We start from the raw sequence: 72,089 nt of genomic DNA, 5'->3' as shown, positions 1-72,089 counted from the left end.
TTTTAAAATTGTCAAAGTTTTAAATTATTAAATTTTAGAGATTTTTATTTTTAATTTTCATGTTAATTTTAATTTTTAAATCCTCAAAAGTTTTATTTTTGAAATTTTTTGAAATTTGGACTGTGCCTTACACTGTGTGGACAGCAGGTAAAATTGTCAAGAGTATAAAAGGGGGTTTACAGCCGGAAACTCCTCATCTTCTCATTCCTTACTCTTTCCGGCCGCAAACTCTCTCAATCCTCCCTCCTCTCGAAAACAATATTCTCTCCTTTTGTGAAATTGCTCGGTTAATCTCAAAGGTACAGCAAAACCGATCATGGAAATGTGTTTCATTCATCAAATCGACAGATTTTGGGGCTAAAATCGAACAAAATAGAAATTGTCGGTCTTTACGGCCCAAGCTTACGGCCAAGAGTTTACAGCTGTAGACTCCGTTTGCGGCCATGAGTTTACGGTCGTAAACCCAAAGTTGACTGTAAACTCATTTTCAGTCAATATTATTTTAAGGCCAAATCAAGTTAAATAAATAAGAGAACAATAAGACTTTACCTGTTTTAATATATTTGTTTTCTCACTTGGTTCGTTTTAGTGGAGATCAAATGGCTACTTTAAAATTTGTAGACATGCACAACTTGGCCATCGTAGTAGCTGATCCCCCAGTTGCACATGGAGACTTCAGGTCGATGATCCACGGGCTTAGGGAATGCTGCCTAACGTCTGCTCTCACTATGAATACCATGGTTTATCATAATATTATAAGGGAATTCTGGCAGACTGCTAAGCTGAATAGGGATGACGATGGAGCAGTTACTATTGATGCAATTGTTAAAGGATGCAAGATTGTGATCATTGAGCAGTTTGTCATAGAAACGTTGCTAATCAATGATTTACCTAGTTTTCCCACTGAGATCGGGATTGAGGACACTCAAAAGATTCTCAAGAAGATAGGGTATGAAGGAAACTCTCCTCCCACAGTGAAGAAGCTCCTGCCACCATACTGGCGATTCCTTGCTCATGTGTTCGTGAGTTGCATCTCTAGCAGGAGGTCTGGTGCGGATCAAATCTCTTTGAGAAACACTGGAGCCATCGTTTCTCTTGCTGCAGGGATAGACTTCAACTTTTCGAGGTTTATCCTGGACGAGTTCGTGGTCAACATCAACGCTATAACCCGGGATACTTTCTTGATGTATCCCAGGTTCATTCAACTATTCATCAACAGACAGTTTCCCGAGATGGTTAAGGAGGGAGAGACTCTTGATATGAAGTCCTTAGGTCCACACACTGTTGGGCTTATCAAGCAAAATCACAAGGGAAAAGTAGTTTTTCAAGGACTGCGTCCACTTGTAAAGTTCGGGAGATTCGTTGAGCTAAATGAGGCGTCCGAGTCTCATGGATCCACTGATAAGGCATCCTCTGAGCCTACTTCCTCAAAAAAAGGTGATCTCATAAGAGGATGTGATCACTGTGTCAGACCAAGAAAGAGAAGAGACAGCTGCTCCAGATGCTTCTGTAGCAGAAGAGCATAATCTGACATCAGCTCAAGTCGAAAGTGACTATAATGAGGGGTCTTCAAAGAATTTGACTGAGACTAATCTGTATGAAGACATTGATCTTACAGGTTTCGATAAGGATGAAATCCTGACAATCTTTGGAAGTAATGAAGATTTTTTGTCAAATGTCAATCTCAACACGCTACTTGACAATATCAGTGATGTTGCTCATCCAACAACGGAGATAAGGGACTCCGATGACGTTCTCGAGTCAACGGCTATTACTACCGATCAAGTGGTTGATATGACAACTCCCATGGTGATAGTGTCAGGGATTCCTCCCCTTGATATTGTTTCACCTACTACTGAACCACTTCAGAGTGATGATGCAACAATCCAGACCTTACAACCTCCTTCAAAGAGAAGAAGACGTGATCCTAGACAAGGACTTCTAGATTCTGATTTATCTTAAGGCCTGCAAATTACACCAACAACTACCCATGCCATTATCTCATCATAACCTTTCAGTTAAGATCCTAGCACCATCTTTGAGACTGGTGGATCTTCTGCTCAAGCAGGATTTTCTCCTCCTAGGCCAGATCATGATGTTGCCTTTGTACGGCTCGCCTTGCATCTAACTCGGGAACAAAGCTCAATGCCTTCTCCCAGAGCTAAAGGAGTTTCTTTTAGAGAAGTTCATCTAGGGGAAGATAATCTAGCAATTGAGAGGGTAAATGTGCTTCATCAAAAGAACATCGAGCTCAGTATCCAAGTTAATGATCTTTTGAGCGAGAATGTAAATCTGAAAATTCAAGTTTCTGATCTTGAAGAGGATAAAGCTTTGCAGACCAAGCATATTTATAACCTAAATGAGCACTTTAATCTCCTCACTTCAAGTTACTTTGACTTGAAGAAAAATCTAGAAGAGGAACTTAGTGACAAGTTAAAGACATCCGCTGACGAGTCTCGAGTCAATCTGCACATCCAAGCTCACCCCATTGTAACATCTGCTCAAACATCACATGTTGTTGATAGATTTGAGGTAGAACCAGCTCCAGCTCCGAGTGTTGTGGCCTTAAAACGTGCCAAACTGGCCAAGTCTGCTGAGAAAGGTCAATACTTGTTTAAAAGGAGCTCAGATCGGAATGCTCCTACGGATCACCCCACCATCACCTTTACAGATCCTGAAGAGAATTGCTTCAAAAATATATATGGTGATAGGCCTGGGATCATTTCATGGGGATTTCACGATTCTCTAAACATGTGGATCGTGAAACGGAAGAGTGGCAACACTGAATTAGATAAAGATGCTCATGACTTCAACTCCTGGACCAGGGTTGATCTTTCAGAGTTGTCAAAGGCTCCTTTTGTCAATCCCTGTCAAAATCCCCTGGCTACACAGTTCAAGCATTTCTTAGAAGATCTAGTACTCAAGGGTTTTCCTTCAATGAAGACTGCAGAGTAAATTATTAAGGTATACCCAAGTGTAATTGATCCTAAAACCAATCAACCTCTTCGAACTGTGATGTGGCCAGCTACCAATCAATTGAAGTAGATTCCTATCCTTCAGGATCATCCAGATGGATCTCTGAGAACCATGAAGTACTGCGTGTTTGATGAAACCACTGCATTTGCTGTCATCAAACTTGAGAAGGGATGCATCCGCTTGTACGACAATACAGACTTGCTTCAGTTTGGAAAGTGGGATATACATCAGCTGAGCCATCATCAGATTATGGTTGCAGAAGACATCTTTGAGCCAGCGGACAAAGAGTTTACAGCTATGGTTGTGGAGATCATTAACAAATGGATGTGGAACAGAGCAATGGGGAAGTCAGATGTGCTGGTGGTCGACAAAGACTGAGCTCAAGCTAGCACCAAACCAAAGGGGAGATTGAAGGGTTTAGTTAGTGGTTTGTTCTAGGCTTAAATTGTAATAAGTTCTTTTAATTCTTTATCATGTTTTGGTAGGCTGATTGTGTGTTCACCGTCCACTGGTGAGTTTACGGCCATAAGCCTGTTTACGGTCGTAAACCCAGTGTCCGGCCCAAGTCCACTATATATAGGGGTTGTTTAGGTCATTCTTGGTTGTTGATGCCACAAGAGTTCACGGTCATAGAGAGCAAGTTGTACCAGATGTTTTATGCAATATAAGCGTGTGCAAGCTTGTTTGAATTATGTTTCTACCTTGTTTCTTATTCTATTTGATTGTGTGATTGCTTGATCGTTGGTAAAGATCCGTTTTCAGGACCTTATAGTTTGAATTCCAATGTTGTATGAATCACCCTATATCGATTGCAATTGAAGATCAAATCATTCACCATGTCGTAATATGCCTCTATATTTTCATTTTCCTTTTGCTTGAAATCCGCAAGTTCAGACAAACACTTTGTCACCAAGATTTTCTTTTTCCTCTCATTAACTTGATACTTTTCTTTCAAAGTATCCCACATTTCTTTAACGGTTTTGCATCCACGAACATAGTTGTAGACAACAAGAGGAAGAGCTCCTAGCAGTTCATGGAGACACTTCTTATCATTAGCTTTCTTCTTGTTCCCTTGTGTAATCATGTCTCCTCTTGCACCGAAATTAACAACGGCTTGAAGCAGATCTGCTTGATAAGGTCTAGTCCCGACTGATCTCCATGGATCCAAATCATTTATTTAAGATAATCCTCCATTCGATCAACCCACTAATCATAGTACTATATGATCAGCATCGAGATCTTGGTTGCAAATCCAAGAAGATTCATGAAGTTCATCGTTGTCTTTACATTGAGATTATCCATTTGAATCAATGAAAAGAAGAATTTCTAAAAAAGAATTAATATGATTATAAGATCGATTGAGAAAAACAATAACAAAATCGGTTAATCACACTTGATTAAATGAAGAATTGCACTTTCAATCTTGCGGAAAAATGAATGGAATGAACGACCTAAAAAGATGAAAAACACAATACAAATTATTCAATCAAATTAGTGATCTTGCTCTAATACCAACTGAAGAGTGAAATGAATTGTGTTTGAATCAATCGATGTAAATGAAGCAAGTAAGAACACGTAAATCTAAATAAGATTTGTTTTCAGCTCAAATAGTTGTTCGGAACAATAAAAAGAGATCTAAATAAGAACACAAAGGTCTAAATAAGATATGTTTTCAACTGATTTCCTTCCACTGCCCCCACTCTGAACTATTGAGTAAAGAGATAAATCGCTTAATTGCTTATAATCACTAGTGGAGTCAAGGTGTTAACAAAGTATGGTCTACAAAGAAAATCTACATGCATAAGTGGGTTAAGGTTCGATCTTTTTCGGGATCTAGGAACTGTCAGATCTCATTTCATAGAATTGGTCGAGTTGATTACACTATTACTCAAGATGAATCCCCATTTATGAATCTGTGCGATTTGTTTGTTATTAGGAAATGGTCTGAAATTGAAGAGAAACTAAGCATAAATAAACAAATCCTTACATTGCTATTTGAAATTATCTTGAGTGTCTTAATACCGACTTCAGAAAAGTTGATGGTGAATTCTATCCTCAGTGGGATCAACATGATGCCTTTACACAGCCATTCATTTCGTTTGAACTAATAGATGACATGAGTTGCAATGTCACTAGTGACTCGAAGATTGGAATTATCTTTAGAAGAAAAAGTATGAAAAGAGTTCCAAGCAAGAGAGAGTAGCATATTCGATGACTGAGTCGGAGTATATAGAAGCTAATGAATCTATAAAGGAGGTTATGTGGTTAAACAAGTTCATCAGTGATCTAGGTGTTGTTCCCAACATAGGTGATCATGTCGAGATCTTCTGCTACAACAAAGGTGTGGTCACTTTGACTAAGGAACCCAAATCTCACAAGTGCTCAAGACATATACTCCAAAAGTACTACTACATCAAAAATCTCGTGGAAGAAAGAGACATGATGTCACACCCGGAAACCGAAGGCGGAAACATTCCGGGGCGGAGGACGTCATGAATATCGCAACCAATGTACATAGTAAGCGTAGTAAACACAAAACATTACATTACATAGAATTATTACATTTGTTTGAAACCAAAGTGTTACAAGTGTCATACGTATATATCATATGAACAAAGTTAAGACGATTCTGATAAGCGCTCCGTCTTCTCGAAAAGATCGCGGGTACCTGTCTAATGTGGACCTGAGAATACAAGCAATTTAAAAATCAGCATAAAGCTGGTGAGTTCATAAGAGGTTTGTTTTCTGAAATTGTACAAGTTTCCTTTGGTTTTCCGAAAAAGTTTGTTATTCAAGAAAATCTCATATTTTCTTATAAGTATAGTTTGGTTATCCGATTGTTATATGATCCAGTTATGTACAGTTTGTTATCCCAGGAAAAACCCTTATTTTCCTTAAAAGTAAAGTTTAGTTATCCATTAGTTACACGGTCTAGTTAAGAATAGTTCCGTTATCCCAGGAAAAACCCTTATTTTCCTAAAAGTAAAGTTCAGTTATCGAATCCAAATGTAATGTACAAGTATCTACTTCAAATGTTTGTGTGAAGTTTCCTGAAAGTCTGGTTATCCTTGAAATGTATGATAGTTTTAACACGTATATAAAACTATTGTGAGGAAAGTAAACTAATTGATAAGGTTATTAGCTTACTAAATTCATTATTACCAACAAGTAAATCTCCTTAATCTAAATTGCGAGTTCCATAACCATACGATAGACTAAAAATGGCAATAAGTAGTCCATTATCCATTTATGACTTTCGTCACCCTTGAACCTTTCGGTTCGGCTGTAGTTAGCAGCCAGGTGCAGGGTAGTCAGCCCCGTATAGATCTATACACTCAAGTCACGCTCTCCCTCTAGGAGATTCTGGTTACGGGGGCGGTCCTCCACTCGCGTATCTCTGTGGAGTGTTTTCAGAGGACGTGTCTCCAATTATTAAGATTAACGAATTTACAAGTAATAGTACGAAATAATCTTGTTACAACAGTGATCCTCCACTCCCGTATCTCTGTGGAGTGGTACCGAGGACGAAACAAATGTACTAATCTAATGCTTTTAACAATAATAAAGTGGAAAAATCATGTGGGAAACATATATTATAACAATATATAATAAGATTTGAAAACTAACTCTGCAAGTCAAATTGTTGGTTAATACGGTTTTGATTGTTAAAAGCATGTGGAATATGAAACATTTCAAATGAAATAATAAGTTTGAGTACAAGCTATCCTTGTACTTTTGCTTGTATTCCCCCCTGAAAATATTGAAAAACGCGGAAAAAGGTGTAGGGGTATGAACTCACCAGTCGGGAAGTGTGTCGGTTGGACGCTATGTGTCAGTTCGAGGCTTTAGAATGCGCGAGGTTCCTATGTAATATGAAGAGATACACATTTGTATCCATTTAGACCTTGTACTACTAATTAATTGAGAATATACACTCCGAGACACGAAAACACTTCATTCCAAGTGTTCGGAGTGACCCGGGTGGCATCTAAGGGCGTGTATGGCCTAAATTTGGAGTTTACTCTTCAAGAGTAAACTCCTTGAGGAGTTTACTTTCCCATTGACCATATCCCCATGAGTTTACGGCCGTAAACTCATGGGTGGTGTGTTCTTGGATGCTAAATGGTCAAACAATGCACAAGGGAAGGCTCTACGATTGATTTCATGCCTTAGGAAGTGATCGGGACTTGAAATGGCCTTGGAAAAGGAGTTTACGGTCTATGAAGATGTTTTTGGGGAGTTTACTACCTTAAACACATGAGTTTACAACCTTCAACTCATGTTTGTCCATGATTCATGGGTTTTAGTGGTTGTAGGTTTAACATTCAAAGTTCTAGGTCCAATTCCAAGCCATTCAAGGTGTTAGGGGCACTTTAACACCCCTTGGAGGAGTTTATGGTCTAAGAAGGGGTGTTTACGGTCCAATAATGTTCTTGGGGAGTAAAATCATGTGTGAATCATTTGAGTATATTTTGGTGCATCTCTTAAAGGATTATAAGGTTCTATGCACTCATGGAAGCTCATAAAAGCCTTTGGAGGTGTTTAAGGGCAATTTAACACCTTAAAAAGGTGTTTATGGTCCATGAATGAGGTTTTACGGTCCAAGAATGTTCTTGGGCCGTAAACTCATGTCCATACCTCAATTGGTGAGATTTTGGGGTCCTAAGCTCATGCATGCAAGTTTCTAAGCCATATCTAAGCACTAGGAGTGATTTGGAAGGGTTTTGGGGCTTCAAAACCCTCTTTAGGGATGTTCACGGTTATGGAAGGGTTCTTAAACCATAAACACATGTTCTTGAGTGTTTTGGATGATTCAAACATAGATTTGCATGATAAGAAAGCTTAACAACAAGCTAGGATAGATTACTTACCAAATTGAAGCTTGAAAGGAGGTTTTTGGATCAAACTCGAGTTTTTAGAGAGAGAGTAGTGATAGAAAGTGTTTTAAGAGAGAGAAAAAGCTTCAAAATGATGTCACTCAATCCCTTATATAGGGGTTGAGTTTATGGCCCGGAGAAATTCTACCCGATACCGACGTTAAACGGAGTTTTTGGTCGTACCCGATTAATTTGCCGTAACTCAACGTGGTCGTAACTAATAATTTTCTAAATAATAATTTGGGATGTTTTCATGAGTTTCTAATGTGTTTGGATACCAATCAAGTCATAATGAAAGTTTCAAAAATAATGACTTAATTTAAAATTTTAAACGGAAACAATTCGAAAAAGATAAATTTTATGGACGGAAACGGGTTACGGCGATGGAGCAAACTTCGGGTTGTCACACATGATAGTAACTCAAGTACCACCAGAAGAGAACCTGAGTCATCCGTTCACCAAACCATTGGCATAGATCAAGCATGATAGTCATACAAGATCAACAAGCATTAAATTTACTAGTAAATTGGTTTGATTACTTACTTTATAGTTTGGTACTTTGGAACTAATACAATTTGTATTTTGTCTGATTTGGTGATTACTTTGTGGTGACCTAGAAATGAGTTGGATTGCTAGTATTTACATTAAAATAATTCTATATTCCCTTTTTCATGTTTTTAGCCACTTCCATAATATTAATTTTTTCGAACCTCCACAATCGGTCTTATTTCTAGAAGTAAGTAGTAATTTAAGATTGCCATGGAGGATTGAACATACTATAGAGATTGTGACAAATACTCATGAGTATTTGAAAATGGAGATTTTAGTTATTGGAGTACCTCACACTTAGAGATTACTCCGTGGATTATGTCACGAGTAATTCTAAGATGAAAATATCTCATATTCTTCAAACTGAGAGGCATGAGGCTTTTGTCGTACAATCTTTTATTTCTTGGTTTTTCCCCAACATTGTTCATATCTGGCAGCCATACTGGGAATGACTGGATATGAAATGAGAATAAGGAAATTATATGTATCCAAAGTTTATTTGTTCCTTCTTCCTTAATAGGGGAAGATGATATCTTTGGGACCCTCAATTATTTGGTATTGACAATCAAATGCTTGGCCAAGCTTAGACTAGGTTAATCTGATCAACAGTTAGTCTGATGAGGTCATCACAAATCTTAGTCAGGAAACATAATATTGAACACTGAGATTGACATGTTATCCATGACTCAGGTTCATAACAAATATTTTGACGAGCAAATGAATATGTTATAACTAATCAAAGGGTTGTTTTATTGCTATGTTGCAATAAGTACGGTAGTTTCATTGGATGGCACATTCTCTATTCATTATATTGTGTGACAACCCAAAATTTATTCCGTCATTTTTAACCTCCTTATGTTAATAAGCCTCGCTTTATTTATTTGTCCGTTAAGCTTTTGGAAGAGGTTAATTAATTTGGTACTTTTATAATGACTTGGTAAGGGTTGAAATAAAATTAGAAACACCACAATATTCCCTTGAAAATTTTTAGTTTCAACCAAGTCAAAATACGACCGTTTAATCGGGTGCGACCAAAAAGCCCCGTTTAACGGCAGTATCGAGTAGATTTACACTGAGCCCCAACTCCAACCCCTATATAAGGGGGAGTGGACTCCATTCACACTCTTTCCACTCTCTCTCTACACTCTCTCTCTACCACTTATTTTCAAGCCAAAATCGTCCGTTTCGAGCCCCAAACTAGTAAGCAATCTACCCTAACTTGTTGTATAGCTTAGCTAGCATGGAAATTCGAGTTTAAGACATAAAATAGGGGCAAGATTATGTGTTTATGGCCCAAGAACACTCTTGGACCGTGAACACCATTAAATGGGGTTTTTAAGCCCCAAAACCCCTCTAAACTACCCCTAAGGCTTAGATATGACTAAATGACTTATGGAAACGGACTTAGAACACCTTGAACTTAAATTTTGGGGAGTAAATTTGAGTTTACTGCCCAAGAACATGCTTGGGCCGTAAACTCCCCTTCATGGGGAGTAAACTCAAATTCAAGTGTTAAAAATGCCCTCAAACACCTCCTATGGCCTTGGAAAAATGTATAGAAGCAAACCCATTGAAGTAGATGCTTTAAATAGTAAAGAAACCAAGGGAATAGGATTTTACGGTTGTAAACCCCCATAGAATTGGTCCATGGGTCGTAAACTCCCATTAAGTGCCCAGATTATGCCCTAACTCCTTCATTTGACTTGGAAAAATGCATAGAACTTTATTTCCTACCATTTAAGTCCTTAAATCACCAAAGAACATGCATATAGGAGCTTACAGCCATAAACTCCTTGTTTAGGGCCGTAAAATCCTCAAGTGGTCCTTTAAGAGCTTTAAACCCCTTCATATGCATTATATTTGGACCTAGCCTTATTCTATGAGTGAGATAAGACCATTTAGCATCCTAGAACACCTCCACCATGAGTTTACGGCCGTAAACTCATGGGGACATGGTCTTAGGGCCGTGAACTCTATAAAGAGTTTACTCTTGAAGAGTAAACTCCCTATCTAAACCATACACACCCTTAGATGTTACCCGGGACACTCCAAGCTCTTAATCAAAGTGTTTTCCGCACTTTAGGATGCGTATACGTAATTAATTAGTATTATATTTACTAATTGTATGGAAACATGTATTATCATATGTTAATAGGTCACTAAGTGTGTTCAAGTCTTTACTTGACACCGAGCACCTAACCGGTACCTTCGTCGGATCCACTTACATCAGGTGAGTTCATACCCCTGAATTAAACTTTTAAATGTTTTTACATGCTTTTATGGGGGGAATACAAGTTAAACATGCCAGTTATCATATCAATCACATGTGATTGATAACCCGCATGCACAAGGATTTATTACACTGTCAACTGTTTTACCAAGTATGATACTGTAAATGGTCTTCCAAAACATCTTTACTTGTACAAAGCTCTTCTCAAAATGTTTTATCAAAGTTTCATTCCAAACTTGTTTATGAAAGGTTTCTAAAGAATTTCTAAAGGTTTTCAAACTTCTTTTATAAAAGAATACCAAATCGTGATTTTCTTAAGTATAAAGGTTTTCCAAAGTTTTCACTGAAGTTTTCTTCCATGTTTTATACTCCTACTTCGTTAGATTCTACTGCCTTGTTATACTCCTACTTAGTTAATGCTCCCACTTAGTTAAATGCTACTACTTTGTTAACACTTTTACTTCACGAAACGCTCCTACTTTACGATACACTTTTACTTCACAATACACTCCTACTTGTTAACACTTATACTTTGTGAAACACTTCTACCTCGTTAAACACTTAAAATTCGTTAAATGTTCTTATTGGTTAAATGTATGCCTGTGATTGTATAGATATATATAAATAATGTTTAAAGGACTTAGGAAGGCTTGTTCGCCCTATTTCCTTTTCTTCGTTGAGATGTGGTCTGGCGGGATCGGATATCCGTCCGAAGGACATTTGATCATTAGTTATATATTATGTATACAAGCATAGACATATAGGATTACATCGACCAGTTCACTTCCCTTGGGTAGCAAGGGCATCCTCCCACTCGTCACTCATAGATCAGAGACACTAGTAACTATTATAGGAATAGTTAGGAGACTCTATCTCTCACTCTATCTCTCTCTCTCTCTATGTCTCTCTCTTACTTTAGAATGTGACACACTATTTCCCACTACGGCACTTCATTGCGCTAACGTCGTGTAACCTGAGTCTCCAGGAAGGAGAGCGAACATCATGTGTATAGATCTATACGGGACTGACACTCCCACACCCTGACTACTAGCTACAGTCTGCGCCGGTAAGGCCCATGGGTGACATGAAGCCACTACTACTACTGCCACTACCTCTACACATGACCTGGAGGGTCATCGGATACTCTATTGTCGATTAGCATGGTTACATACAAGTTCACATTCACTCTTTGTTTTAGACCTTGCTAGACGTATCATTCAGTTGATACTGTCTGGGGTCTGTGTTCACTGTTTTTAGGCCTTCGTATCTTTCATTTGATACTGTCTGGGGTCTGTGTCTCCGTTTGTTAGACTGAGCCAGGCGTGTCGTTCACTCGATACTCTCCTGGAGTCTATGATTTCTTTGCCTTAGTCAGCAGTATCTTCTACTGAGGCAAATGCTATTTTCCTTTGTATTTTACTAGTGATATTCTTCTACTTCCTTTAAACTCAAATACCGTATTTTGGTAATGATAATATTTCAGGGAAATTCTCTTCAAAACATAACACCGTCGGGTCTTGGTAGAAGACTACTTTTATTTAAGAAAATATAGGATTTTCTGGAAAGGACTCTAATACACTCTTGATTCTAAACTACTACTACTTATATAAAGTTATTTGGATAAAATGACACTAAATACATATGAACTCACCAGCATTTGTAAAAATGCTAATACTCGCTTTCAAATAACTTGTATTCTCAAGTCAGCAATAGACAGGTACATCTCAAGCGCTTTTGGTGAAGACCGTTTAGTACCATGCTGCATCTACATTATTACTTGTATTAGTTTGATGTTTCTATGTAATGTAAACAATGTAAAACTATTACTATTAATGCAATGGTTGTTGTACTTTGATTACTATACTGCATATGTTGTGATACTTGACATGATGTCATCCACCCCAGAACGTTTCCGCCGTTCCGGTTTTGGGGTGTGACATATTGAGTGACATGTGCAAGTATGAGACTATTGGAAATAGTGTTCGCAATCACAAGAGTTGGTTCTGGTACTATTAATGTTAGGGTCCTTTTGGCTTACAAGCAAGGATAGATATAAGCAATATTGATTTGAGTAGAGTTATATGGATCTAGTTTGTTAATTAATTTAGTTTTAATTACTTAAATGAAACTTGTAGACTTAGAAGGGATCAAGTGTAAGTATCTGAAATTCAGATAATTACCAAACATAATGATAATTACTTAGTGACCATGTAATTATCTGTTAAGAGTTCAAATCCTCCCTTATATATAGATGGTATCATAATTGGTTATAGAGCTGATCCAAAGTGTGAAAAACCTAAGAAATTTTGTTATCGTCTCCAATTCTATAAAATCTTGAGCTACATCCCTGATGCACCATGTATGACATAGAACAACCCTAATTATTAGGGTTTGTGTTGGTGGGTATTCCAGGAGATTCTGGTGTTGATGTTTTGTTCCTTAGGTGCAACTACATCAAAAGGATTCTCTTTTCGGTCCTACCATATCAAATCAACTAGCTAGATGAAAGAAAACAAATGCAACGAATGTACGTGTTATTTTCTTTCTATGGTTGATTTCCTTTAGCTTCTTTAGATTGGTTGAACATGGATCCAACTATTGGGTTCACGAGTTGATTTTAATGTATGTATATGCTTTCGTTGTACACCTTTATGCCCTTTAAGATACTGATAACCTCACACTCCATCCTCCATTGTATTCCATCATCAAGCGTAAAGTCATACGTGCTAGGGCATGTACCGCCAATCCTGCTATTCTAGGACAATCAGCCTTGATGTGACCAATATATTTCTAGTTATAGCACACCTTCATCTCCTACTTACAATATCGACTATAATGACCCTCATGCCTACACTTAACACACCCAGGTGCAAGATAAGCACTCTTGTGCGTCTTTTCACACTTTTTGTAATGACTGTGGCTCCACTGTCCTCTTGAACAAGTATCGACAGCTTTGAACTTCTTATTTGTTGCTAATGCTTCATGAACCTACACAAGCTTCCTCTTTCTCTAATGATTCTCCAACTCCAATTCATATATTCATGTCATATCCACTATAATGCCTAGTGTCTGACACCTAACATCAAGCACAGACTCACTAATCTCTGTCTTTAGCATATAAGAGTAACGTGATATCTTCATCTTCTCAGTCATAGCATAATCAGGGCAAAACAATATCCTCTTTATGAACTATTTGGTGATCTAATTCACCAAATCAGTAGTATGCTCAAGTGATAGGTACTCCCGAATCACTCGTTCAACCTATAGCAAGGGCACATACTGCTCTCTGAACCGATTCGTAGGCTCCATCCATGTCACAGACTCTATATCGACCCTGGTAATGGAATAAACGATCCATACCCACCAATCCTTCGCTGCATGGCAAAAGAGGTTCACAATGAACCAAATTTTTGCTTCCTCAAGACAAAAACTATTGCAAAAGGCACCATCCTCCTCTGTGATCCACCACATGCTAACAACTGAATCCTTCTTCCCTTCAAACACGGGAGGGTAACATATAGAAAAGTCACGGTAATTGACACTCCTAGCCCTCGGTTATCCAGCCACTCCAGCTGTCTGAGTGGCTGCATACCTTTTTAGAACACCACAATCAACTCCTCTTTGATCTTCGTAAAAATACCATGTATCACATCGAGTATGGCATACAAGATATCCAAAGCAATCATGTCATGAAAACTTCAATCACTTAGACCTGCCCCGCATCCACTCCTTCCCCATTTAGTAGCCATCGTACTACTACTAATCAACATAGACTCTCTAGGATTTCGTGCCTCTATCACATCGGTTGAAATTTCCATTAATATTGATGAATTTCCTCATGAGTGCATAGTCATATGAATTGAATAATAATATAAGCAATCGAACAATTGGCCTTACCCTAAGTTAATAACCCCAAAAGGAACATGAAATGCCAAATCAATAACTCTAAGTCTATCAGATTTTAACTGCATACAACCCTAAAGCATTTGCTTAACAACTTATCAAAACTAACATAGACTTCAAATAGCATATATAAATCAACACATAAGGAAAACAAGGAATTTATCCTAAGTAGGAAATCTAGCAAGAAAATCATGAGTATATCCTTAGCCTACATTCTAACATGCATATTAATACACCAAAAAAGCAGCATAAAAAATAAATGCGGGCGTATTGGGAATCACTTTCCTTCCCGAACTCTGACTTATTCTACTCATTGTATCTTTCTTTCTTATATAAAAATATTTTCTCAAAAGTTTTATAAAAATTCCTCATGCCTTAGTTTGAGTTTGTACACACGCTCGTTTTCATCCAAATCCCTCAAATTATGGTTCTTACACCTACTTGTAGCGTCCTAAATTTTCAACCATTTTTTTAAATTTTATTTTAAACAAATAAAAACTATATTTAAAAGAAACATTAATATCCACTTGATTCAAACATCATAAAACATAACATAGTATCGAACAAAATTCTCGAAAGCGTGATAATATCATAGATGTGAATATAATCACACCATGACCTTTCCTTTCTCAGTGGAAACAAGCTTATGATCTTATTATAAGGCCCCCATCATCTTGGACCTATCGGTTCGTAGTCTAAAACCATCCTACCATCATCCTATCAGGATTGTAGGCTCTTATTGTCATTCCATCACACATGTAAGCTTTCTCCATCATCCTATCGGGCCTGTAGGCTCACGATCTAGTTCCGTTCTACTATCATCCCATATGAAGGCATATTATCTCATCATAGGACCTTACAAGCATCATAACCAAGACTACTCTATTGTAATAACACCTTTATACAATAATAGTACACAGGCATCCCACCACATATTCTTCCATCACATATACTTTGCATCATCTTGGACATGTAGGCTCGTAGTGTAACATTATTCCAGCATCATTCCATTAGGAATGTAGGCTCTTGTTGTCATCTCGTTACACCTATAGGCTTTCGCCATCATTTTATCGGACAAGTAGGCTCACAATCTAGTTTTGTTTTTCCATCATCCTATATGAAGGCTGTGACAACCCGAAGTTTCTATCTTGTACTGCCATTCAATTCAATCAAAGTCAAAGTCGTTGCTACTATCTTTTAGCATTGTTTAGGGTCTGTTTGAGGGTTCTAAGCCTAGTTCATTCAAAGATAGAGCTTAGAAATGAATTACTTAGGTTCTTCATGCTTCATTCAAGCCAAACACTCCTTCAAGAGGGGTGTACGGCCGTACACCCATCATGGCCGTGAACTCATGCCCATTTATGAGTTATGCCTTCATTTTTAGTCATTTCTTACATTTTCAAGTCAAGAGAAGGCAATTTTCTCTCAACTATCATCAAGCATTCCACCTTGATCTTCAAGAATGTAAGCCTTTCCTCCATTTGATTAGTTGTTAACCTACTTGATCTAATATCACCCTTTGATTTCATCCATGGAATTCATCTTTTTGGGTAGATCTTCAAGTATTCTTCACTTTCACCAATAACACCAAGAACACCTACTACTTCTTGGGTCGTGAACATCATAGGAACCTTCAAAAGTGTGAGTAACTCTTCTACCTTCTAGTTGAGCATAAGAAACACTTTATTCCTAGACTTAATCATCATAAAATGCATGATCTTCAACGATGTACGGCCGTACACCACTCTTATGGCTGTAAACCCCTGTTTAATGCATGATTTGGCCCTAAACTCACCTTATGTCCCAATATAAGGTCAAGAGCACTTATAGGATGTTAGATAAGTCCATAAACACAACATTTACATGTTCTTCAATGGGTGTACGGTCGTACACTCCATTGGTCGTACACATCTTGGCCGTACACACCATAGTGTGACCATAAACCCCCTTAATGCAATCATATGTGGTTTAAACACTTGAATACAAGTGTTTCCTAGTCCCTAAGGTGGTTTCCTTGCATATTTAGTTGTATATACACTAATTATATACATATATGATTCATTATATGCTTAATAGTATTCTTTTGTGCTCGAGGCTTCACTTGACACTTAGCATCCTATATCGATCTTACATTCGTATCACTCACTACAGGTGAGTTCATACCCCTTAACTTATCTTTCAAATAATTTTTAAATGCTTTTATGGGGGGAGGGGGAATACAAGTTGAAAACATTATAGTTATTATATCAATCACATGTGATTAATGACTATCAAACAAGTGGATTTTCTTATACTTCAAAGTGTTTATCAAACAAACTCTTCAAAACATTTCATAAACTGACATCAAGTCATTTGTTACCATTCAAACGATTAAAATTCCTTTTTATGTTCAACTCTTTTATATGATAAACTCTTTATCAAACTCTTTAAAACTTATACATTGAAAGGGCTTAGGACTGATAACTCACTTTATTTCATGTTCCTTGTTTGGTTGTGGACTTAGGGTATCGGGTTATTTGTCCGAGTGTCGTTTGAATCTTAGTTATATATTATGTATATATGTATAGATATAAAAGTTCTTACATCAGTTCAACACCTTTGAGTAGCAAAGGTGTACAAACATACTCAGTCATTCAAACAACATTACTAGTAAACTATAATAGGTATAGTTTAGGGGTTCACTACTCACTAATTCTAGTACAATGAAACATACAAGAGTCAGTTCATACATGAGTAAGTTCAAACATACTATAATGAGAAACAGAAAGAACATACTATGATGAGAAACTAAGAGAACATACATTACACTATACAAAGAGAACATACAATACACTAGAACAGAGAGAACATACTATACATATACAAGAATACTATAACACTAATGTGAGCCACTACTTCATGGCATGGCATCATAATGCTATGTCACGTTTTGTAACCAGAGTCTCCTGGAGGGAGAGCATCAGTTTGTGTATAGATCTATGTGGGACTGACCGTCCTATACCTTGCTGCTAGCTACAGTGGGACCTGCAGGTCTATGGGTGACAAATGTCATACCATTTAGACGTCTTTGAGTGTCGTGTTTTACTAGTCGATCAAGTATGGCTACAATCATTTCACATTTTACCTTAATTAACAATTGGTTTAAGGTTGTTAGTACATCAGTAGTTACTATATACAAAACTAAAGTACATCTTTATTTTCCCATTGCATTCACTTTGTGATCTTCTCACATAAACGAGAATGTAAACTATATTTTGGTAATGATAGTCATACTTCGGAAAAACACTTACTTTTACAAACAAACTACATACAGAACATTCGGGTGTTGGTAGAAGCTACATTTAAAGTAGAAGATATAGGATTTTCTAGGAGATACATCAATTACACCAAACTCTTATATACATTTACAACAAACATTTACAAACACTTTCATACAAGTTAGTGACACTAAAATACTTATGAACTCACCAGCTTGACATGGTGACACCTCCTTGACGTGGAGCGTCAGCTGGCTGACTTGAGGGTTCGCCCGAGGGGTACCCGTCGACGGTAGAAGATGCTCTACTCGTCCTTTCTTGTGGTTTAAGGAATAGCCTTCTTATCTATGCTCTAAGTAGCACATCTCCCTGTAAATATTCCTAACTTTCTAGTACTGTTGCTAGGTCTCTATGCTTTCAAAATTTTCTCATTATGGTTTTGATGTAAGACCTACTTCTAGGTCATTTTCCAAAACTTGATACATCATTAATGCCACTATTATTGACAGTTATCTAGTCTTTTGGGAAAACCATATCCAAGTGCTTTCATCATTCTACTGCTAGATCTCTATATCAATCATAGTCTCATCTGTTTTGTTGATCTATGGAGTGTTAGTCCATGAATCACTCTTATTATACTTGCAGTTGATTCTTACTATCATTTTCATCTTTGTAAACTTATAGTTGAAAGATGCCTCCACGCCGAACACCGAGACGCAATCCATCGATAACTCCTATGCAACCACCTCCACCTCCTCCACAATACAATCTGGCAGCAATCCAAGATGCAGTGGTTGCGGCTGTTTCAGCAGCCTTAGCCCAATTCAGTGCTAGTGGAACTAGTAGGAGTGGAACGACTATGCATTCCAATCAAGGTGATGCTCTAATGCGCTCTAGAGAGTGCTCATACAAGGACTTCACCAACTGCAAGCCTAGGTCCTTCAACGGGACTAGCGGAATCATTGCCCTCTCGCAATGGTTCGAGAAGACGAAATCGATCTTTGAGATCTGTTCCTGTCGGGAAGGAAGCAAAGTTAAATTTGCTTCCTGCACCTTCACGGACAGATCCCTGACGTGGTGGAATAGCCATGTCAAGTCACTAACTCTAATCGTGGCTAATGTTATGGGCTGGGAAGCTCTGAAGGAGCTCATGATCGAGGAATACTGACCGAGGGGCGAAGTTCAGAAACTTTAACAAGAACTCTGGAGCCTAACCATGAAGGGCTCCGACATAGTGGCCTATACTCCCAGGTTCAACGACTTGGTGGCACTATGTCCGGGAATGGTCCCTACTGAGAGAAAGAAGATAGAAAGGTATATCTGGGGGCTGGTGTCTCCATTTCAGGGGAATGAATTAGCTTCAAACCCCACTACCTTCAATAGTGCCAAACGGCTAGCATAGTGGCTCATTGATCATGGAGTCCGCACCCCAACAACAACAACAACCCTGTCCAACCCAGAACCCTCCAAGGCCGCTGACAACAGGAGGATGTTTTGGGATAACAAGAAGAAGAACGCAGTGTAGAACCCTTCCAAGAAGCAGCAGTTCGTGGTTGTTCATGCTGCGATAACACCTACTACTACTGCGCCAATGAAGTGGTATGCTGGGAGCTTGCCCAAGTGCAACAAGTGCAGCTTCCACCATAACGGACCCTGCCGGGAAATGCAGTGCGCTAACTGCAACAGGAAAGAGCACACTACCCATTTCTACAAGACTCCGGCAAGGCCAATCAACCAATTCCCCAATGTTGGTGTGGGTCATGCTTGTTACGGATGTGGCGAGGCGGGTCACTAAAAGAAGAACTGCCCAAAGGCAGGAAACATTGGCGGAGTGGGAAGAGTTTTGGCTATAGGCCACGAGGAAGCGGTTGCCGAGAACACAGTGGTCACTGGTACGTTTCTCCTCCATAAATCATATGCATGCATACTGATTGATAATGGAGCGGAGAGGAGTTTCGTGAACCAGAAATTTGCTCACTTACTTAAACAACCATCACGTGCACTTAAAGAACTGTTCACAGTAGAAATGGCTAAAAGAAAGACTGAGAGCACTAGCAGTATATACATAGGATGTACTCTAACTCTAGATAGCCATTAATTTCCAATCAACCTCATGTCGATCTCCATTAAAAGTTTCGACATCATCGTCGGCATGGATTAGTTGAGTCTTCATCGTGCTGACGTCATGTGTTATGAATAGGTCGTTCACCTTAATCTGCAGTCTAGCAAAACTCAAGTTATCTATGGCGACAAACCCGGCACAAACCTTCGCATCATTTCGAGTATTCAAGCCTATAAGTACTTGCGAAAGGAATGTCATGCATTCCTTGCTCATGTGGTTGATATGAGCCAAGAGACAAAAGACATAAAGAACATCCCAGAAGTACGCAACTTTCCCGACATCTTTCTGGAAGAACTCCCAGGATTACCTCCACAGCGTCAAATCAAGTTCAGAATCGACTTAGTTCCAGGGGCTATCCCAGTAGCCAAATTGACCTATCATCTAGCACCAGCTGAGATGTAGGAGCTATCCAGTCAACTTAACGAACTGCTCAGCAAGGGCTTTATTAGACCAAGCTTCTCACCCTGGGGAGCTTCGGTCTTGTTCGTGAAGAAAAAAGATGGATCGTTCCGTATGTGCATCGACTACAGAGAACTGAACAAGCTTACCGTCAAGAATCGCTACCCTCTACCCCGCATAGACAATTTTTCGACCAACTGCAAGGGGCGAATTACTTTTCATAGATAGATCTGAGATCCGGGTATCACTAAAAACACTCACCCACCACCGCAGTCTCAAAATACTCAACCCAAGGAGGCACCGAAGCCCATCCAAACCATTGACTCCGGTACTCCCTTAGAAGACAAAAAGGATGTTGTGATATGTCACAAGTGCAACAAAGAGAATCATTTTGCCAAAGACTGCAAGGCAAATGTAGTAAAAGACAGAGCATTCTATCTCAGAATGGCTCAGTAAATGGAGGAAAAAGAAAAAGGAAGGGCATATGTTGCTCAAGTAAAAAGAGATCATCAAGTTTGGTCCTCCGGGGATGAAGATGAGGACATCAGCAGCGTCAAAGGAAAGGGGTAGATCTGCATGATTGCAACTGCTGATGAAGATGCCTTTACAAAAATGGAGAAGAATTACTGCTATATGGCTAAAGATGGGACACTCAGCATCGTCGAACAGGTAAAACTTATGATTCAAACACTAAATTATAACATGCATGATTTTCAGCCCTTCATAGACAACCTTAATGACACATGTGTTGCCGTCCTTACAGACTATAGCAAAGCATTAGATGAGAACAACATTGCGTCCCAGGAGATGTTTCACGTAAGAGGACGAATGAACAACAAAAGACTCAAAATGGCTATGTTAGAAAAAAGACTTAATGTTAGAGAAAGATGCATAATGTTGAGTGAAACACAGTTAGAAATAGCTTTGAATAAGATAGATTAGGCTTAGAGTGAAATTGTACGCCTAAATCTTTTAATAGAAAAAATGTTTAATGAAAGTGAAGCCATTGAAAATCTTGTTAACAATGGGACTACTAATAATATTTACAATTGGGGTTGGTCTAATGGGTACTCTATCGCAACGGACTCATCACCCAGATTCAATAAGGACCATCCCTACGTCCCCCTGGACCGAGAATTTATGTTTCCGGTCAATGACAAAACATTTCCTGAAGATATCAAAGTTCACTTTGGTAGACTTCACAATCCGAGTAACAATTGTTTTATCGAAGAAATTCTTCCCAAATTCTCTAATCTCATAGATAGCACAACTCTTCCTAGTTCTCAGACTTCATCAATTATTGATGAGGAAACTGCCTTGGAAGGTTCCGAAGTCTCAGTAGACTTCCCACCTCTGCCTTCATACCACAGTATCCCTTACTGCAGTCATGATCCTTAGTCTGTCCATTTACCTTCCATCAATTGTCCCACCAATGTATCCACTCACACTTACTCTGCGGTTGTTCAAAAATCCAAACCACAGACCTTAGTCAAAAGTACTGTGACCATCAAACCAATTCATCATGAATTACCAATCAAGAACTTCGAAGTTGGTCAATGTTCCCTGAATCCTGAACTCTCCTGTTCGGATGAATCAAGTCCTCATTTCTCAAAATTTCCAAATGTTTCAAGGAAACCGCAACTCAATAACTGATTGCGGTTCTCCTAAAATCGAGGAAAAAAGGCTTTCAAAGAAGAAGTTCGATCCCGTGGCAAAAAGCAAGAAAATCTTTCAAAACAAAAGCAACTTGTCAAAATTCCCAAGTCTAGAAGTCCAAAAAACTTGTTTTCTCAAATTATTTATCCAAAAACTCTGTAGTCAAGAAAACAAAGAAAAGGGAATGTATAGTTCCTAAATCCATTCAAAACTCATCTGACTCAACTCAAAAGAAAGTAAAGTCTTTTCGAAGCAATAGTTTTCAAATCTATTCCTCAGATGATCCAAAATAGAAGGGTATTTTTATAACTCCATCACTTTTAAAGTCACATCAAAGTTTTAAGAAATCACTTCACAAAAGGTCTACACGTGCTTTTACACATGCAAATTTTTATTTTCAAATCCTACTGTCAGACCTCACAACCCTCGGACTGGTCACAAGCGTACTCCCTCACCAAGACCACTGACTAAACAAAATGTCAAAACCAATGACAAAAGTTCAGCTTGCAAATGTCAGTGTCAAAAGATTTCTTCTCATGTCAAATCACGTTCTTTTCAAAAACCTCATAACTTTTCTCAATCTCACAAAACTCCAAAAAATCTCAAACACCCATGACTAGGACTAAAAGTTGACACAAAACCTGTCCTTGTAACCTCGTATCATGCATCTATTAAGACTTTATATGTTACCCCGGGCTCCAAACTCGTTTGGGTGCCTAAACTGACTGTTTAATTCTCAGGCGTTGTGCAAGGAGGACCAAGAAGAATAATGGTTAATCGACGGTGCCTGCTCCTTGCACATGACCGGAAGGTTAGAGTACCTTTGGGATTTTAGGCCAATTTGTAACAGGGGTAATGTAACATTCGACAACAACGTAAATGGGATCATCTGAGGTTATGGTGTTCTTACTACTGGAAATTTCTCTATAAAAAAGTTCGCATATGTGGAAGGTCTTAAACACAATCTCATTAGTGTTGGGTAATTATGTAAGGCAGGCCATCGGGTTGAATTTGATAACCAATTCTGCTACATAATGACAAACGATAGGAGCACTTGCCTGATAAAATCCATATCCGAAGGTACTATGTATCCTTTGGATGTCTCTCTTATCATCGGGAAACCGCAACTATGTTTTCTATCCAAAGCGATATCCGAAGTAAGCTGGCTCTGGCACCGCAAGCTTGCTCATCTCAACTTCTGGTATATCAACAACCTGGTCACAGGGGAACTTGTCTGAGTTCTCCCTATTCTTAAGTATCACAATGACACTCTCTGACCCGCATGTGAGTGTGGCAAATAGTCCAAAGCAAGTCGTCCTATAGTGATCGACTTCTCAATCTCAGAACCACTGGAACTTCTCCACTTTGATCTCTGCGGTCCATTCACCGTAGCCAGTCTTCAACACAAGAAATACATACTGGTTATAGTAGATGATTTCACAGATTTCACATGGGTTTTCTTTCTTAAACTCAAGTCAGAAACACCGTAGACACTCATCAACTTCATCAAGGAAATAGAACTTCAAATCAAACTTCCAGTGTGTCGCATCCGCAGTGACAATGGAACCGAGTTCACTAATCATCATCTAAATAATTTCCTGGTATCCAAGGGCATAAGTCACAATTTCTCAGCTCCATACACACCACATCAGAATGGAGTAGTAGAGCGAAGGAACCGCACTCTGGTATAAGCAGCCAGATCTATGCTCAATTTTGCCAACCTTCCTCTCTACTTCTGGGCCGAAGCAGTGGCCACAACATTCTTTATGCATAACTAAAGCATCGTGTGCAAACATCTCAGCAAGACACCATATGAGGGCCTTAACAACAGAAAACCTAATGTCCGGTTCTTTCACATATTTGGATGTAGATGTTTTGTGATCAACAACAAGGATCATCTCAACAAATTTGCACCAAAATCTGATGAAGGCATCTTTCTTGGCTACTCAACAAACAATGTAGCGTATAGGGTTCTCATAAGACGTACCAGACTAATAGTCTAAATCTTTGATGTAAAGTTTGATAATTATTATGTCTGCAACACTGCTCCCTCCACCGAGACTAAAGAAATTCTTGAATGTGATATTCCTGACTCTTCGGGTCTGTTAAACATAGTTGAAGTTAACTATGATGATGTCTTTGACCCAATAGAGACTGCTAAACTATCTGAGGTTCTTGTGTCTCCTGAAGCCCAAATGCAACATGTTGAAATATCAGGGCCTACGTTATCCGATGATGTGTTGCTTAACACTTCCACCTCGCCGGTTGAGGGGGAAAACTCAACTCTGGAGAATACGACAACCATCGAGGTTCCAATACTAGAAGAAGCAGCTCCAATCCCTCTCCGCAGAGGATTTCAATCATCAAACGTTTCTTCAGACTCAGATGATGAAAACATAGAGAATATAGACACCAAAACTAACCCAAGAATTCTCACAATTTCAACAATCTAGGGGGAACCTCTTCCAATCGCTCAAGAAAATGCTAATCTCGCTCCAACCATCCAAGATGATTCCGCAGGATGTTCTCAAATCCAGGGGGAACTGCCATCTCCAATCGCAGAGATATTGAAGATATTCCCTCTACTGTAGCTGCTGGTCATCTGCAACCCCGTCTACACCTATGGACGAAGGACCACCCACCGGGTCAAATCAACGGCAACCCATCCGCATGTATCCAGACTCGATCTTCCAAGGATTTTTCTGATCACTGTCACTACACAACATTTATGTCCTCGGTCGATCCACGAACGATCAATGAAGCATTACCAGAACCAGACTGGATATCCGCAATGCAAGAAGAACTAGACGAATTCAAAAGAAACAAAGTGTGGCAACTCGTTCCAAAGCCGCAAGGTTACATTATTGTTGGCACTAGATGGGTGGATAAGAACAAGTTGGATTAATCTGGTGCGGTCGTCGGAAACAAGGAAAGGCTAGTTGCTAATGGATACAGTCAACTTGAAGGTATTGACTATGATTAAACGTATGCTCATGTGGCATGAAATGAAGCCATCCAAATCTTCTTAGCATACGCAGCTGACAAGAACATCAAAGTACATCAAATGGATGTAAAATGTGCTTTTCTCAATGGTGAATTAAAAGAGAAGGTTTACCTTCAGCAACCTCCTGGCTTCGAAAGTCTTGAATTTCTTGATCACTATTACAAACTTAAAAAGGCAGTCTATGGTTTGAAGCAAGCTCCAAGAGCATGGTATAGGACTCTCATAATTTCTTGTCTTATCATGGTACAAAAGAGGAGTGATTGATCCCACTTTATTTAGAAAAGAAAGTGGTAATCACCTCATGCTAGTACAAATATATGTGGATGATATCATCTTTGGATCCTCAGATCAAGGAATAGTGGATGAATTTGCAAAGCTCATGACTAGTAAATTTCAAATGAGCATGAACAGAGAGATTAATTTCTTTATAGGTCTTCAAATCAAACAAATTTTGCAAGGAATATTCATTCATCAAGAAAAATATACCTCTGAACTGCTAAAGAAATACTCAATGGACAATTGTTCCTCAGCAAAGCTCCCAATGGCCTTCGGACATAAAATCTCCGTTGATCCTACCGGTGAATCCGTAGATCACAAAACATATCGAGGAATAATTGGTTCATTGATGTACCTCACTGCAAGCTGACCAGATATTGTCTTTGCAACAAGTGTATGCGCAAGATACCAGGATGATCCAAAAATATCACACATGACTGCAGCCAAGCAGATTCTAAGGTACCTAAAGGGCAGCAAGACTGTTGGTTTATGGTGCCCTGCAGGAAATGACTTCAGCCTACAAGCATTCACTGATGCGGATCATGTCGGATACAGACTAGATCAAAAAAGCACCTCCAGTGGATGTCAATTTCTGGGTGGAAGACTCATCAGTTGGTCATCAAGGAAACAAAGTTGTGTATCATTGTCTACCACAGAAGCTGAATATGTGGCCGCAGCCAACTATTGTTCTCAAGTCTTGTGGATGAAAACACAACTTATGGACTATGGATACAAAATCCTGCGGATACCAATTTATTGTGACTCTGAGAGTGTTATAGCAATTTCTCACAATCCTATTCATCACTCTAAAATGAAGCGTATTGAGGTACGGTATCCCTTCATCAAAGACCACATTCTGAAAGGTAATATTGAACTAATGTTTGTCAATACTCATGAAGAGATTGTTGATGTATTCACAACGGCACTTGACTCTACAAAATTCAACAGTTTCTTGCAAATGTTAGGAATGATGAATCTGGGCCCACAATTCTTTTTGAATTAATAGGCACCGCATACCACTTCTGGTCTCTTTTGCGGTCCCAATTGAATTTATTTATGATAGATAGTTTTGGTGTATTCCATGTATTGCAGTATATTCTATGTACCGCAGTATCCCTCTCACACTGCAACTATATATCATTTATATCTTTCAATGGTCCTTATTGGTTGTTATTACTAATTTTTGTTCAAGTGTTCTCCTCAGCTCTTCTACTGCAGTCACCTAACCATCCATCCGCAATGATAAAAGATCCATCCGCAATGAACTCTCAATCCACAATGAAGTCTCAATTTCTCAACTACTTCATAAATTCTTGAAACGTTGTGTGCTATTTAATGATCCTTCATTAAATAAGAAAAACATTCTAAAAAACATTCTTGGTGTAGCATATAATCGTTTCAATTCTACTTTTCAAATAAACCTTTTTCAGACCTATTTTAGGTATGATGACAAAAAGAACAGTTTTCCATAAAAATTTCTTTTTAAGAAATCTTTTTCATTACCCCCAAAATGTCAAATCCGTTACATCTTCCTCCTTTATACAACAGATTAACCCCCTCACCACACGTTCTTCAGACGTGATGTTTTAGGGACTGACATTTCATTAAATGCAACCGCTTTTGGAAAATTCAAAAATAAAAATAAATCGTTTAATAAAATCATATTTGGCTGGGATTGCATCCAAATAAAAAAACCAAACATTTTATTTTACCCGACCATAATTAGGGTAAAATCAATCAAGTTTTAATACCGCTACTATAAAACTCTCTTTTCTTCCCAAGAAAGTTTTACGCTTTCTGAAAACTCTCAAGACGAACTTCATCTTCTTCATCTTCTTGCACTCTGTTTTTCTGCAACTTCTTCAAACCTTTTGAAAAATGGTGAAATCGGGTATCTCAAAGAAACACTCCAAAACATCTGTCTCTGTTCACCCAACTGGTTCAGACTCTGCCTCAAGAAACCAAATGCCATCGATTGCATCAAGCAATTTTAGGGCAGTGTTCGATGTTCATTCTTCTTACAATGATCCAATCAAGTCGATGATCAAGTTCTTGTCAAATCATCCATTATTCGGTCCTTTGGACGCCTTCACAGACGTAGTTCCACTATCAACACTCTACAAATGTGCTTTCTCTGCATATCGCCCCCTCAACAACCTTCAGGAGGTGCATCTGAATCTGGTGAATGATTCTTTGGTTATTCTGACCAAAGAAAAGTTTCTCAACGCCATTAATTTGTTAGTTCATCCTTCAACAAAGTTCTTCACCCCAAGCATAACCGATATTTTATATGCACTTTACCAAATGGGTTGCCAAAAGAATCTCAAAGGAGTAGGCAAATTCAAGAAGAATCAGTTGCCTGCGGTATGGCAATTCGTGTGCCACTTCGTAATACGCAGTCTGTCTGGTAGGACCGGAAGCACTGATAACATGCGCCTCAAGTTGTTAGAACTAGTCTGGAGCATCTCCACTGGCCACGATGTCAACTATGGTCAGATTCTGTGGGATGACTTCCTACAGTACATTCCTAAGGAAATTCCAAGTGGAAGTCCTACCGAACTCACCTTTGCAAGATTCTGGTCTCTATGCATCTCCGATCTTCATGCTGATGCAGGACTGAGCATGGACAATGATGTCAATCTCTTCATCACCAGAGATCTTAAAAGGTACAACCCCTCTAAGGATCAATCTCTTTTTGGACCTATTAGACGACTACCATTCCACATACTATCTTCACTTGGACTTGAAACCAATGACGTCACAAATCACCTAGAGGCTACGAAAGGTATTGACCCATACCTTCCTACCCTGCCTCTACCTAGTCAGAACATACAAACCGAAGCGGCACCCATCATTCCTGATAGTACCGCAGCCCCATCTTCTACTACACTTTCCAACTTGCCCTTATCACAAAGAGTCAAGAAGGTTGCCTCAGCCAACCAAGGCCCCCGCAACATCTCCAAGAAACATGGAACCCCAAAGAAGAAGGATGCTTCTAAGAACCCTGAACAATCCAAGAAAACAAAACTCAAACCGATTGTGCCTTGAAATGACGAATCATATGATGATTCTGATGATGATGCACAACCCATAGCAATCCTAAAGAAAAGAAAAAGCTAATCCACTGACCAAATGCGTGACCGGATAGATGCCACAGCCTCTCAAAAGGCTCCAGTAGTCCTTGGGGTGGCCGCAGACCCATTCAACACAACCATCGAATTCCACTCAGACACAGAAAGTGTGTCTGTTTCACCTAATCGTGGAGACTCACCCCTAGCTCACTCCCAAGCGGATGGAACTCGTTCTCGCCCTAAGGTCTCCAGGGCTTCCCGTATACATTTCTTTACACCTGAGGATTTGAACTCCATCCATTTGTATGTCACCCATACACTTCAAACACCTTCCCAACCGCAAGGCAATTCTTCCGCCCTTACTAGAACTGAGCCAAGGCCAGACTTGACCATGGGTCAAGGTGAACGAGGAAACTCAGGAAATCCTACTCCGCTTCCATCCTTTCCATGTGGTTTAGGCACGGTGAGCACAATTGTGCAAGGATCCGTGTACCCGAGGGACACCTCGGTGCTTTATCAAGGAATTAACGGTATTGATCTCAATGATTCATGGAGTAAATACAAGCGAAACAATGAAGCTGAAGCAAAGAAATATGCCACTTTCCGTAGGGCATTTCAAGCAAGAAAGGATCGTCAAACCAAGCAGCTTCAATAAAAACAGCTAGAGATTCAAAAAGTGGCGAAGTATTGGGGAGACGCCATTAACAATGCTCACACTGTAGCCAAAATTCAGAAAATACAGGAGTTGATGTCCACAATGGATGAGGCGGTCCGCAATGCTCAGACCACTCCTGATGGTGAAGGTCAATCAAAACCCCCTCCAACTCCAAGTGTTAGAGATTCTCAAGAAGAAGGGACTGCAATCGAAGTTAGTTCCGCACCAACATTCAGCCTCGATGACTTCGATCTCAATGAGGTAAATCGGCCTGCTCCTTCTGATGATGATTTAATTATCTTTGATGAAGAAGAAGCCTCGAGTGGTTCTCAACACTCCACCTCCAAGCCTAAAGGGAAAAAAAAGAAAAAGAAGAATGATGTCTCACAAAAAGAATTCTTGAATCTTCAAGCAAAAGTAGATGAGATTCTTTCCGCGGTAAACCCACACAACCGCAACCTGAAGACATTCCAGGACCGTAGTCCCTAATTGAAAGAATAGAACGACTGGAAACTCGTGAACGACTGGCTGTTGAACGAATTTCTCTGAAAGTTGAAATGGGAATTCGCTCTTTGGATATAAGTCATAAGGCTGACCATCAGCAGTTTATGACTACTACGGAGCGCCTCATCTCTGAACTATCCGCAATCAAGGCAGAACTTCAAGCAGTCATCGTTGATCAGTCAACTCACTCGAAGAAGCTGATAGATGAAACTCATACTGCCTATGAGTCCACCATCTCGGTCCTACAATTTTCAATCAACAGTCTTCGACGCTCTCTATCTTCAAAATTTCATGGTACTAAGATCCTTCAACTCACCAAGGAGATTCATCGACTGCTCTTCAACGCCACTATTCCAAATAATCAGCAACTGGCTGATGCTCTCAAAGCACAATTCGACAATGTGTGTGCTAAAGTCGATGGTCTTAAGAAATGGCTTGAGGAATCCCCTGCTCTACATTCCTCAAGAGGGGGAAGTGATGAAGACCATCATTCAAACATTATCTCTCATAGAATCTCCCCTATCATTAATGAAAGAACTCCTTCACCACAACCATCTCCTCACAAGAATCCAAGCCATCAAACTCCACCACAACATCAGTCACCACTGCAACAGGAAGAATATAATCCTAAGCGACCGGAAACTCCTCCTCACTTCAAAGATTTAGCATCCAACATGTCATCCGAACACTTAATTGACTCTCCCACAACAAAACAAAAGAAAGCAGACTAGAAAACAGCCAAGTTTGCTAAGCTAATCTGGAGAGAAAACGGATTCGACATCACCATGGATGAATCATTAGTAAATTCTTGGATTAATCATCACCGCAGACTGTTAGATGATGACTACAAACCCTACCTTACCTTTGTTGAACCCCTATCTGACAGTTATTGGGATGTTCCAATATCCCCAATTGCAAAATACTTCACTATATTTGAGCAATTTGACCGCAGTTTACCTGATCACAAGAGACTGCCCAGGGAATTCAAAAGACTCAATCAATTCGATGCTAAACATGCCTCCTCAATAGAGAAAATTTGGTCCAACGATAGACCATCCGCAGTCAAGAACTTCAAGCCTCGAAAATTCATGAAAGTTGACTTCATCGAGTATACTCTTACAAGAAAGAATCAGGACTACGTCTGCACCCAAGCTGACTTCCTATGCATGAATCCAGAAGAAGTCTTCCTAATAGGAAAGGTGTTCCAAAATAAAGTAGAAAAGTATCCAAAGATGAAGATAGCATTTGAGAGGGCAAGCACATTTCTAAGGGAAACAGTCTGTGACTTCGCAAAAATTGATGCAGACATTCACCCTGCTCTTGCCAAGAAGTTCGATCTGCCACCACTAGACCCCGCACCGATGTTGACTGAAGGATATCAAGAGAGATCTTTGGGTGCAAAAAACTTCCTAGATCTTGGAGTCATTTTCAAAAGGAAACTCAATGAAACCAAATATTTCATTCCTATGACTGCCATGAATCGTCTCACAAGGAAGCAAATTGAAGTTTGTCGAACCGCAATTCAAAAGTCCAAAGACACAACTGCCGAAGTCAAGTTTGAAGTTTTAAGAAGAATCACCAGGTTAGAAAATATAAGAAAGTTTTAGTGGATTTTAATTGAATAAAAGTTGAAGAGGTCACTTATGGGGAAATTGTTGAATCATAAAAGTGGCCCTCTTAAACTTGACCTACCGCAGCCATACAAGATCCACAGTCAAGTAAGTTCAGCTACCGCATCCGAAGTCAACATCATCAGCAGTTTACTATCTAGTCTTCTTAGTATATCTCTTTATATGTTTTACTTAGAATACTTTCTTTTATCCAGTATGCCTTGCCTGGCTACGTTTAGAAAGTTGAACAAGTGTAATCTTTGAGCCTCTATATATAGGACTCAATCTTTCTTATCAAATATTAGATAACACTTCACATCTTGAATCTCATATCTAATATTACTTCTCTCACTTCTCTCTTACTCAAAAAGATCACTATATCTAAATATCTTCTCTCTTCGAAGCAAGTCATTCTAGACTTAATCACTAAGTTTGATCTCACTTACTAACTTGGTCTGAATGCATTCCTTGTTAAGAATCAACTTATGTGTATACTTGATATAACACCTGCTGTCATTCATATTTCCTTACATTTCCGCACCTAACTCTCTAATTATCTAACTCTAACTTATTATTATTATTGAGCTTTTAGATCCTTTGAGATAAACTATTCCGCAACTATACCTGTTCTAATGTTTGTTCAAGTGTGTCTCAAGTTTTTCTCTCAACAACTTTATAACCAAGTTGCCCAAGACAACGGGTGGTCTCGATACCATTTGGGTGAACGTAGACAGGTTAAACAAGTCCGCACACTTTCTGCCTATCAAAGAGACTGACAAGATGGAGAAACTAACTAGAACCTACATTAGGGAGATCGTATGACTGCATGGTGTTCCCATATCCATTATCTTTGATAGAGATAGTAGATTCACTTCAAGGTTCTGGCAGTCGCTACAAAGCTCCCTAGGAACTAGGTTGGACATGAGTACAGCCTACCATCCGCAAACCGACGGACAAAGTGAGAGGACTATTCAAACTTTGGAAGATATGTTGCGATCTTATGTGTATACTTGATATAACACCTGCTGTCATTCATATTTCCTTACATTTCCGCACCTAACTCTCTAATTATCTAACTCTAACTTATTATTATTATTGAGCTTTTAGATCCTTTGAGATAAACTATTCCGCAACTATACCTGTTCTAATGTTTGTTCAAGTGTGTCTCAAGTTTTTCTCTCAACAACTTTATAACCAAGTTGCCCAAGACAACGGGTGGTCTCGATACCATTTGGGTGAACGTAGACAGGTTAAACAAGTCCGCACACTTTCTGCCTATCAAAGAGACTGACAAGATGGAGAAACTAACTAGAACCTACATTAGGGAGATCGTATGACTGCATGGTGTTCCCATATCCATTATCTTTGATAGAGATAGTAGATTCACTTCAAGGTTCTGGCAGTCGCTACAAAGCTCCCTAGGAACTAGGTTGGACATGAGTACAGCCTACAATCCGCAAACCGACGGACAAAGTGAGAGGACTATTCAAACTTTGGAAGATATGTTGCGATCTTGTGTGATTGACTTTGGAAAGGCATGGGATATTCATCTACCCCTTGTCGAGTTCTCATATAATAATATTTATCACGCGAGCATAAAAGTTGCTCTATTTGAAGCCCTCTATGGTCGGAAGTGCAGATCCCCTCTGTGCTGGGCTGAGGTGGGTGACACATAGTTAGCTAAAGGATGCGTTCCTAACAGCACTCTCACTGGTCTGGAAATCAATCGGGAAACGACAGAGAAGATCGTTCAGATTCGTGAACGATTGAAAGCCTCTAGAGACCGACAGAAAAGCTACGTAAACAAGAGAAGGAAACCTTCGGAATTCTAGGTTGGTTACCATGTTCTATTGAAGGTCTCACCCTGGAAGGGGTTGATATGCTTCGGAAAGCGTGGAAAGCTAAATCCAAGATACGAATGGCCTTTCGAGATTATCGCTGGAATCGGCCCTGTAGCTTACAAACTCAAACTACCTCACGAACTTAGTAACGTACATTCTACCTTCCACGTCTCGAACTTGAAAAAGTGTATGTCCGACGAGACTCTTGTAATCCCACTCGACGAGATCAAGATCTACAAGAGCCTCAACTTCATGGAAGAACCAGTAGAGATCATGTACCGAGAGGTCAAAAAAAGGAAACAAAGCCGTATCCCGATAGTGAAGGTTCGTTGGAAAGCCAAGCGAGGACCTGAATTCACTTGGGAGCGCGAGGATCAAATGAAACTGAAATATCCTCATCTTTCGCTTAGTTATTTGTAATAGCTTAAATTGCTTAATTGCTTAAACTCTAATTTTGGGACGAAGTTCTCTCTAACGGGGGGATCATGTGACAACCCGAAGTTTCTATCTTGTACAACTATTCAATTCAATCAAAGTCAGACTCATTGCTGCTATCTTTTAGGATGGTTTAGCGTCTGTTTCAGGGTTCTAAGCCTAGTGCATTCAATGATACAGCTTAAAAATGAATTACTTAGGTTCTTCATGCTTCATTCAAGCCAAACACTCCTTCAAGAGTAGTGTATGGCCGTAAACATGGTGTATAAATGGGTGTACGGCAATACACCCATCATGACCGTGAACTCATGCCCATTTATAAGTTATGCCTTCATTTTTAGTCATTTCTTACATTTTCAACTCAAGAGAAGGCAATTCTCTCTCAACTATCATAAACCATTCCACCTTGATCTTCAAGAATGTAAACCATTCCTCCATTTGATTAGTTGTTAACCTACTTGATCTAGTATCACCCTTTGATTTAATCCATGGAATTCATCTTTTTGGGTAGATCTTCAAGTATTCTTCACTTTGACCAAGAACACCAAGAGCACCTACTAGTTCTTGGGCCATGAACATCATAGGAACCTTCAAAAGTGTGAGTAACTCTTCTACCTTCTAGTTGAGCATAAGAAACACTCTATTCCTAGACTTAATCATCATAAAATGCATGATCTTCAACGGTGTACGGCCGTACACCACTCTTATGGCCGTAAACCCCTGTTTAATGCATGATTTGGCCCTAAACTCACCTTATGTCCCAATATAAGGTCAAGAGCACTTATAGGATGTTAGATAAGTCCATAAACACAGCATTTACATGTTCTTCAATGGGTGTACGGTCGTACACTCCATTGGCCGTACACATCTTGGTCGTACACACCATAGTGTGACCAACCCCCCCCCCCCCCCTTAATGCAATCATATGTGGTTTAAACACTTCAATCCAAGTGTTTCCTAGTCCCTAAGGTGGTTTCCTTGCATACTTAGTTGTATATTCACTAATTATATACATATATGAGTCATTATATGCTTAATAAGATTCTTTTGTGCTCGAGGCTTCACTTGACACTTAGCATCCTATATCGATCTTACATTCGTATCACTCACTACAGGTGAGTTCATACCCTTAACTTATCTTTCAAATAATTTTTAAATGCTTTTATGGGGGGGGGAATACAAGTTGAAAACATTATAGTTATTATATCAATCACATGTGATTAATGACTATCAAACAAGTGGATTTTCTTATACTTCAAAGTGTTTATCAAACAAACTCTTCAAAACATTTCATAAACTGACATCAAGTCATTTGTTACCATTCAAATGGTTAAAATTCCTTTTTATGTTAAACACTTTTATATGCTAAACTCTTTTAAACTTATACATTGTCAAAGTAAACGTGTACAAACATACTCAGTCATTCAAACAACATTACTAGTAAACTATAATAGGTATAGTTTAGGGGTTCACTACTCACTAATTCTAGTACAATGAAACATACAAGAGTCAATTCATACATGATTCAGTTCAATCATACTATAATAAGAAACAGAAAGAACATACTATGATGAGAAACTAAGAGAACATATAGTACACTATACAAATAGAACATACAATACTAGAACAGAGAGAACATATTATAAATATACAAGAATATTATAACACTAATGTGAGCCACTACTTCATTGCATGGCATCATACTGTTGTGTCACGTTTTGTAACCAGAGTCTCTTGGAGGGAGAGTGTGAGTTTGTGTATAGATCTATGCGGGACTGACCGTCCTACAACTTGTTGGTAGCTATAGTGGGACCTGCAGGTCTATGGGTGACGAATGTCATACCATTTCAACATCTTTGAGCGTCATGTTTTACTAGTCGATCAAGTATGGTTACAATCATATCACATTTTACCTTAATTAACAATTGGTTTAAGGTAGTTAGTACATCGGTAGTTACTATATACAAAACTACATTACATCTTTATGTTCCCATTGCATTCACATTGTGATCTTCTCACATAAACGGAAATGTAATCTATATTTTGGTAATGATAGTCATACATGGGAAAAACACTTACTTTTACAAACAAACTACATACAGAAAATTCGGGTCTTGGTAGAAGGCTACATTTAAAGTAGAAGATATAGGATTTTCTAGAAGATACATCAATTACACCAAACTCTTACAAACATTTACAACAAACATTTATAAACACTTTCATACAAATCAATGACACTAATATACTTATGAACTCACCAGCTTTAATGCTAATCTACTCTTTCAAAATAACTTGTATTCTCAGGTCACCAGTACACAGGTACCGATGACCAGGTTTTGAGAAGACGGAGCTTCCAGACTCGTATTTTATTTTGATTATTCATTTTTGGTGTCATATTACTATACACAGAACACGCTTGTATTAAATTATATTATTAATGCAATGGATGATGTTGTTGCGTGTTTAATATTATGCATTGTTGTGATACTGTCCATGACGTCCTCCGCCCCAGAACGTTTCCACCGTTCTAGTTTTGGGGTGTGACAAAGGCCTATTATCCCATCATACGACCTTCCAACCATCATAATCAATACCACTCTAGTCTAATAACACCTTCGTATAATAACGGTACATAAGCATCCTGCCACACAAAAGACATATAATGTCATACATAGTATAGTGAGAAAAATCAACTGAAGCTAGCAACCCAAATCTCACATGCAAGACTCCATAAGTGAATCAACTAACACGAACCACATAAATCCATAATTAGACGCATCTCATTAATCATTACCAACGAGAGGTTAAACCTCAGTCTAAAACTCTATATCCATCAAATACTGAATGTTCAATGATCAATGTTCAACATTTCAACGCATCGCGACCATCCTCTGACTGTGTCATGACCACTACAGTTCAAAATAGTCGGGAACCCTCTTATTCGAGTCATCGCGACAAAGATATGGACACATGACATCTACTTCTCGATTCAGCCAGTTTCACCAAGTTCTTAATTTGTTAAATCATGGGCTATAACTTTCCATACACAATCTTGGGAGGTGTCTAATGGATAACAATCCAAACTTTCCTAACATGCAAGCCCCAAACATACCAAACACTAACCTTAGATACAAGACAACGCCAAAGAGGTTAGGGCTTTCTTGCATGGTTCAAAGAGAGATTAGCATGCATTCTTTGAAGTTCATTAGTCTAAAAAAGTCATCCAAAACAACTAACAAACCTGGAGTTTCAAAACTCTAAAAATATCATAACAAAACGGGTCACAATGACCAAAACACTTACATATAGAGGCAAAGAACCATAAAAGTGAAAACTTTATCATTTAATGAGGATGATGAGATGATAAGAAGGCGTAAACTCTCTAGATCTCTACTCCATTGCACCACAAACTCGTACTTCTTCAAGCTTCCACTTTAATGGAGCCAAACAAGGGAGAGCCCACATTGTTGCTAAGGGTGTTCATGGACACACCTAGTTTTAGATTTTTTTTAATAAGACATATATTATATTTAATATGGACACATGTTAAAAAATGTATTTCTAAAAGTGAAAAGGAAAAAGTTAGTGAAAAGTTCAAGTCAAGAAGGAAATTGGCCAAATTATTATGTTAACCCTATGACATGGTTTTGAACATACGTCATATCAAATCACAAATTTGGAAAATTAGTGGATATGGTTTAATGTTTCTAAAAGTAATGCTCCATAATCAGTAAAAAAAAGCTAGGCTTAAAATTTGTATAAATTATTTTAGAACAATCTTAATTCTTTATTTGTTTATTAATTGGAAATTAAATATATTTGTTATTTGCTATTATACATGTGGTTGCTTATTTTCAATTTGATCTATCTATTTACGCTTGATCTTTGTTATTAAATATTAGATTTGTTTTAGATGATATTATTAATAATAAGATGCGATAAAAAAATCCACCTGGTTATTGTCATACCTTTTGAATTGGACACCTATGAGTTTAAATTCTAGATTCGCCATTGTAATCAAAGCACTAGAATAAAGGAAATGAGGTTAAGGTTACAAGCTTCTACAACCGACATGAAAGAAAACTATAAATAGTATTCAAATCCTAAGATTAAGGTTTTGAACTGTTAGCAGCAACGCCTTCCGACCCACATAACAAAATGTCGCGTCTAAGATTCTCCCCTCTCATCGCGACCATCATATGTAATCATCACAAAGTCGCTTCCCACCCAAATCCAACTGTTTTATTTTTTCAAATCAATAAATTAGCAATTAAAACATACCTAGAAAATAGGTGACACAGTTTTTCTTGTGTTTCACATTACTCTCCTCAACTCCCTCTATAATATAAATCTCTCTTTAAATTCACCTAATTTAAAAATAAATTTAGAATATAATTGTCTTATTGGATTGCTTGCTTAATTATCTTTTTTTAGGATGCTCGGACAGGTGGTTGTAGAAAAATAAAGACAATGGTGAGTTTGATGTGAAACAGGTTGGATGACTCTTAGGTAAAGATGGGAACATCATTGACATCTTCTTTAAATAGGTGAATTGGATACCAATAAAAATCAATTAGTTTATTTGGAGATTTCTCAAAGACATAATTCTCACTTTTACTAGTCTTTCTTAGAGAGAGGTAGCATCCTCTTCAACATTGTGTCCATTCAACAATTTAATGGATAATATTTTCGATCACGTATTATTTTCTTGTTTCTATTCTTCGAGGTTGCGGAGTTGGTTCATTAATTGGTCCTCCATGTTCCAAGGTTAATTAATTGATCATCCATGATGCAAAGTCAGCATAATTCATGTTTGAATCAAGTGGAGTTGTTAAAGGCGAACACATGTGACAAAAAGGTATAAAATCTACAATTAGCTCCTGTTTATTACACCTTCCAGAAAATTTCAGAGGCTCGGAATGCAAATGTGTACAGGAATGAGAGGAGAGTTGTTATGCTTCTTACTGTTAACGTAGCCTTATTAGTTTATTTATGCTTCATTCTTATGGCCAGCCCATGTGTGCTATGGCCCATTTTCTATACCTATGTACTCCTTGTGTGTGTGTATATATATATATATATATATATATATATATATATATATATATATATATATATATATATTGTTTCACTGAATGAGAGAGGATTACGGGAAATTCTATCAATAACATGGTATTAGAGCGTATTTCCTAATTACCCTTCAATCCTAAGTCGACATCTCCTTCCTTATCGGTTGTTTGATCTCTCATCTTCATTCTTTCTCTATTTGTCTTCTTTTCTTCTTCTCCTCATCATGTCTCTACCCATGAATGACAAGCCTTCATCAATAATCAATATCAAGCATGTAGTTCCCTTTGTTATAGACTTGGATAAGATGAACTATGACATTTAGAGAGAATTATTTGAACTTCGTTGCATTGGGTATGGTGTAGATGACCATCTTTAGCCTCCTGTTACTGCATCAGGCGATAAAGATAAAGAGAAAACTGTTGAAGCATTTGTTGCTGTGAAAACTTCTTGGCTTCATGACTCCATCGTGAGATCATGGTTATATGGCACACTCTCCATACCTCTTCTCAACATGATTTTCAAGAAGCAAGCAACAGCCTATGAAGTTTGGGAAAACCTTGAAAAGGTTTTTCGTGATAACAAAGCATCCAAGATCATACAGTCAGATCGAGAACTTAGAAACATCTCTCTTGGTAACTCTTCCATCACAGACTACTGTAGCAAAATCAAATATATTGTTGATCAATTAGAACACATGGATGCCAAAGTTTCCGAAACTAACCTTGTCGCATACATGATTAATGGCCTGTCTTCCAAGTTCCGGTATATTGCAATTAACCTCCGACACAGTGACCCACCTCCATCATTCTGGGATGCTAGATCCATTATATTATGTGAAGAACAACAAATAGTACAAGATGAAAACCGTGACTCTTTAATCACTCATGCCGACAATTCATCATCCCCCCATACCCTAACTATGCAGAACTCCTCAAACAACTCTCCTTCATGGCAGCAGAACAACACTGGTGGCAGGGTGGCTACCGTGGGGGTCGCAATCGTTGTCGTGGTAGCCGGGGTGGAGGACGCTATGGTGGGAGAAGCAACGGCGGTGGGTATTCCCATGGCGGTGGTCTGAATCTCGCTTCCTCTGGCCCGAGTCAAGCTCTTGGTGGCAGCAATTTTCTCTTCGATAACCAGCGTCCTCGTCAAGGAACTTGGTTCTGGACTTACACTCCCCACTTTACAAACAGACCCAACTCTCATGGAATATTGCCAAGCCCAAATGATCCTTTCCCTCACGCAAGTGGGCCACAATTTCAGCCAGCCCATCCGAATACAGATCAGCAACAACATCAATTTTTTTCGTCGGCCCAATAGTTATCCTCTCAACCACAGGCCTATTATGCTCAAACGCAATGTTTGGAGCCCACTATCCTCTCGGGGCAAGCCGATTTGTACATGGACATCGGGGCTACCTCGCATCTTCACTCGAATGCAGGTATACTTACGTCTGTTTCAGATAAATCCAGTAATTTTTCATCTGTCTTAGTTGGTGATGGATCCTTCATACCTGTAACAAAAATGGGACACACTACCCTCCTGCTTCCCAATCCTTATCGCACTTTAACTCTTAGAAATGTTTTAATTACTCCTTCTATTATTAAAAATATGATTTATGTTCGTCGTTTTGTACGTGAAAATAATTGCTCTATTGAATTTGACTCTTTTAGGTTTTCTGTGAAGGATTTCCGCACCAAACAAATTCTCATCCGATTTGATAGCACTGGTGATCTTTATCCTGTCACTTCTTCAAATTCTCAAGCTTTCGTCTCCATTGCTCCGTCTGTTTGGCATCAACGTCTTGGTCATCCTGGTCAACATGTCATGAAGCACCTTGTTCAGAATCGTTTTATTTCGTGTTCTCCTAATAAAGATTTGAATTTGTGTCATGCATGTCAATTGGGTAAACAAGTCAAATTACCATTTAGCGCTTCTAGTTCTGTTTCTTAGTTTTCATTTGAATTAATTCATTTTGATGTATGGACATCTACCATTCAAAGTTTGAGTGTTATTAAATATTATGTTATTTTCTTGGATGTTTTTTCTCATTATGTTTGGGTTTATCCTATTTGTTCCAAATTTGATGTGTTTGACAAATTCATGCACTTCAAAAATTTGTTCATAACCAATTTCAAACGAACATAAAGTCTTTTCAATGCGACAATGGCAGTGAGTACGACAATCACAAATTTCACACCCCTTTTTCTCAAAACGACATTCTTTTTCGATTTTCATGTCCTTACACCTCTCAACAAAACGGAAAAGCCGAACACATGCTACGCACCTTAAATAATACCATTCGTACTCTTTTGTTTCATGCTCGTCTTCCTCTTACATTCTAGACTGAAGCCCTTCATATGGTTGCTCATCTCCTTAATATCCTTCCTTCTACTACTCTCCACAATGTCACTCTGTTCAATAAACTCTATAATAAACACCCAGCATATGATTACCTTCGTGTATTTGAATTTCCTTGTTATCCTCATATCAATGCCTCTCATAAACTTAACTCACGATCAACTCCATGCATCTTCCTTGGGTATCCTACCAATCATAGAGGATACCGTTGTCTTAACCTTGACACAAATAAGATCATCATCTATGGTAATGTTGTCTTTGGTGAAACCATCCTTCCTTTTGGATCGATGAAACCAAACTAAGCTCCTTCTTACACTTTTTTAGAGGATCCTACATCTTCCCATCCTCTATCTACTACCTTGAGTCCATACCTTTCTCTTCCTCATAATACAGTTAGTACTACTCCCAGTCCTATACTGACTCCTCCACTCACTCCTCACACTCCTCTCTCGCCCTTAAACATTACTCATGCAACTCTTACACCTGGTCCTTCTTCACCAACTACCTCTCCTCCTTTGGAACCCACCTCACAGTCATTTACCATCTCCACTAACAGTCCCTCTCCTATGCCTCTTGCTTCACACCCAGTGCTCACTCGTAGCAAACAGGGTGCTTTAAACCCATCCGTAAATTAAATTTACATGTCGATACCTCCTCTCCTGTTCCCAAAATTTATTTACAGGCTTTTAAGGATCCAAATTGGCTTAATGCCATGACAGATGAATATACTGCACTTATCTCTAATCAGACTTGGGTACTTGTTCCAAGACCACCTGATGCTAACATTGTTAATTGTATTTGGTTGTTCAAGAAGAAACTCAATACAGATGGCTCCTTCTCATGCTATAAAGCGTGTCTTGTAGCTAATGGTCGTAGTCAGCGACCTGGTATTGATTGTGACGATACTTTTAGTCTGGTGGTCAAGCCTGCTACCATTCGTACAGTTCTTAGTATTATTGTCACGCGTCAGTGGCCTATTCGACAACTTGATGTTAAAAATGTGTTTCTACATGGTCATATTCAAGAAACAGTCTATATGCATCAACCTCTGGGTTTTCGTGATCCCTCTCGTCTTAACTATGTTTGTCTACTTCAGCGGTCCTTATATGGTCTCAAGCAAGCACCTCGTGCTTGGTTTCAATGGTTTGCCACCTTTATTTCTCGCATTGGTTTTATTCACAGCAGATGTGACTCCTCTTTTTTTATTTATCTACATGGTACTCATGTGGAATATATGTTACTATATGTGGATAATATTGTCCTAACAGGCTCATCGACTCAACTTCTGTCTAACATCACTTCTCTATTGAGCACTGAGTTTTCTATGACGGACCTTGGGGATCTTCATATAATTTATCAAGTTATCAAATTATAGAAGATATGCAGAAACTAATCCGCTTACAAATATATATATATATACAAAGCATTTTAGAATGATACATATAGAATTTCCCTAAAACAAATAAATAACTTACCATTAAAGATGCTTTTACTAATCTAAACACTCATTACTCAACATACAATCATACTTCAACGAATAGACCAATTTATATCTACCTACTTTACAAGAGTTCAAAAGTTAAAATTACACCCTTCACTATTTCCACAACATAAAACATTGTATCTTCATTGTCATAAAATAAAAGATTGCTTACTTTACTTGATACGAAAATAAAAAAAGAATTAAGACAATAAAAACCCAAAACAAACCTGTTTTTACAAACCCTACATCACCCAAAATACAACTATTCAAACCAAAACACCACACCCATACAAACAAACCAATCAACCCAACCATCATTTTGTTTTAATTAAATTCTTAACTTATTGTATGGTTTCAATGCTCTTGCTCAGTTCATCCAACTTCTTCATCCTTGTCTTCTCACTTTCGCTCACCAGCTGCTTAACCAACATAAAACAAAACACTATCAATTCTCTTTGTTCATAACATAATAATTTTTCATTTTTTTTAATTAATTATAAAATATATATAAAACCAACCTCCATTAATCGCGTTATTAGTTGTACTTTTTCCTTGTTCTTTTCATTGAAAGCATCCAACGCTTCCTTGTACTCTCGCTCCTGCCACACATAATAATTATCTTTAAATATTTTTTTAAAAATCATTAACAAATCTCTTTTCTTCCATTTTACCAAATAATTTTTAAACATGACTTAATCGAAATAAAAGTAACACATCTCTAAACATCACCACTTCTTTTCCCATTACATGGTCATTCAATTAAATATAAGAGTAAATTACACGAATGGTCCCTATGGTTTAGGGTAATTTACGTGTTTGCTCCCTAACTTATTTTTTTAACTTGGAAGGTCCCTACTATTTGTTTTTGTTACGCGCTTGGTCCTTATCTTACCTAAAAAGACTATTTTGCCCTTGATTTTTAATTTATTTAAATAAACACACCCCCAACCTCACCCCTCACATTACCTTACCTATCCATCATTTTTTTCTATTTAAATTATAGTCTTTTTAGGTAAGACAGGGACCAAACGCATAACAAAAAAACAAACAGTAGAGACCAAGCACAGAACAAAAAACCTTACCTACCCATCATTTTTTTCTATTTAAATTATAGTCTTTTTAGGTAAGACAGGGACCAAACGCATAACAAAAAAACAAACAGTAGAGACCAAGCACAGAACAAAAAACCTTACCTACCCATCATTTTTTTCTATTTAAATTATAGTCTTTTTAGATAAGACAGGGACCAAACGCATAACAAAAAAACAAACAGTAGAGACCAAGCACAGAACAAAAAACCTTACCTACCCATCATTTTTTTCTATTTAAATTATAGTCTTTTTAGATAAGACAGGGACCAAACGCATAACAAAAAAACAAACAGTAGAGACCAAGCACAGAACAAAAAACCTTACCTACCCATCATTTTTTTCTATTTAAATTATAGTCTTTTTAGGTAAGACAGGGACCAAACGCATAACAAAAAAACAAACAGTAGAGACCAAGCACAGAACAAAAAACCTTACCTACCCATCATTTTTTTCTATTTAAATTATAGTCTTTTTAGGTAAGACAGGGACCAAACGCATAACAAAAAAACAAACAGTAGAGACCAAGCACAGAACAAAAAACCTTACCTACCCATCATTTTTTTCTATTTAAATTATAGTCTTTTTAGGTAAGACAGGGACCAAACGCATAACAAAAAAACAAACAGTAGAGACCAAGCACAGAACAAAAAACCTTACCTACCCATCATTTTTTTCTATTTAAATTATAGTCTTTTTAGGTAAGACAGGGACCAAACGCATAACAAAAACAAACAGTAGAGACCAAACGCGTAACAAAAACAAATAGTATGGACCTTCCAAGTTAAAAAAAATAAATTAGGGACCAAACACACAAATTACCCTAAACCATAGGGACCATTCGTGTAATTTACTCTAAATATAATGAAAAAACGACTTTATAGATAAAGTCACAAAAAGGAGGTTTGAACGTTTTTAGAAATTTACCCTCATATACTTTTTATAAATTTTCACAAATTTCTGTAATGGGAAAAGAAGTCGTGATTATATATATATATATATATATATATATATATATATATATATATATATATATATATATATATATATATATATATATATATATATATATATGATACCTTCTTTTGGCAGGTTTGTCCAAGTGGCTTCAACTCTTTGTTGACTGAGTCAATCTTCTTACGAACAACTGAAACCTCTTTCTTCATTGGATCTGTTAGTGATTCGAGTTCCTGATGATGATAGATTCCCATAATAATTTAGATTTACAAAACCAATGTTATGGATTATAAATTGTAACAAATAACCAATTATATAACTTTGACACCAACAACTACACACCAATTCCCACATTACCTAACACACTAGCATATGTACACCACTTTTTCATGTCGAAGCTAAACTATAATCATCAAAATTGACCTAAATTTGGTCATTTGTACGCAAAAAATAATGGATTCGTTGGGTTGCATTTTAATAAAATAATTTGATGTAAATTTGAATTGCGGGGATATATTAATTTTGATAGGAAAATGTTATATTTAATAATTGAACGTAATATGTATAAAAATTAACTTTACTCTATATAGTATATTAGTATTTAATTGTATTTAGTGATTTTTTATATATAAAAAATTAGAAAAAACTAAACGTAGTTTAAGGTCATTAAAACGTAAGTAAGATTAAAAAGTTGTACGCTAATTAAATCAAAAAATTTACCATAAAGATTTTTGTCATTAAAACTTACGCAAATAAAAATGATTACATTCCAATTTTTCTTAATGGAATGAAAAAAAAACAATAGGCTAAGGAATGAATCGGTAATATTACATTTGTATCAATAATTAGTTCCTTAGAGTCATTCCTTATCTGACGACTTTACAAAAAAAAAAACAAAAAAAAAACAAAAAATCATAATCACTTTTGTAGAGATAAGGCTGAATATCTTTCATTGAATCATCTTCTTTTTTGTAAAACTTGCAAAAGACTCCATTATATTTATTGTCTAAAGTTTCAACTACTCTTTCCATTGTAAAAGAAGACACCAATGTTGACTCTTTTTTCGCGTCAATTGTCAAAAAGACTTTCATTTTAAATTAGAAGTATCGAAATAAAAACGGAAAACGGAAAACATCTATATCAAGAATCAAAATTGGACCCTTGTGAGGGTCAGATTTGAGGGCAAAAGGGGAATAAAGTTTGAGATATGGGATTTTGGGATTGAATTTTATATTATATGGAGCAATAATTTCCAAACATCGCTTTATTGTTTTGTTTATTACAATTTGTTATTGTTATTTGCAATCCAAAAAAATCCAGCTGAGATAGATATTTTTTACGAAATAGAAAAAAGGAAATGCGAATGAATTATGAAACAGATCTAACCCTGAAAGGTGCATAAGAAACGCTAAATTCATTAGCATCTGGATTTTTAAATGGGTAATTTAAGCAACAAATATGTTCATGATATACAGAAAAAAAAAATCAATAAACGATCCATTTTTGAAAGAACACAGAAGAAACCCTAAATATTCAATTTAGTTTTAGCAGAAATTAAGATCCAAAACTTGCGAATCGAGAAAATCATTGACGAACCACCAATCGAAATCAAAATCCGAGGAAAACCCATATGAAAATGAAAACAAAAGTCTTGTTAAATCGAGGAAATTATTTACGACACACAAAACAAAATCAATAGCCGAGAAAACAACAGCTGAAAGATTCTTCAATCAAGGAAATCAAACAAAGAAAACAAACTTCTCGAAGCATAAGAAACCCTAATTGATCAATTTAGATTTAACAAAAATAGAAGTCCAAAACTTGCAAAATCGAGCAAATCATTTACAACCCACAAACCAAAAGAAAAAGAAACGAAAAACCCATATGAAGAATTCTCGAATCAAGAAAGTAAAAAGAGAAAGCAACCCTCTTTAATACACAAGAAACCCTAATTGATCAATTTAGTTTCGAGCAAAAATAGAAGAGAAAAATTAGCAAATCGAGCAAATAATTTACAACCCACGAACCAAAATCAAAAACCCAGAAAAACCCATATGAAGGATTCTTCAATCAAGAAAGTCGGAGAAAAAAAAAAGACAAACCTCTTGAATAGAAGCCAAACGTTTGGTTTCTTCTTCAATACGACCCAACTGAGCTTGAACTCTTTCTTTAACCTCGAGCTTTTTCTTCTCTATTTCTTCCTCTTTCGCCTTAAATGTTGAGAGAGCAGATTTAGACATCTCTTCATCTTCTTTCGACATTAACCCACTGAAACTCAAACTCCCTGAAATTTGACCAGCTTGCATCAGTGTTTGAAGCTGCTCGCTAGATTGCTTCTGTGGTTGTGTTGGAGTAGACATTTCTTTTTCTGGCTCTTTCTCGCTCTTCTTCTTCAACCAGAAAAAGCAAAAAACCCTCCTTCTTCCTCTGATTCCTCTCTTAATTTCTCTAATTTTTTCTTGTTTTGCTTTTCCCACCTTTAATTTTTCGATTTCTTGTTGTTTCTCCTCTTTTTCCTCCGATGGTTTGAGAAAAGCAAGCCTTGATGCTTAAAGTTATGAGCTTAGTTGCCCCACAAACGAAAGAGAAAGAAAAAGAAAGCACAAATTTTGCTAGCCTGTAAGCATATTGTGTGTGCAAATTATGTATATTGTATAGGTGTTACAAGGCAAAATTACCAACTTGCCCATGGATCTCCAACGGAAAGATTTTGATATGAAATTATGAATATTCAATAAATTTTATTTTCTTTAAGATATTTGGAAAATGTGGGTCCCATTTGAAATTCCAATGTTTCAATGTTATTCTTTTTGGACAACCGTGTGATTTATGCCGTTGAAGGTTGGGATCTTAAGAACTCAATCATTTTGTTTTGGTGCTTAGAATTTAGAGAAAATGAAAATAAACAGAAATGTAATTCTTATTGATTTTTAATTTGTTTATCTAATTTTTATCACTATGTTTAAAATTTAGTATTAAAGATCATTCAGTTAGATAATCCTACAAGAAATATTTAACATTCAAAATATCTGATAAGAACACATCGTGTCGCGTCGGCATGTTGTTTTTGTTATTAGCATCTCGCAATTTGGATATTTGTAAAAATAAGGCCTTTGGTCAATGGATGTGTGGGAAATGTATGACTTTGCAGGCTCTTAGCCGTTATTGTCATCACCCGGATGGTTGTGCGAGGTTTGTTACAGGGGATGACGGCTCGAGTCGTTATATTGTCGGTATTTTGAAGTTGTCAACTAAAGAGTCGGTGACAAATGCTCTTGGAGGTTTGGTTTTTGATGTTGCGCTCCTTGATCGTGTTTTTAAAGAGCCTATCACTACTGTCAAAAGCATCCCCCATAGTTGTTGTCTTGCTTTCTCTCAGGCTTTGAAGACCGCTCTATACAAGGTGATTGCCCAACCTGGCTCGGTTGAGGCATGGATGTGTTTGTTACTTCTTCCTCGATGCACACTGCAGGTCTTTAGTCCCAAAAATAGACAAGAATGTAGGTCTGGGAATAGAAAATCCTTACAGCAAAGCTCCATCCTGCAGTCCTTGGATACATGGGGGAAAGAGGGTGGTATCACGAAGTTAGTTCAAAATATGTTAGACAATCCTGAGAGTGGAGCTATGAGACGGGGTGGAGGCATCCTTCAGAAGGAGGCTACATCAAGTAACACCAACATTAGACAATGTCTCCGTAAGGTTGCAGATGGTCATTTTACCGCAGCAGTGAAAGTGTTATGCTCATCGGGTGTTGCACCATATAATGGTGATACTATTAAAGCTCTGGAGGACAAACAGCCTGTCAGACCACCCCCATCCATGCCGAGCCCCATAATTTATGAACCTCCCCTTGTAGCAGACTTTAACTGTGTATTTGGTTGCATCAAATCCTTCCCTAAAGGAACTTCTTGCGGGAGAGATGGCTTGAGGGCTCAACACTTACTAGACGCCCTTTTGTGGAGAAGGGCCTGCTATTGCCACAGATCTCATACATGCTATCACTTCAGTTGTTAATTTATGGTTAGCGGGAAGATGTCAAACCATTTTGGCAGAGTTTGTTGCATCCGCTCCTCTCACGCCTCTACTTAAACCTGACAACAGGATCCGTCCGATTGCAGTAGGCACTATATGGAGACGGCTAGTTTCCAAGGTCGCCATGAAAGGTATGGGTAAAGAAATGGCCAAGTACCTTAATGATTCTTAGTTCGGGGTTGGTGTATCTGGCGGTGCTGAGGCTATGTTACACAGTGCCAATAGGGTGTTGAGTGAACACCATGCTGATGGGTCTCTTATAATGATAATTGTGGATTTTTCAAATGCCTTTAACCTGGTGGATCAATCAGCATTGCTCCACGAGGTTAGGAAGATGTGCCCTTCCATTTCTTTTTGGGTGAATTTCTTGTACGGGCAAGCATCGAGACTTTATATCAGAGCCCAACATATATGGTCTGCCACTGGAGTGCAGCAAGGTGATCCCCTAGGCCCTCTTCTTTTTGCCCTCGTTTTGCACCCGCTTGTGCACAAGATTAGAGACAATTGTAAGCTCCTTCTCCATGCTTGGTATCTAGATGATGGGACTGTCATTGGGGATTCAGAGGAGGTGGCTAGAGTGTTGAACATAATTCGGCTGCACGGTCCAGGTTTGGGTTTGGAGTTGAACATCAAGAAAACGGAGATTTTTTGGCCCTCTTGTGATGGTAGGAAGCTTCGTGCCGATTTATTCCTAACGGATATAGGGATACCTTCTTTGGGGGTGAAGCTCCTTTGGGGGGGGGGGGGGGGGGCTGTTAGCAGAGACGCAGGGTTTATTAGTGGGCTGGCCATGAAGAGAGCGGTCAATGTTGTTGATTTGATGGGCCTTCTTCCACAACTATGTGACCCGCAGAGTGAGCTCCTTTTGCTTTGATCATGTATGGGCATTGCAAAACTTTTCTTTGGTTTAAGGACATGCCATCCGATACACAAAGAAGAGGCAGCGTTATTCTTTGACAAAGGATTGCGCAGGTCTATCGAGGATATGGTGGTTTGTGGAGGCCCCTTCTTTGGAGACATTCAGTGGCGCTTGGCTTCCTTACCTATTCGTTTCGTTGGTTTGGGTTTGTACTCGGCCTACGAGGTTTCCTCCTACGCATTTGTAGCCACGAGGGCCCAATCTTGGGCATTACAAGACCACATCTTACGTGACAGTGTGTATGTGGTATGGACTCGGATTACCTATGTGCTATGACTCGTCTTCACAATATGATTCTGGGATTTGACTGTAGCGGTTTCACTAATAAGGACACCGCCACCCCTAAATCCCAAAAAGCTTTGGCGTGTGCCCTTTTTAGCAAAATCGTCCAAGATATGGAAGTCGACTTTGACATGACTGTCAGACAGAAAGCAGTCTTTGAGTGTCTGTGGGTGCCTCATGCTCAGGATTTTCTGCTAACTATCCTTATTGATGGTCTTAGCCAACATATGTTTCCTGTGGAGTACCGAACTATCCTTCGTTACCGCCTCATGATTCCCATATTCCCAATTGACGAGATATGTCCAGTTTGTCGCAAGGCATGTTTGGATACCTTTGGGGAACACGCGGTTCATTGTAGAGAGCTCCATGGTTTCAATTATAGACATGATGTGGTTCGGGATGTTCTCTTTGATGCTTGTCGGCGTGCTGGTATTTCTGTGAAGAAAGAAGCGCCAGTGAACTTTTTGACGAACCCGCAGGATGGAAGGTCCACACTTAGATCGGCTGACATTTTGGTCTTTGGATGGATAGGAGGGAAGCATGCATGCGTGGATCTTACAGGGGTCTCTCCTCTCATTGGATTGGGGAGCGGGGGTTTCACAGCTGGGCATGCCACTTTGAAAGCCGCTGCGTGCAAAGTGGTAAAGCACGAGAATGCATGTATAGCAAATCAACATGTGTTTGCTCCTTTTGCATTCGATACATTTGGTTTTCTCGCACCAGAGGCGGTGGAGCTCCTCAATAGAGTCCAACGGGTCATGCATTCTAATGTTATATCTTCTAGATCCACTAATGTAGTTTTCAAAAGAATTGGTTTTGCTATCCAGAAAGGGCTAGCGACGCAGCTTGTTGCCCGTTTGCCTTCAATCGATATGTATTGAACTATATAATTTCACAATTGTCCATGATAATAGATGAATCATTAGATGTTATTTTATAAATATACGGATTTATGCGTATTTAATAAGAGTAGTTAATGGTTGAAAATCGATAGTTGAAAGTTAGTAGTTGATAACTAAAAAGTTGAAAGTTGTAACTTTTATTTATGTGTAAGTGTTTGAAAAAAAATAGTTGTTAACTTTTAATCAGTAATTGAAATTGCTTTTGACTTATTAACTTTTTATTTAAAATAAAAACTAGAAGATCATGTTGTCAAATGAAACATTTTTTTTTCAAGTTTTTTCTTGAAAGCTAAAAGGTAAAAGCTTACAAAAATTATAAAAAACTTTGTGTCAAACACGCCTAAGAATCGAAATTTGTAATATCAAAAACTCCAAAACTATATTATAGTCTTTCGTAAAACTACAAAAATGAAATAACTTAAATTTGATGCCAAATTCTACATAATCAACTATATCAATTAAAACTTCTAAACGGAGAAGTGTTCTACAAACTTCAATACTTTAAGAAAAAAAATCAAATTTGTGGGTGAAATTAGGGACCCTTGTAGCCTTGGCTAAAGATACAAGTTTCCGTTAACTTATTTGCTCTTGGTTATCAACACATGTAATCTCAGAAGACTTTTTGTTGAAATTCACCAAAAATCACATCGAGATCGTGGTTTTAGGGTAGAGATTGTTTTCTATTTATATGCAATAAATAGAGATGAAACCATGAGAAAAACCATTCGAGCGTCCATAAAGGCAAATCATATTGCTAGTGACATTCATAAATGTTGTAAGTCGGGTCAAATCCACACGGAGTTTGTGGTTAAGATAAATTAATAAACCATGATATTACCCTATGATAAAAGCTTAAGTGCGAAATGATGAACTTAACAACTACTAAAAAGAACAATATTAAATGGTCATATCTTAAAGAAAATAAGCATATGATGAACAAAAGAACAACATGATATATATATATATATATATATATATATATATATATATATATATATATATATATATATATATATATATATTTCAAGTGAGATTTCTTTGAAGGTGTAAGGGAAACCACAACTTGGTTCCCATTTAAATAAGAAAGTGGAAGGTCAAACTCATGGTACTTTGACCATTTGGTGTTTTGAAGTCCTAGAAGTCCTTTTGAAGCATCCTAACTTCAATTCATAGCCTTAGGAAGTGATTAGGGCAACAAATCACCCCTTTATAGGGTTTACGGTTTTTGGACCATATGTCCTTGGGTTTACGGTAGTAAACCCATATGGTTTATGGTCAAATGAAGTTTTCAAGTCCTAAACACATCTAGGTAAAGGTCTTGGCTAGATTCTTGGCTTAAGGAAGAAATATGGGGCATTAAAACCCTCATTGGGGTGTTTACGGTTTTGGGAGCTCCCCAAACCGTAAACACCTAATCATGGGACATTTTTGTGGTTTTCTTGTGCTAAACACAACAAAGGAAGGCTCCATGTTTTCTTCTAAGGTTTGGCAAGAGTTTAAGGGCACTTTGGCACACTTTTATCACCCTTTTTCGGGTTTACGGTCCAAGGAGATTCTTGGACCGTAAACATCTTATCCTTGTGATATTTGGGTGTTTTCTTGATGCTCTTAAGGTCTAAACATGTTAAGGGTTGTTTCTATGCTTGTTTCAAAGGTTTAGAGGGGCATTGGGCTCATTTAAGCCACACTTTTAGTGTTCACGGTCCAAGAAGATCTTGGGCCGTGAACACCTTGTTCTTGGGGGATTTTGATGATTTCTTGATGTTTAACACTTGATCTAATCATAAAAGGGCTAGAAACACTTACTAGTTGAAGATCTTGAAGAAAAACGGGTTGATACTTGAGAGAGAAATGGCCCTAGTCTTTGGAAATGTGAAAAAGTGATTAAAATTTCTAAGTCTCACTTATATAGTCTTTTGGGTTTATGGTCCCAATACCATTTTGCACCGTAAACTCCAAACTCTTGAAGTTTTGGGCACTTATTGCTACTTAGCAAACCCTAGGGTATCCACTCTCCTGATATCTTCTGAAGCACTAATTTTAAAACGCTCAAACTTAATCCAAAAAGTTTGAAAGTTATCAAAAATAGTTTTGACTCATATTGAAGTGGATGGTTGAACGGAATGGAAAGTTTTGGGTTGTCACATCATCCCCCCGTTAGAATGAATTTCTTCCCGAAATTAGCTCTCTTAACATTACTACTGGGGTTAAGCTCCTCTGCTTTGTAGAATACTCACTCATAGACCTGGAAACTTTGCCCTGGTGTTCTTGATAGGATTCATACTTGGTCCATCTATCATTACCTCGCGTATACAAGCCATATATGATTAAGATTAGTAGGACTGTCGGATGTGCGACTCTGCCCCAGGTCCATAACCCACGGGGAAAACAGGAGATAGGGCGGAAACACACATACTAGGTCCGCGTAATCACACTCATATACCACCCTTGCGTATACATTCGAAAATAATAGGCGGGCTGTATTCATCCATAGCCTCTATGCTCGAACATGGGTCTGCTGGACAAGTGGTATTTCGTGACGGTCTGCGGACCTCTGACGATAAGGCTTCGGGGGACAAAGTACTCTTCGCACGAGTACTTCGGGGGTTTAGAATGCAAAAGATAAAATTTAGGTTTAGGTCGGACCTTCGATACGAATGACGAAAGTTCCGAGAACTAGCCGATCGAGGCGATAGAAACGTATGAACTTAGTATGGTGATGACCACGCCAACTCATGACGAAAGAAAAACAACGGACTCTATACCGAACAAAGCTTTGGTCAAATGAAAGAAACGTCTGATAAACGACGACGTATCCCTGGTATGATTGGTACTGTACTCTTAGTATGCTCATCAATGTACTCCTTGAAACTATTCTCATGTTTCCTGTTTTCTATTTTGAAATTAACACTCCTATGTATCGTACCGCTATGTACGCATACATACAAATAAAAGTGCTTTACTTACTGAAGGGATACTTTTATACCATGACCCCCCTGGTACCACTACCATCGCCCGTCATATACGAGTTGTGAATACTTAAGATGAGCCAGGTAGTCGACTGAGCATCTCTGCCTCAAATCCTCAACCAATTAAGGAAAGGGGACCGAAGCGGAGTCACTCACTCTAAGTCTGCAACATCTCAGTTACGCACAACCCTGATGTATATGGTGAGTCTTAATAGCTTCTCTAAGGGATCTTTTAGTTCTCTTGGATATTATGACCTATTTCAACATGTGAGTTGTTATAGTTACTTTTAAGTGTCATCCCCAAATTTTAATCTTATATGAATATAAATAAATTTTAAATGAAATTACTATTTTGAAAACGTACCACTACTTGACGACGACTCCGAGGTAGATTCTCCTGCGGTGATCATCAGAATACGTCCATCCGCTCCTGAGTTCTTCATTATTGGGCAGTCCCTCTGACCGTGTCCAGTCTCACTACAGCCATAGCAGGCTTGGTTTTCGTCAGTTTCGAGGACTTGGGAGATCGGTTGAGCCGGTGCCCTGCAGAAACGGATTGTGTGTCCCTTTCTGTGGCAATTCAGAAACTGCATTTCCCGGCATACTCCAGTGTGGTGAAAGTTGCACTTTCCACACTTCGGGAGGTTTCCAGCATATCGACTGGCAGATGCTGAAGTAGTAGGCGTCGTTGCGGCGTACATAGTACTCGTTTGTTGCTCTTGCGGGGTGTCTTGTGTTGTTCGCTTCTTTTTCCTCTTGTTCCCCGACTTCTGATTATAGTCCTCTTCCCTAGATGACTCGGGAATAGGTACTTCTACACTGTGGCGGACTCCATGATCGATGAGTCACTAAGCCAAGCATTTAGCACTGTCAAACGTGGCTGGGTTAGAAGATAACACATTTCCTTGGGTCGGAGCAGTCAGACCCCAAATGTATCTCTCTATCTTCTTCTTCTCCAAGGTAATCATCCCGGGACATAGAGCTGCTAGTTCGCTGAACCGATCCGTGTAGGTCACTATGTCTGAGCCCACCATAGTGAGATCCCACATTTCTTGTTCTAGCTTTTGAATCTCGCCTAACGGGCAATATTCTTCCCGCATTAACTTTTTTAGGTTTTACCAACCTATTGAGTTTGCCACCAATAGCGTCAGTGACTGGACATGGCTATTCCACCATGTTAGGGCCTTGCTAGAGAAGGTACATGCAGCAAACTTCACTTTGCTTTCTTCTGGCCATAAACAAATTTCGAAAACCGACTCGGTTTTCTCGAACCATTGCATGAGAGCAATGACTCCTTCAGTCCCATTAAAGGACAATGGCTAGCATCTGGTGAAGTCATTGTAAGAGAACTCTCTCGGGCGCACAGGGACCTCACGTTGAGTAGAATCGGTAGGCGCTTCACCTCCACCTGTACTGGTGGGGTGATATTGGGCCATGGCTGTTGCCACAGCTGCAGCCACTGCAACGTTCAGAGTTGCTGCATCGATTTGTGGAGGAGGCGGTATTAGAGTTATCGGAGTAGTGTGTCTGGGTGATTTGCGAGGACGCATCTTTGCTAAAAGAAAACAAAGATGAGACGGAATAAGTCTACAACAATAGACACAAGCCAAAAGCTAAAAAGACAAGGTTGTCCTAGTTCTGGATGTATCGGGTCCTGACTTACACAGGGTTCTAGAAACAATTCATAAATGAGTTTATACCAAATAAACTCTATGAATTTTAAATAACTATCCTCGAATGAATATCTGTTTTTTGAATAACTATTACTAGCTGCATGTAAGAAAATAATTCTAATGCATGTAATGTGAGCAGTGTTTCCACTCGCTCGATAATTTAACCTAGTTAATATTTATTAGTGTGACGCGTAAGACGTTTTGGTTACTTCGGCTGATCTTTCCTTGAATTTGTCCTTGTTCCTCCTGAACTCTTCTGTTGTCTACTATGAGGAAGTGGTTACGCTTGTTTGGGCTTGCCGTGCGAGAATGAAAGTGACTAAAGAACCTATGAGCTTTAAGGTAACTTTATGGGGTGATCCTTACGGAATCCTCCTATAATTGTACAAGGTACACTAGTTTGTATTGTATATAATTGAAGATCAAATAGACCTTCGAATAATTGATCCCACCTCAACACTACTTCCTTAAAAGGAATGGATAGCGAAGCATCGGTCACAGATTCTATGTCTATAAGGTCTTGATTATATATAAAACTTTATGAATATACCCTATAAGATTATAGACCTATCCGCCAGGGTCTTTTAAGTTATCACATAAGTTATGTATCTGGACTAAAATATTCCTATAGTATCCTAACGTAATGTACTTGTTTTGGCGTTCTCTTGACTGGTGTTCTGGTAAGTTTTATCCATGTTGCAACACCACATCATTCCCAAACACATGTTGGTCACATCTCGAATGAATATAGTTGATCAGGCTATATTGAGCCTAGCTACATAACTGTTCGGGTTGATGATAGTGCCCAACCTTTAAATATTTTTAGTTCTGATCTCCTCGTGACCCTAGTTCTATTATGTACATGTATGGGCAAGTAGGTATATTTTTATAACTTGTAGTTATACTCTAAATATATCATTATCCAGAGCACTTAAGCCCCATTATAGACGTATATCTTTTATCGGTTGATATACTTAGTTCACTATAAATAATGCTCTGATACCAATCTGTCACACCCTAAAACCGGAACGGCGGAAACGTTCGGGGGTGGAGGATGTCATGTCAAGTATCACGAGATATGTATATGGTAAGCAAGTAATGAACAACCATTTCATTTAGAAAGAAAGTGTTTACAATGTGTGTGTTCACAAAACATAGAAGTCATAAATAAATAACAAAACAAGACTCGAAGCTGAATGCTCCATCTTCTAAATTCCCAGCATGAGCACCTGTCTAATAGTCTCCTGAGAATACAAGTTATTTGAAAGAGTTGATCAGCAATTAAGCTGGTGAGTTCATAAGATTTTAGTGATGTGAGTAAGCTATAAAGTGTTGTTGAAAATGTATATGTAAAAGTGATGTAAGCTGTAAAATGTGGTTGAAAATGTATATGTAAAAGTGATGTAAGTTGTAAGTTCTGTTTTGAAAAGTTTGCCTGTTCCTCTAGAAAACCCTATATTTCCTACTTTAATGGAAGTTAAGTAAAATGACACTACAAGCCTTTCTATGCGTACTAAGTGGGTCCAATTTATATATACTTGGAGTAAATAAAAAATCGATTGTGCACATCTGCCCTCAACTCACAACCCAACGGGGTACAGTAAAATAAGGCGGATAGCACACATTCCATTGGTTGTTAGATCGTTGTCATATATAACCTTGGGGTATTCACGTGTTACTCATGGAGTTATTTGTAATGGTTCCTTTATATCTAATGGAGAGTTCTTTTAAGAAAACCTATATTTCTTATAGTAAAATATTGACCATGGTGATTACTTTATAATAGCTTTGTTTATACTGATATATATAATCTGATATCGGGTAGATAGTTAATTGGGGGAATCTGCTCTAAGCCCACATCCAACGGGAACAGGACGTCGGGGGAAAACACACATTTAGCTATCTGTCGGATATTAGTCTTGTATATAAACATGGTGTATAAACTAAGGTGTTATAGAGTTAACTCACTTAAAGTCTTTTAAAAATTGTATTGGCTTAATAAAATGGATTAAGCCCTTAACTGGGAAATCACTAGTTTTGTATACCAAAAGTACTGACTTTGAAAAGTAAGTTTTGTACTAGAATAACTGTGCGTTGACTATGTGTCCTATGACCTGATCCATGGTCCTAACTTTTAAAGGTAGCCTTCTACCAAGACTCGACTGTATTGAAAGTAATCTTCTACCAAGACTCGACTGTTTTGAAAGTAGTCTTTTACCAAGACTCGACTGTTTCGAAAGTAGTCTTTTACCAAGACTCGACTGTTTTGAAAGTAGTCTTTTACCAAGACTCGACTGTAAGACTATTATTAATTAAATCTAATTTACCTTATCGGTTATGTGAATAATACACATGGTAAAGGTATTAATAATATTGTAACTGGAATTTTATATCCTTTTGTAATTGTCATGATGACAGTGTAAGTACTGTAGTATTTGTAATAAGTGACTACTTTAAGTACTATTATGCCTTAATTGAGGGTTAAGTCATAATGTGATGGCTAGATCCTATGCTAGACGCTCCCTTATCAAGAGATTCTAGGAACTTTACGCGACACCTGCATGAGTGCACGCCGCGAACATCCACATTACTATGATCATGTATACCCAATATAACTATCACTAATGCGTAAATGATTCATTGGTATAGTTAGATCCTGAACTCGTTCCATGCTATAGCCCCTTATTATGTTCTGTTATGTTATCGTGTATTGTTATTGTACTTAGGTAAATGTATTCCATGTAAGCATATCTATGTAAACTTATTTATGTAAACGTATACCATTAGTATAGACTCGTGAACTGAACTGACCCTTTGTGTGCTTCATTGTACTAGAAGTAATGAATAGCATTCTCCTAAACTATACCTATAATAGTTTACTAATGTTCTAACTGTACTGTTACTGAAAAGACTCATTTATTTACCAAGTTATGCTTATACTTTAAAACGGAGTTTTGTATAACTATAAAGTAACATAACCTTTAAAAGAATTTTGGAATGTATTGACAACTTATAAATAACATAAGTAACATTTTGAAAGATGTTTAAAACATACGTTTACACAATTAACATTGTGTTCAACTTTTATTCCCCCCTTAAAATAGTTAAAATAGATAAAAGATTCATTACGGGGTATGAACTCACCTGATGTGGGTGATTCAAACGGGTATGCGCGTACGGATGAGAAGTTCCACGATTGAAGTCCCGAGACACAATAAGTACTAAATGATATATAAGGACACATATTGACATGAATATAGTGTTTATAAACAACTATATGAAAGATAACACCTTCCGGGACTAGGAAACACCTTGGTTAGGTGTTGGAATCACATGTGATTCAACAAAGGGAAGTGAAATGGCACTAATTGGTGTTTACGGTTTTGGAACCAACTCCTCTTGAGTTTACGGTGGTAAACCCATGAGTTTATGGTCGTAAACTCATGGTACTTTGATCATTTGGTGTTTTGAAGTCCTAGAAGTCCTTTTGAAGCATCCTAACTTCAAGTCTTAGCCTTAGGAAGTGATTAGGGCAACAAATCACCCCTTTATAGGGTTTACGATTTTTAGACCATATATCCTTGGGTTTACGGTAGTAAACCCATATGGTTTATGGTCAAATGAAGTTTTCAAGTTCTAAACACTTCTAGGTAAAGGTCTAAGCTAGATTCTTGGCTTAAGGAAGAAATATGGGGCATTAAAACCCTCATTGGGGTGTTTACGGTTTTGGGAGCTCCCCAAACCTTAAACACCTAATCATGGGACATTTTTGTGGTTTTCTTGTGCTAAACACAACAAAGGAAGGCTCCATGTTTGCTTCTAGGGTTTGGCAAGAGTTTAAGGGCACTTTGGCACACTTTTAGCACCCTTTTTAGGGTTTACGGTCCAAGGAGATTCTTGGACCGTAAACATCTTATCCTTGTGATATTTGGGTGTTTTCTTGATGCTCTTAAGGTCTAAACATGTTAAGGGTTGTTTCTATGCTCGTTTCAAAGGTTTAGAGGGGCATTGGGCTCATTTAAGCCACACTTTTAGTGTTCACGGTCCAAGAAGATCTTGGGCCGTGAACACCTTGTTCTTGGGGGATTTTGATGATTTCTTGATGTTTAACACTTGATCTAATCATAAAAGGGCTAGAAACACTTACTAGTTGAAGATCTTGAAGAAAAACGGGTTGATGCTTGAGAGAGAAATGGCCCTAGTCTTTGGAAATGTGAAAAAGTGATTAAAATTTCTAAGTCTCACTTATATAGTCTTTTGGGTTTACGGTCCCAATACCATTTTGGACCGTAAATTCCAAACTCTTGAAGTTTTGGGCATTTATTGCTACATAGCAAACCCTAGGGTATCCACCCTCCTGATATCTTCTGAAGCACTAATTTTAAAACACTCAAACTTAATCTAAAAAGTTTGAAAGTTAGCAGAAATAGTTTTGACTCATATTGAAGTGGATGGTTGAACGGAACGGAAAGTTTTGGGTTGTCACACCGACTATCAATATAAGAATAACAGTTTGTCAAAATCTGATAATCCTTCTTAGGGTAAAATGACCAATTTACCCCTAGTCAAAGTTAACATTCTGGTCAAAGTCAACGTTCTGGGTTGACCCAACTTGCCAAGTTGACTCATCAACCCGCCAAGTTCTATAAATCAAAAACCCTAAAATCATGATCCAACTCGTTGAGTCATCCTCTTGACTCGCTGAGGTCCCTGGCTACTCATAGGCGTGATTTGGCGAATCAATTTGTTGAGTCCCTTCGCAGATTTGTCGAGTTCTACCTTGTACAAAACTGAGACAAAATGACTCAACTCGTCGAGTCCATCTTTGTACTCGTTGAGTTCCTCAGTCTATTTGATCCATCTTAAAGGATTGAGCCCCTACTTTTCAAATCTTAGCTTCTTATTCCTCATGCACACTGAAAACATCTTTTTAAGGGTAAAGTTTCCAACTTTACCCGTTAATAGCCCCTCTTCACGGGTTTAGCCCAAACCCTAACCCTTTAGGACCTAGATCTTGGTCCACAAGCCATCCATACTCTAACTATGGCATATTCACTGAGATCCAGACTCTAAGCACTCTATGAACATGTAAAGTTCCTAACTTTCTTCCCATGCATAACCTTTTGAAGCTTAAAGGGCTAAAATGGAAACTTATAGCTTGCATGGAGCTTCCATAGCCATAAAGTTTGCACCGTTATGCCATATGAGCCCCTCAAGGTCATAGATCTGAAGGTATACCCACTAGGGACGTCTATGTCCCAAAGATCATGTTTCTTGGACCAAAAACCCCATAAAATGATAAGAAGAAGATCTAACAAGCTACTAAGCAAGGTTGCGACTTGCTTACCAGAAAATGAAGAGGATGAGATGTTGTTTCTAGATCTACTAGCTTCTTTTTGAATCTCCAAGCTCCTCCTTCTTCAACAAGCTTCAAAACACACAATCTTCACTCAAAACAACTCACAAGCTCATACAAGGCAATAGGGTTTTGTGGATCACGGTTTGGGACTTGGAGGCTGGAAATGAGGCCAGCAAGTGGGGATTAGGATGCTTAAATAGGGTGCAAAACCCTGAAATTAGGGTTTCATCCTGGTAGCCCTACTCGTCGATTCGAGGCTCTCAACTCGTCGAGTAGGCGACTTAACATCCCGCAGCCAATCTCGTTTCTACTCGACATGTCTGGGGCTCCCAACTCGTCGAGTAGCTCTACAAAAGTGAATAAATTATAATTAAATGCATACCAGGGACCAGACGTTACAATTCTACCCTACTTGTCTTAGACTTTGTCCTCAAAGTCTGCTGCGTCAGGAAACAACTCCGGGTAGTGCTCCCTCATCTCCTCCTTGGGCTCCCAAGTCCACTCTAAACCCTTGCAGTGCCGCCACTTCACCTTCACCACCTCAACCCTCTTGTTCCTTAGCTCCTTCGTCTTCTTTTCTAGTATAGATACTGGTCTCTCGATGTAATTCAGACTGTCATCAACCTGAATATCCTCTAGAGGCACAATTGTTGAGTCATCCGATAAGCACTTCCATAACTAAGAAACGTGGAAAGTGTTGTGGATTTGGCTAAGCTCTGCTGGAAGATCCAAACGGTGGCCCACCCGATCCAACACCCTAAACAGACCAATGTATATGGGGCCCAACTTGCCCCGCTTGTTGAACCGGATGATACCTTTCCAAGGTGACACCTTTAGGAGGACCATGTTGCCCACCTGAAACTCCAACTTTGAACGCTGCTTGTCAACATAGCTCTTCTACCGACTCTGAGCACTCTGGAGCCTGCTCCGGACCTGCTGGATCCTCTCAGTAGTCTTGAGTACTACTTTAGTACTCTCCATGAATCCCTGACCAACCTCTCCCCAATAGATTAGGGTCCTACATTTCCTCTAGTAGAGCATCTCAAAGGGAGGTCGGTCTATGCTAGCGTGGTAACTATTGTTATACAAAAATTCCGCTAACGGAAGATACATATCCTAACTGCCACCGAAATCCAAAACATATGCACGGAACATGTCCTCAAGAGTCTGAATCGTCCTCTCGCTCTGTCCATCCGTATGAGGGTGGAAAGCAGTGATGAAGTGGATAAGAGTACCCATCTCGTCGTGAAACCGCTTCCAAAATATGGAAGTGAAATGGACATCTCGGTCTGACACCAATGAGACAAGCACTCAATGTCGTGCCACTATCTCACGCATGTAGATCTCGGCTAGCTTCTCATCCGATATACTCTCCTGGATCGGTATAAAATGAGCACTCTTGGTCAACTGATCCACAATGACCTATATCGAATTTACTCCACGTGTCGACCTAGGAAGCATGGTGATGAAATCCATGGTGATATCCTCCCATTTCCACATGCGAATATCCAATGGCTGCATCTTGATGTGGGGTCGCTGGTGCTCGGCCGTGACCTTCCTGTAGGTCAATCACCGCTCTACATACCATGCTACGTCCCTCTTCATACAGGGCCACCGGTAATCAGGGTGAAGATCCCGATACATCTTCGTCGCCCCGGGATGTATGGAGAACCTCGACTTGTGGTCCTCATCCATCAGAACCTGTCATACTCTGCCCCAGTACGGAACCCATACCCTCCCATGCAGGATCAATAACCCATGGATGTCATAATCAAATGAGGCCACTTGGCCTATGATCCGCTCGCACTTTCGACGCTCTTCTTTCAGGCCCTCAACCTGTGTCTCTCTAATCCACCAGATCAATGGGGTAATCACTGTCATCCTCAAACATATGTCTCGAATCAGAGCCGCCACTGCTTCATGGCTCAGGGCATCGACCACCATATTGGCCTTGCACGGGTGGTAAAGGATCTCATAGCCATAATCCTTCACCACATCTAACCACCGACGCTGCCTCATGTTTAGATTTGGCTGATCCATGACGTACCTCAAGCTCTTGTGGTCCGTGTAAATGGTACAACGAACCCCATAAAGGTAATGCCGCCAAATCTTTAGGGCAAAACCATAGCCCCCAGCTCTAGATCATGCATCGGATAGTTCATTGCATGAGGCTTCAACTACCTCAAAGCGTAAGCAATCACATGACCCCGCTACATCAATATTGCACCCATGCTCATGATCGAAGCGTCACAGTAAACCACTAAGTCATCGACTCCCTCCTGCAAAGTCAAAATCGGTGCCTCGCATAACCACTGTCTGAGGGTCTCGAAGGCTGCCTGCTCCTTAGGGGCCTAGTAGAATGTCACCGACCTCTTGGTCAGTCGGGTCAAAGGAACAATGATCTTGGAGAAATCCTGGATGAATCTATGATAATAACCCACTAGAACAAGAAAACTTCGAATCTCAGTTGGAGACCTCATAACCTCCCACTGCATCACAACCTCTATCTTGGCCGGGTCGACCAGAATACCCTTCTAGTTGACAAGGTGCCCCAGAAACTGCACCTCACATAACCAAAACTCACACTTGGAGAACTTTTTGCGAAAAGTCTATCCCTCCTCAGTGTCTCCAGCACCTCCCTCAGGTGCTCCTCATGCTACTCCTGAGTCTTGTAATAAACTAAGATGTCATCAATGAAGATTATCACAAATGGGTCTAGCATCGATTTGCACATGTGGTTCATGAGGTCCATGAACGCGGCTAGAGCATTGGTGAGCCCAAATGGCATCACCACAAACTCATAGTGACCATAGCGAGTCCTAAAAGCTGTCTTCTACACATCCTCGTCCCTGACTCGCATCTGGTGATAACCTGATCGCAAATCAATCTTGGAGAACCAAGATGAACCTGGTAGCTAGTCAAACAATTCATCAATCCTCGGGAGGGGATAACAGTTCTTCACCGTTACCTTATTCAGCTCCCGGTAGTCTACGCATATCCAATGTGACCCGTCCTTCTTCTTCACAAATAGGATCGGGGCTCCTCATGGCGAACTACTCGGCTTGATAAATCCCTTGTCTATCAGCTCTTGCGGTTGCACATAAAACTCCTGCATCTCGGGAGGAACTAACCAATGTGGTGCCTTGGCTATCGGAGCCACACCAGGGACTAGGTCAATCCTGAACTCAACCTGTCTCTCCGGAGGTATCCCAGACAAATCCTTCAAGAATACATCCAGGTACTCTCGCACAACTGGTACATCATCCACTGTCGGCTTACCCTTATCTCGGGTATCTATAACATAGGCGACATACCCTGCGCAACCTTGTTGAAGGTAGCGCCTCGCTCTCGCTACTGAGCATAAAGTCGGTCCACGCTGCGGCCTCTCACCTTGAATCACTAAACATCCCCCACTAGGAGTCCAAACTATCACTAGCTGAAGCTCGTAGTCGATCACTGCCTCATTGGGGCTCAACCAATCCATACCCACTATAACCTTATTCCCTCACAGGGGAATGAGGACCAAATCCATGGAAAACTGCTCGTCAAACAACTGTAGTGTGCATCCCCGATGCATCCTCGCAACCTGAACGGTCCTATCATCTTCTATCTATACATGAAGAGGACAGTCTAGCTCCCCTGGAGCTCCAAAAAATTTGTTGCTAAGTGCAAGTGACACAAAAGATCGAGTGGCCCTCGAACCGAACAATACCAAGGCTGATATATCGTTCACTAAGAACAATCCTATAACAAAACTAGTAATAATAAGCGATAATCAATACAAATAAAGAGATAAGGAGAGAATATATACCCATCACAATATCGGGAGGTGCAAGTGCCTCCTCTGCAGTAAGCTGAAAAGCCCTGCTGCTCGCCGTAGGCACCTCTGTCTGTCCCTGACGACCATCTATAATCCTCCACGTGGCAGGAGCAGGTGCCGCCACCTATCCTGCTGCTGCTAAACCCGGAAACTGTGCCTTTTTGTATCCCCTATGATTACACTGAAAGCAAATCAGATCGGAAACTGATGTGGTGGTGGTGGTGGCTGTACAATCCCTACTCATGTGACTAGTTTAACCGCACTTGAAGCGGCCCGAACTCTTCGCCCTACACGCCCCCTCGGGCATCTTGCCGCACTTTCCACACTGGCTGTGGCCCTGCTGGATCCTCGATCTGTGATCTGATACCTTGGGCTTATTACCCGAACTACCTGTCTGAACCCCATCTGGTTTCCTCTTCCTCTCCATCTCAAAATCCAACTCCCTCTCCCGACCCCTAGTAATCATATCCTCCAGCGTCTTGCAGCTGGATCGGCTCAAAAATTGGTGGATATCACTCTGCAACATCTCATGATATCGGGCCTTTTTCATCTCCTCGTCCACCACATACTGCGGAACAAGAAGGGCCCTCTCCCTGAAAATAGCGGTGATCTCGGCCACCGTCTCCGTAATCTGCTGGAGGTCCTGGAACTCCCTTGCAAGCTGTTGCACCTCTATCATAGGTGCAAACTTAGGCCTAAACCTGGCCGAGAAATCACTCCAAGTTATCGCATTGATAGCGACATCATCTCCAATAGCTCTCCCAAACTCCTCCCACCAATCTCGTGCCCTGTCCTTTAGGAGGTAGAAAGCAAGTCGAACCTTGTCCCCCTCGGGACATCTACTGGTATGGAAGGCGTTAGCGACATCTGCCATCCATTTTCCACTAGAAATGGGGTCCCTAGCCCCATGATAGTCGACAGCTCCACAGGCTCTGAACTCCCTAAATGTCAGTGTGTGCGACCCCATCATGGCCGCACCTTAGTGCATAATGCACTCAGTTTCTCATCCAACAGCTCCATGATACCCTCCGTGATCATACCAAAGATCACAAGAGTCTGGTCTATGATGCCGCACGTGATCTCAGATGAAATATACTCCAGCAATTGGTCATCTAGCTGCCCGACTCCAGATTCCGAGCCTGATCCCTCACCGATGCCTAAACTGTCCACTGGCCTAGTGCATAGCATCACCATACTGAAAATACACCATAAAAATATCAGTATACTCATCATAACCCGAGGGATCTCACATACTACAAGTTTCTTGGGTCCATCTCAGCCTTCCTTGATTCGAGTATGGATCCTCTGCTTTCAGTAGTACGGGCCCATACTACCTTCCACATCTATGCGTACTTTCCTCAAGGAATACCATGACGTCACCAAGTCCCTTCTACTGCTACTGCTGTTCTCACGCTAATCTCATCCTAGTCTTGCCCTAGGGTAATCACCAACCCACTCCCCGCTATCAGCTGCATAAGAAGTCCATGTTATCTCCCCCTAACTAGCTCGCAAATACTATTACATATCACTAAGACTAGATAATTCTACGAATGAGAGGTCCCACCCTACAATGGTTAGACTCAAACGAGAGCTGCGAAATAGAGCTAAAGCTAACCTTCTGAAATTATTTAGTCCTTGCAATATGTAATTTAACATATTCGTTTACTAGTTAGTTAGAGATAACTAGAACTCTTAAAAGCACAAAGCAAGCAATGATAGTTTCGTTTTTATTACTTCTTTTCATAGTTTATTTTTAGTTAAAACCATTTCATTTTAGTTAATATTCATGCATATTTTCTCTTTTTATTATTTTTCTCCTTTACTGGGTGTTTTCCAGTCTTTTGAGCTTATTTGCAGGATTTACCGAAGACTATTTGTTATTGGAGGTATGGAAGGAGTGCGGGACTATTGGAGGCTTGCAATTTGTTCATGGATTTGAAGTGTTGCAATTGGGCTTGGTGTCAATATAAGGAAGAAGCGCGTCAGACTTAAATTTCAGGCGGGACGAAGAGAATTCGAGCTATAGAAGATTAAAGGAGCATCGGAGCATCTTGGAAGAGTTTGGAAGACATAATTGGGCTATCAAGAACTTCCACAAACGGGCTGGACCATAGATGAGAAGCGTAATCTAGAAGTGCCAATTAAATGGGCCAAAAAGCCCATTCAGCACAATCCACGCAGTTTGCGTGGATTTACAAATGGTCCGCGTGGATCGCACTGTGAAGGACCTGAATTTTAGCCTTTTGCCTCTATTTGGGGAAAGTTGGTGAGTTACTTTTATACATCTTTTTCATCCGGATTTGAGCACCTTTTGACTGAGTTTTGGAGCAAGAAAAGGGGGGAATTTTTTGGAGAAACACACACATTTTACTCTCTTAGAAGATTAGAAGATTTGTGGATTTCTTTCATCTTTCATCTTGAACAATGTTTGGTATCTCTAATCTCTCTTGTTTTTGTTTAATCTTAGCCATGCTAGGCTAGATTTATCATTGGTTGACTTGGATGTAATTGCTTGAATGTTTTGGTTATTTTGAAGAACTCCATGAACTTGTGTTGAATATCTATGATTATATTTTCTATAAAAACTTCCTTCATGTTTATATATCTCTAGTCATGAATATTGATATGTGAATGTTATTTTTGTTGGTTAAATTCTTGGCTGAGCAATGGGTCTTCAATTTAACAAGCAACAATTAGTTTAAATGTTTGTTTTCATTTCATTTAGACTAAGAAAATATTTTCTCCATAGTGGTAATGAAAGCAATAAATTACTCTTTGGATTTGGTGACTCTTAAAACCTAATTCTAATTGATTTTCATGAAATTACATGCTTCATTAGTTTTGTGAATTTGATTTAGGAAATGTGTTATGAGCTTCTCTAGTCATTTTAATACAAAAGAAGAGTTGAGGCAAGTTATGCTTATAAATTCCTCTAGCCAAATTAGATTACAAACACAAGTATTGCACCTTGGTATTCTCATGATTATTTAACCAAATGTTCAAGTAATGAAAGTCTAAAGTCAACCATCTTTCTCTTATTGATTTTACATCAAACTTTTCTTTTGTTGAATTGTGTTTTTAAATGTTAATGTAATTCTAGTTTTATTTTAAACATATTAAAAGATCAAAATCCCCTAATTTTATTTTATTTTAGTTTTACAAGTGTTTGCACACCAAGATTATCATAGAAGTAACAAATTGAACCAATATCCGTGGATACGATCCCGTTACCACTATACACTATTTTAGTGTGTAATATTTAGGGTGTTTATTTTGTTGGCCTTGACAACCACCAAAATTTGGCGCCGTTGTCGGGGATTGGTTTATATTTAATAATTTTTTTTTCTCTATGCCTAGATCTCATTATGCAGTACTTTTGTTTAAAACTCAAAAATTGAAAAAAAAGTATGGTTTGGAAATTAACAATCCTTGCATTAAAGACAAACTTTCTGAGCTAGCTCAGTTTGTTATGATGATTGGAAGTGACCAAAGTGTGCAACCCACAACTCTTCCTCATGATAATTGCGCCCAAAATGGACATCATTCCGATATGTTTCCGTGTTTACAAGGAGAATGGGAAGAAGTACAAGAAAAGGGAAGCTACTAATGGTCAAACCAATGGAGTTATGATCAACCTCAACATGTTCAATGGTGGGAACACAACCAAGCTTGGGAATACAAGCAATACCAAAGCCCATACGAAGCTTGGAGAAGTGACCAATACCAACCAACTCCACAATTCCAACATCCATATCCTCCACCTCCTCAACAACCTGAAACGCCAAGCATGTCCTTAAAGGAGATTGTGAAGCGCATTGCCACTTCTACCCAACATTTCGAGGAAACAACACAAGCTAGCCTCAAAAGCTTAGAGTAAAAAATAACACAACTTGCTCAAACAATAAGTCTAATGGAAGCTCAAGACAAACTACCATCAGAAGAGAGCCCATGGCATAGCATATGTACCATTCCTTTGAAAGATGAGAAATTTTTTGATGCCCCAAGAGTGTTATATGGAGAAGTGGAAGAAGAAGTAGAAGTGGAAGAGGCTATCAAGGAGGAAGAAGAAATTGAGAAACATGTCAATGCAACTATAAAGGACGTGTTGGGGGTTAACAAAAGAAAGTTTGAACCACCCACTATCATTGAGAAACTAACTCCAGTGATAGACCAACCACAAGAGCCGAAAACACTAAATTTTTTAGACTTTTCAAAGGATACGTATCCCGAGAAAAAAAACGCCCAACCGGTCATCTACTCAACCACCATGTCAAAAGGGGAAGAGTTGGTCACCTTACTAAATAAGTACAGGAAAGAATACGGTTGGATGATTTCTTTTATCAAAGGTCTAAGTCCGATATGGTTCTCCCGTACAAAGAAAGTCAAATACAAGAAAAGAGTCATAATAGAGGTGTGGGAATTCAAAAATGTCGACACGCGGAAAATCTTCAAAGTCAATGGGCATCGTTTGAAACCTTTCTATGAAGGTTTTAATGCAAATATCCTAGATGTCATCCATTTGGATGCCCCGATATATTGAAATTGAGAGGGAAGTACGTCTTGCCAAAGACGTTAAGGAAGGGCATTTTTGGAAAACATTGTGTTTTCATCTTTTCTAATTCCGAATAAATGCCTTAGATAAATCCTTTTTGCATTTCACATTTCTTCTTCTTCCTTCTTGCAGTAAAAGAGTGTTGGATTTTAAGCCCCGATATTCGTTTTGGTCAAAGGGTGAAATTGAGAATTTGTAGCAGGACACACACGGTCCGCGTGTACTCGGGGATGAGTCCGTGTTAATAAACAAGTGGTGCACGTGTGGTCCCTAAAAATGTTCGCGTCCATCTTTAAATTTCGGGGTTTACAGAACATTTTACGCGGTCCGAGTGTAGTCGAGGGGTCGTCCGCATGTTTATACAAACGGACCGCGTGTACCCGATGCCTTGTCCGCGTGTAATACAAATGGTCCACGTGTACTCCAGAAGCTGTCCGCGTGGATTCATTGACCAACTTTGACTTCCATTGACTTTTTGACCAAATAACTTAAGTGACATGCAACCCTTCTCCTTCATTAGCATGCCGGTTTGTAACACCGTAAAAATTAAAGCAATTTTTCATATTTTCAAAACACATTGTTCATTCACAATTATTAATAAAATCTCATTGTATCATAACTCGATTCCCTAAAACATTTCCCAAAATCGAATTACATAAAACTCCATGTGTGTGTGTACGAATCATGTTGGCGCCTTCCCGCGCTCCTCACTAGTACTTGAAACACATAACACAAAACACTGTAAGCAAGAAGCTTAGTGAGTTCCCCAAAATACCACTCTAACATACATTAGCCACTCAAGGCTATAACTCTACTGACCCTCTGGTCAGTGTGTCTCAGTAGGACCCTCCAGTCCCAACTCTCTCTATTGGCCCTCTAGCCCTAACTATATGGACCCACTGGTCCTAACTCTGGAAATTCTGAATCATGCATATCACATATCACAATAACACATAAATAACATACAATATACTAGCACATAGCTCTGTTACCACTCTAGGTAATGTATAGTGAGAAGACTCACCTCAGATGTCTCGGTAAATCTCTGACTTGGTAGAAATATGGTCTAGCCTCCGCCTAATCACATAAAGTAAATAGTCTCATAAATATAACTCTCGAGACTAGACTCAACCCTCTCTTGGCATCCTCAGAAGGGTAGAAAACCATTTTACCCCTCTCTTGACACATAGACCCCATTGTTGACCAAACCCTCAAAGTCAACAAAGTCAACGGTCAAACTTTGACTCGACTCGCCCAATGCACTTGGGTGACTCGGCGAGTCTACGCATGTCCACTATCCCTCTAGTCTCGCATGACACGTTGAGTCTTTCCCCTGCTCGACGGGTTACACCTGGCATGAATCGCGGGGCCACCCCGAATCAACTCGCCGAGTCCCATTATGAACTCTGTGAGTTCCGCCTTGAACTCCAGTCCTCTAATTCCCTCTGACTCACCGAATCATTCCTCCAACACGGCAAGTACTCACTGAGTGAACTATGGGGAACCCTAGCCCTACTCGCCGAGTCTGTTCTTGGGACTCGGCGAGTCTACGCCATGCTCAAGCTCAAATGACCTCCTGAGGTCGGATCCGTTCCTCTAATCCATAGATCTGGCCTCCTTAAGCAATATAAACATGTAGAGTCTGGATCTTGATGCCCATGCAAAGATCCAATGGCTCCATTTGAAGAAATGGCCTCAAAATGTCACCCTAAGCTCATATTACCCAATGTCACCCCATAAAGATCAGGGAGTTAAGGTCTCTGGACCTCTTTGGATCCAGATCTGCAGCCTCAACACAAGAAGGGACCAATTGCACCATCAATCACACTCTAAATGGGCTAGAAACCCTAACTCTCAAGGATTAACACCCAAAACTAAATAAGGATCGAATATATACCTCAATATGAAGTTCTTAGGCTCTAAAATCCACAGAATAGCGCCTTCTTCAGCTCCCTCTTGCCTTGGTCACCTTCTTCTTGCAAAAACACCACACAAGGATCAAAATGGCCTCTCCTTCCTCACAAACGCTCTAGATCACTTAGGGTTTCACTCAGGGGTATGGTAGTCGCAATTGGTGGCTATAAGCCCCTTTAAATAGGCCTCAAACCCCGGGGATTAGGGTTTCATTAAACAGCACGGACTCGCCGAGTCCACTAGTCGACTCACCGAGTCTGGTCATTAACCCGGATGGAATTTGCGACTCTACTTGGCGAGTCTGAGCATCAACTCGCCGAGTCCCTCCAAAATCTCCAAAATAAATGAATAAATAATGTACCTGGAAATCAAGATGTTACAATTCTCCCCCACTAGAATCAGACTTCGCCCTCGAAGTCTCTTTCCACAAATAACTTTGGATACTGCTCGCGCATCTCTAACTCCGGCTCCCAGGTCATCTCGGAACCCTTCCGATGTTGCCACTGGACCTGAACCAATGACACCTCCTTGTTTCTCAAAGCCTTGATCCTTCTATCCCGAATCACGATCGACCTCTCAACATAGTTCAGGCTCGCATCCACCTGAATGCCCTCTAATGGAACCACTGCCGACTCATCAGCGATACACTTCCTCAACTGAGACAGGTGGAAGGTATCATGAATCTGACTCAACTCCGCAGGTAGCTCCAAGCGATACGCTACCCTGCCCACCCTGGCGGTCACCCTGAAAGGACCAATATACCGAGGTCCCAACTTGCCTCTCTTCCTGAATCGGATCACTCCTTTCCAAGGAGATACCTTCAGGAGTACGAAGTCACCAAATTGGAACTCGAGCTCCGAGCGACACCTGTCTGCGTAGCTCTTCTGACGACTCTGATCCGTCAGTAACCTCTACCTGACCTACTAAATTTGCTCAGTCGTCTAAAGTACTATCTCTGTACTACCCATCACACGCTGACCGACCTCACCCCAGCAAATGGGAGTCCGACACCTCCTCCCATACAACAGCTCAAAGGGTGGCATACCGATGCTCGAATGATGGCTGTTGTTATAGGAAAAATCAGCCAAAGGCAAAAATGTGTCCCAAATCCCTCCGAAGTCCAGTACACATGCCCAAAGCATGTCCTGGAGCGTCTGAATCGTCCGGTCGCTCTGCCCTTCGGTCTATGGGTGGTATGCGGTGCTAAAATGCAACCTCGTACCCAACTCCTCATGAAATTTCTTCCAGAACCTGGAAGTGAAACGCACATATCGATTTGAAACAATCGAGATCGGCACTCCATGCCGTGATACCACCTCTTTCATGTACAAATCTTCCAACC

The 72,089-nt window shown here is 39.2% G+C and overlaps 1 protein-coding gene across 2 annotated transcripts; it reads right to left on the bottom strand.

The window, feature by feature from the left end:
• Nucleotides 1-42,371: 42,371 nt before the first annotated feature.
• LOC111880428 (uncharacterized) lies at nt 42,372-46,958 on the bottom strand. Of its 2 annotated transcripts, none has more exons than XM_023876859.3 (4): nt 46,427-46,958; nt 44,447-44,557; nt 42,798-42,878; nt 42,372-42,698 (listed from the first exon to the last, which is right to left on the bottom strand). In XM_023876859.3, exons 1-4 carry the CDS (start codon nt 46,682-46,684, stop codon nt 42,621-42,623), a joined length of 528 nt encoding a protein of 175 aa, XP_023732627.1. In that variant the 5' UTR covers nt 46,685-46,958; the 3' UTR covers nt 42,372-42,620. The 2 variants fall into 2 exon arrangements, with proteins under 2 accessions (XP_023732627.1, XP_023732628.1); XM_023876860.3 differs by having other exon boundaries at nt 42,372-42,695; nt 46,427-46,957.
• Nucleotides 46,959-72,089: the final 25,131 nt, after the last annotated feature.

This window comes from Lactuca sativa, chromosome 6 (assembly GCF_002870075.4).
Source record: "Lactuca sativa cultivar Salinas chromosome 6, Lsat_Salinas_v11, whole genome shotgun sequence".
Classification (NCBI taxonomy): domain Eukaryota; kingdom Viridiplantae; phylum Streptophyta; class Magnoliopsida; order Asterales; family Asteraceae; genus Lactuca; species Lactuca sativa.
Note: the sequence above shows the minus strand (reverse complement) of the source record. Positions and strands in the feature narration are given on the sequence as shown.

What these genes read in the sequence shown, in the direction of transcription:
- LOC111880428 (XM_023876859.3), bottom strand. Translation starts at nt 46,684, where the DNA reads ATGTCTACTCCAACACAACCACAGAAGCAATCTAGCGAGCAGCTTCAA. An exon ending in GACAAACCTGCCAAAAGAAG is followed by an intron (nt 42,879 to 44,446) that starts GTATCATATATA and finishes TATGTGTGGCAG; the next exon opens with GAGCGAGAGTACAAGGAAGC. An exon ending in TAATAACGCGATTAATGGAG is followed by an intron (nt 42,699 to 42,797) that starts GTTGGTTTTATA and finishes ATGTTGGTTAAG; the next exon opens with CAGCTGGTGAGCGAAAGTGA.